This window comes from Oncorhynchus tshawytscha, unplaced genomic scaffold, assembly GCF_018296145.1.
Source record: "Oncorhynchus tshawytscha isolate Ot180627B unplaced genomic scaffold, Otsh_v2.0 Un_contig_3637_pilon_pilon, whole genome shotgun sequence".
Lineage (NCBI taxonomy): Eukaryota > Metazoa > Chordata > Actinopteri > Salmoniformes > Salmonidae > Oncorhynchus > Oncorhynchus tshawytscha.
Genome location: NW_024608494.1, coordinates 1,941 through 64,698, shown reverse-complemented (window position 1 = coordinate 64,698; position 62,758 = coordinate 1,941). Strand labels below are relative to the sequence as shown.

The following is a 62,758-nucleotide window of genomic DNA, read 5'->3' as shown; positions in this document are numbered from 1 at the left end:
GTGTGTCCAGTGTGTGTGTGTCCAGTGTGTGTGTGTGTCCAGTGTGTGTGTGTGTCCAGAGTGTGTGTGTGCCCAGTGTGTGTGTGTCCAGTGTGCTGTGTGTGTGTGTGTGTATCCAGAGTGTGTGTGTCCTGTGTGTATATTTGTCCAGTGTGTGTTTGTCCAGTGTGTGTGTGTGTGTGTGTGTGTTTGTCCAGTGTGTGTTTGTCCAGTGTGTGTGTCCAGTGTGTGTGTGTGTGTCCAGTGTGTGTGTGTGTCCAGAGTGTGTGTGTCCAGTGTGTGTGTGTGTATTTGTCCAGTGTGTGTATTTGTGTCCAGAGTGTGTGTGTGTCCAGAGTGTGTCTGTCCAGAGTATGTGTGTGTGTGTCCAGAGTGTGTGTGTGTGTGTGTCCAGTGTGTGTGTGTGTGTCCAGAGTGTGTGTGTGTGTCCAGTGTGTGTGTGTGTGTCCAGAGTGTGTGTGTGTGTATTTGTCCAGTGTGTGTTTGTCCAGTGTGTGTTTGTGTCCAGTGTGTGTGTGTGTCCAGAGTGTGTGTGTGTGTGTGTGTGTGTCCAGAGTATGTCCAGAGTATGTGTGTGTGTGTCCAGAGTGTGTGTATGTGTGTCCAGAGTGTGTGTGTGTGTGTCCAGAGTGTGTGTGTGTGTGTGTGTGTGTGAGTGTGTGTGTGTCCAGAGTGTGTGTGTGTGAGTCTGTGTGTGTCCAGAGTGTGTGTGTGTCCAGAGTGTGTATGTCCAGAGTGTGTGTGTGTCCAGAGTGTGTGTGTCCAGAGTGTGTGTGTGTGTGTGTGTGTGTCCAGTGTGTGTGTGTCCAGTGTGTGTGTGTCCAGTGTGTGTGTCCAGTGTGTGTGTCCAGTGTGTGTGTCCTGTCTGTGTGTGTGTGTCCTGTCTGTGTGTGTGTGTCCAGTGTGTGTGTGTGTGTCCAGTGTGTGTGTGTGTGTCCAGAGTGTGTGTGTGTGTCCAGAGTGTGTGTGTGTGTGTGTGTGTCCAGAGTGTGTGTGTGCGTGTCCACTGTGTGTGTGTGTCCAGAGTGTGTGTGTGTCCTGTGTGTGTCTGTGTCCTGTGTGTGTGTGTGTGTCCTGTGTGTGTGTCCAGTGTGTGTGTGTGTCCTGTGTGTGTGTGTTTGTGTGTGACCACTGTGTGTGTGTGTGTGTGTGTGTATTTGTCCAGTGTGTGTGTCCTGAGTGTGTGTCCAGTGTGTGTGTGTCCAGTGTGTGTGTGTGTGTGTGTGTCCAGAGTGTGTGTGTGTCTAGTGTGTGTCTAGTGTGTGTGTGTGTCTAGTGTGTGTGTGTCTAGTGTGTGTGTGTGTGTCTAGTGTGTGTCTAGTGTGTGTCCATTGTGTGTGTGTCTAGTGTGTGTGTGTCCAGTGTGTGTGTGTGTCCAGAGTGTGTGTGTCCAGTGTGTGTGTGTCTAGTGTGTGTCCAGTGTGTGTGTGTGTGTCCAGAGTGCGTGTGTGTGTGTGTTTGTCCAGTGTGTGTCTAGTGTGTGTGTGTCTAGTGTGTGTCTAGTGTGTGTGTGTGTCTAGTGTGTGTGTGTCTAGTGTGTGTGTGTCTAGTGTGTGTCCATTGTGTGTGTCTAGTGTGTGTGTGTCCAGTGTGTGTGTGTCCAGTGTGTGTGTGTCCAGAGTGTGTGTGTGTCCAGTGTGTGTGTGTTTGTCCAGTGTGTGTGTGTTGTGTGTGTGTGTGTGTGTGTGTGTGTGTATTTGTCCAGTGTGTGTGTGTCTAGTGTGTGTGTGTGTAGTGTGTGTCCATTGTGTGTGTGTCTAGTGTGTGTGTGTGTAGTGTGTGTCCATTGTGTGTGTGTCTAGTGTGTGTCTAGTGTGTGTGTGTCTAGTGTGTGTCCATTGTGTGTGTGTCTAGTGTGTGTCTAGTGTGTGTGTGTCTAGTGTGTGTCCATTGTGTGTGTGTCTAGTGTGTGTCTAGTGTGTGTGTGTCTAGTATGTGTCCAGAGTGCGTGTGTGTGTGTATTTGTCCAGTGTGTGTTTGTCCAGTGTGTGTGTTATTATTTCAGGGACACTGAGGAGTCAACATAAACCCAAAACCCTGGATAGAGGGGCTCAGTGAATGTGGAGGTGAATGTGTTCAGGTGGGTCAGTGTGTCAGAGGAGGCTCTATAGAAGGACAGAGTGCCGGCTGGCCAGTCCAGATACACTCCTACTCTGTGGAAGCTGGAGGGGGGGACATCTATGGTAGTGGAATTATTATTGTGACAGGCAGTGTAACTGTTGTCAGAGCAGGACAGACTCCAGGACTTGTCATTGTATCCAAGACAACATTCTTTAACCCCTCCTCTCCTGCTGATTCCTTTATATGTCACTCCTATATCAGCCCCCCTTCTTTATTATGACATTAGATTCTGACGCACATGACATGACAACGTTGGTTTGCTAAACTCATGCGCAGAAACACATTATCGGGTATAACGGTCGTCTCACGCCGAGCTGCGCATGTGCAGTCCGTTAAAGCCACTCCTTCGATATCAAGTCATTTTTGACTAAAATAATAAGGTGTCAGTTTGTCACTTTCACGAAGTTGCAGTAATAACATTTTCAAATACTTAATGCATTGGCTCGAATCTAGGTTTTGCTTTTAGATTTCTAGAAAATGTACAACTAAGGAATCATTTTTCACTTCTGACTTCTCAAACCCCAAATCACGGCATCGGTCGACTTCCTACAGTCTTCTTCCCAGCGGTCCCGGTCGACTCCGGATGTTGCGTCTGGGTTTAGGAATTCTGGGTATGTCATTTCCTCATGAAGTTGAAAGTAAGTTTGCAGGCGAATGCACTTACAAAATGGATGTTGAAACTGTGGCGCACATTTCTCGGCAACATTAGAAGTCTGGTAAAAGTATTGATTTGAAGGAAAGACGAGCAGACTCTGGTAAGTCTAGAGGCAACATACAAACTATTATAAAGTTAGGTCGTCATCAGACATTTAATAGTCAAGATTGGGTTTGATCTATGATCACTGATCATCATGTGTGTAGTGCGAGGGAGAACTTTCATTTTAAGAAGACACGAAGAAAATATTCTGATAAATTCTAAATCAATTATATTTAATTACCAGGTGAATGGTAACGTCACTGTTACAAAAAATATAAATTTCTAATAAGATTTTAGGACGGTTAGCTGAAGCTGAATAGTAAAAAAAAAAAAGTTGTAGGTTGGATTTTATTCATCTTCTAAAACAGGGCTCTCCGATCCTGTTCCCGGAGAGATACCATCCTGTAGGTTTTCATTACTATTCAAAACTAGTCACCTGATTAAAAATAATTTGTTAGTTTATAAAATAAATCAGGTTAGTTACAACTGGGGTTGGAGTGAAACCCTACTGGAGGGTAGCGCTCCAGGAACAGAGTTGGAGTGAAACCCTACCGGAGGGTAGCGCTCCAGGAGCAGGGTTGGAGTGAAATCCTACCGGAGGGTAGCGCTCCAGGAACAGAGTTGGAGTGAAACCCTACTGGAGGGTAACGCCCCAGGAACAGAGTTGGAGTGAAACCCTACCGGAGGGTAGCGCTCCAGGAGCAGGGTTGGAGTGAAATCCTACCGGAGGGTAGCGCTCCAGGAACAGAGTTGGAGTGAAACCCTACTGGAGGGTAACGCCCCAGGAACAGAGTTGGAGTGAAACCCTACCGGAGGGTAGCGCTCCAGGAGCAGGGTTGGAGTGAAATCCTACCGGAGGGTAGCGCTCCAGGAACAGAGTTGGAGTGAAACCCTACCGGAGGGTAGCGCTCCAGGAACAGAGTTGGAGTGAAAACCCTACCGCAGGGTAGCGCTTCAGGAACAGGGTTGGAGAGCCCTGTAATGATAGACTATTCAATAGAATACATCTATGTCGGTACAAACTTTGATTGAATACCTTTTGACGTCATTTACATATTTCTTTGTGCTCCTTAAAAAAAATACATCACTGCTTATCATGCCGACCGACCTGATGGCCTCCGTTGAAAATGTTGTAAAAAACATCAGGCCTAGGCTACATTCTCTGTCCTGCTACTGGTAGGACTATAACATTATGTGAACTGATCTGAACAGGTTTAGACTGGTCATATCTATGATATGTAGGTTATATACAGTACATTCTCTGGTTATATACAGTACATCTACTTAGCAAAACACTATATATCCATTGTTTAGCTGAAATGTAAAGTTTGTATCCTGTATATCTGACTGTGATATGTGGTTGTCTCACCTTGATATCTTAAGATGAATGCACTTACTGTAAATCGTTCTGGATAAGAGCATCTGCTAAATCAGGGGTTCTCAATCCGGGGTCTGTGGAGGTACTGCAGGGGTTCTCAATCCGGGGTCTGTGGAGGTACTGCAGGGGTTCTCAATCCGGGGTCTGCGGAGGTACTGGTTCTGCAGCACCCTGACTCGTTGATATGTAAGATATTTGATAGAATTTTCACATGACATGACCACTTTGCATCCTCTTAATTAATATAATTAATAATATAATGTAATGCATATTTTTGACAATATAACCGTTATATCAACATTTCCGTTGAACAGCACTCTTCTCTACATTTTTTTTACCACTTCTGATGGTTGTTACAAGCAGAATATTGACAATAAAACCGTTATATCAACACACTATTCACACCCGTTTAGCAACTCTAAATATCTTTGGCATAGTAGGCATCAAGTCCCTTGCCAATAATGTTGCCTACAACGTTGCATACAATGTTCATATTCATTGAACACATATTACCCCCTAGATGCCTTCAACTGCCCAATTTATAGCCAATTTATATCCATGCCCAATTTAGGATTATTATTTAACAACATGATGTTGTGCTCCAAAGGGAGAACTTGAAATAACATGATGTAGATAATTAAATAATCAAAAGAAAAATGTGTTTATTATTATACATTCTTAGAACAGAAGGTTCCTTCTAGAACCAAAAAGGCTTCTATCACTTCCTTAATATATGGAATCACTAAAAATTCTAACATTTATAAAATTATAAAATTATATATTTTAGGGTTCAGTGGAGAAGAGCCTCTCGAGTTCTGATCAACGAAAGGTGAATATTTTGAGGATGTGAACCCAGCAGTCCTCCAGTGGTCAGATCAATTCCGCCTGATTTTTCCAGCTCCCGCCCAGGGATTCAAACCAGCTACCTTTCAACCACAAGTCCAATTCCTTTGGGCAAAAACCTGAGTTAATCATCAGAAATAAGAAAGAGTTAATCTGCCAAAATTAAGACAAAATGGTATCACTTGTTATACATAAATCATCGCCAAAAGCACAAGACTTACATGTATGTAGGTCTATATTATTAATGGATTGATCATATAGAAATATAAAACGTTATTTTAACTACCACAAAGCAATTACATGTGGAACAGGAACCACTGACTCACTGCATTATTCTATAGTATTATCAAGACACCTGCTGTTAACTCTTAACTACTTAGGACAGCTGCTGTTAACTCTTAACTACTTAGGACAGCTGCTGTTAACTCTTAACTACTTAGGACAGCTGCTGTTAACTCTTAACTACTTAGGACAGCTGCTGTTAACTCTTAACTACTTAGGACAGCTGCTGTTAACTCTTAACTACTTAGGACACCTGCTGTTAACTCTTAACTACTTAGGACAGCTGCTGTTAACTCTTAACTACTTAGGACAGCTGCTGTTAACTCTTAACTACTTAGGACAGCTGCTGTTAACTCTTAACTACTTAGGACAGCTGATGTTAACTCTTAACTACTTAAGACACCTGCTGTTAACTCTTAACTACTTAGGACAGCTCACGAGGTGTCCTAAATATCTGCCGACTAGGTGGGACTAGAGACTTCATGCATAGCTTTAATTTATACCCATAAGTGTAAAATGTGTTTATTCTCCGCACTTATCCCACCAATTCTCTACTCTGAGACACTTTGTGGATATGGTCCCAGATCTCAGAGTTCGTTACAGTGTTGAGACGGTGAAGTCTATTGTTCAATTTGCTTTTTGCTTTACAGTCAGGGACAGTATGAGTGTAGCCAGATCCTTTTCACTCTATCCTTGTTTCATTTTGTGGTTCACTGGATTCGTCATCATCCTCGAGACGAGGGTCAGCCGAAAGACCTGCTAACTAACCAAGCTAGTTGCTAGCTAGCTACTCTACCAGCAGCATCCTAGTTACCATAGCTACCACTACATCATCACCGGCTGTCTGCATTTCTTGTGGACCGATGGAGCTCCCCGGTTGTTTCTTCCACCTGTTAAATCCCGGTGAGGCTTCTCCCTCTCTGGTTGACGGATGCTGGCTACCTCTGTCCGGTTCTCCTCTCTTCACTAGATGGACGGTAACTTTAGTGTTTAACCCCTCTGTGTCCAAGGACCGAACTTTTGAATAATATTTTCAGTGCGCCTCAATAGCAGGTATTGAACACCGGGTAAATAATTTGAATATTATTTTTGCGGTGCCTCAAGTAGGCTGGACACATAACTTTTTTTTCTGATGAATAGTTCATTGCATCCGCCATGGAGCCCCGTTTCATAACATTACCATATGTCCCTAGTTATGAGGTAATTGTGTAAAAAACAGGCCTCATTTCTGGTCATGTTTCACCCTGCCAGCTTTTATTAGTCCTATTGAGCTCTGTGGCACCATCTCACTTTCTGAACGTTCTATTCCCAGCTCATTGTTCTGCGTCACCCTGCCAGCTCCTATTAGTTCTATTGAGCTCTGTGGCACCATCTCACCTTCTGAACGTTCTATTCCCAGCTCATTGTTCTGCGTCACAATGCCTGCTTTGCTATTGTTGGCAATGAGACTTGTCTGCATTAACCGTGAACACTGACCTCAGGTAGCTTATTACTAACAAGGTTACGGCTACTTTGTGAGAACTCACTGTTCACCTGTGTTCACGTTAAAACCACTAGCATCTAGTGGGACACCTCAACAACATCCGGTGAAATTGCAGAGCGCGAAATTCAAATGACAGAAATATAAATATTTAACTTTCATGAAGATACAAGTGTCATACATCAAAATAAAGCTTAACTTCTTGTTAATCCAGCTGCTGTGTCAGATTTCAAAAAGGCTTTAGGGCTAAAGTATACCATGTGATTATCTGAGGACAGCGTCCCGCATACAAAAGCATGCAAAAGCATGCAATCATTTTCCAGCCAAGTAGAGGAGTCATGAAAGTCAGAAATAGCGATACAATTATTCACTTACCTTTGATGATCTTCATATGGTTGCACTCTCAAGACTCCATGTTACACAATAAATATTTGTTTTAGTTTGTTCTAGTTCATTTGACCCGACCACTCATGAAATGCTGTCATTCTTCTTCATTTCTCAGAATACAATCCTGAAACAATGTCTAAAGACTGTTGACATCTAGTGGAAGCCATAGGAACTGCAATCTGGGTCCTATCCACTTATGTTGTCGATAGGCTTTCAATGGAAAAACACTAACATCAAAAGAATCACACTTCCTGGATGGATTTTTGCCTGCCATATCAGTGTTTTATTATTTAAACAGTTATTTGAACAGTTTTGGAAACTTTAGAGTGTTTTCAATCCAATACTACCATGCATATGCATATCCTAGCTTCAGGCCTGAGGCAGTTTATTTTGGGCACACTTTTCATCCAAACGCATGTCTTGTATTCAAGATCCTTAATGGCCTGGCTCCCCCTCCACTCAATATTTTTGTTAAACAGAAAACCCAGACATATGGCAGCAGATCCACAAGGTCTGCCATGAGAGGTGACTGTATAGTTCCCCTAAGGAAAAGCACCTTTAGTAAATCTGCATTCTCTGTGAGAGCTTCCCATGTCTGGAATACACTGCCATCAGACACACATAACTGCACCACATATCACACTTTCACAAAATGCTTGAAGACATGGCTAAAGGTCAATCAGATTTGTGAACATGGTCCCTAGCTGTGTGTTGCCGCTCTCCATGTTGTCTGTTGTCTGTAGCTTGTGAGGTGTGGAAACACTTTGTTGCTTTTATGAATTTTGTCTTGCTGCTTTTTGTTCTATGTTGCTCTGTCTGTATGCTACGTCTTGCTTGTCGTATGTTGCTCTGTCTGTATGCTATGTCTTGCTTGTCCTATGTTGCTATGTCTTGCTTGTTCTATGTTGCTATTGTCTATATTGTAATTGTTTTTAATAACCTGCCCAGGGACTGCGGTTGAAAATTAGCTGGCTGGCTAAAACCGGCACTTTTACTGAAACGTTGATTAATGTGCACTGTCCCTGTAAAAATAAAAATAAACTCAAACTAACCTCAAACTCAAACTTCTCAAACTTTTCAATACTGCCCTTGTTCCCTTAAAGGTTCAGGTAACCCAGTAGTGATGCCTGGCGCATAGCCATCAAACGTTAAGGTTCAGGTAACCCAGTAGTGATGTCTGGCGCATAGCCATCAAACGTTAAGGTTCAGGTAACCCAGTAGTGATGCCTGGCGCATAGCCATCAAACGTTAAGGTTCAGGTAACCCAGTAGTGATGCCTGGCGCATAGCCATCAAACGTTAAGGTTCAGGTAACCCAGTAGTGATGCCTGGCGCATAGCCATCAAACGTTAAGGTTCAGGTAACCCAGTAGTGATGCCTGGCACATAGCCATCAAACGTTAAGGTTCAGGTAACCCAGTAGTGATGTCTGGCACATAGCCATCAAACGTTAAGGTTCAGGTAACCCAGTAGTGATGCCTGGCGCATAGCCATCAAACGTTAAGGTTCAGGTAACCCAGTATTGATGCCTGGCACATAGCCATCAAACGTTAAGGTTCAGGTAACCCAGTAGTGATGCCTGGCACATAGCCATCAAACGTTAAGGTTCAGGTAACCCAGTAGTGATGCCTGGCGCATAGCCATCAAACGTTAAGGTTCAGGTAACCCAGTAGTGATGCCTGGCGCATAGCCATCAAACGTTAAGCATTTGAACCATATTTGTTTTCAGAAAAAGGTATACAATCAAAACAAAACACATGTCCTATTTATCAAGATGTGGCAGATTTAAACAGCCTGAAGAAATGTTAAGAAGTTACACTTTTTTTGACGACTTGTTGTTTCTTAATGGCTGCTGGGTAATTTGATATGTATCGAAATGTTCGTTTGTAGGCATCGAATTGAGCGAATGCTGCTCAGGTTCACTGAGTTAAAACCAAATGGACAGATCTAGCTCATTGATTTGTAGATCTGACTCAGTTGCTACCTCAGATAATGATTTTTAATGAATAAATATTTCCAATAGATGGCAGCATAAGACCATGAAGCATCAGTTATAGGTTATAGTCTACAAGCAGCAATATGATGGACCATGAAGCATCAGTTATAGGTTATAGTCTACAAGCAGCAATATGATGGACCATGAAACATCAGTTATAGGCTACAAGCAGCAATATGATGGACCATGAAGCATCAGTTATAGTCTACAAGCAGCAATATGATGGACCATGAAGCATCAGTTATAGGCTACAAGCAGCAATATGATGGACCATGAAGCATCAGTTATAGGTTATAGGCTACAAGCAGCAATATGATGGACCATGAAACATCAGTTATAGGCTACAAGCAGCAATATGATGGACCATGAAGCATCAGTTATAGGTTATAGGCTACAAGCAGCAATATGATGGACCATGAAGCATCAGTTATAGTCTACAAGCAGCAATATGATGGACCATGAAGCATCAGTTATAGGTTATAGGCTACAAGCAGCAATATGATGGACCATGAAGCATCAGTTATAGTCTACAAGCAGCAATATGATGGACCATGAAGCATCAGTTATAGGTTAAAGGCTACAAGCAGCAATATGATGGACCATGAAGCATCAATTATAGGCTACAAGCAGCAATATGATGGACCATGAAGCATCAATTATAGGCTACAAGCAGCAATATGATGGACCACGAAGCATCAATTATAGGCTACAAGCAGCAATATGATGGACCATGAAGCATCAGTTATAGGCTACAAGCAGCAATATGATGGACCATGAAGCATCAGTTATAGGCTATAAGCAGCAATATGATGGACCACGAAGCATCAATTATAGGCTACAAGCAGCAATATGATGGACCATGAAGCATCAGTTATAGGCTATAAGCAGCAATATGATGGACCACGAAGCATCAATTATAGGCTACAAGTAGCAATATGATGGACCATGAAGCATCAGTTATAGGCTACAAGCAGCAATATGATGGACCATGAAGCATCAGTTATAGGCAGCAATATGATGGACCATGAAGCATCAGTTATAGTCTACAAGCAGCAATATGATGGACCATGAAGCATCAGTTATAGTCTACAAGCAGCAATATAATGGACCACTAAGCATCAGTTATAGTCTACAAGCAGCAATATGATGGACCATGAAGCATCAGTTACAGGCTACAAGCAGCAATATGATTGACATAAAATAGCATGCAACCACAGACTATATGTCCCATGATTTTCTAAAATGGTCACTCATTACTTTAGTTATCTATACATCTCGTATTAGGCCTGTGTTGCTATTGGGAGAGCAAAAATTTAGTGATTATAGCAGGTATTGAACCCCGGGTAAATAATCACTAGTCAGAACCTCAACCTCAGTATACATTCATTATAACATTCAAAAATTCAACCCTCCCGGTTAGTAAATTTATCTCAACATGCCCCTCGAGAAGGCAGGGTGACAACACCAGCTTTTTAGTGGGGATGAGTTGACTACTTGCTCGAGAAGGCAGAGCAGCTTGATGCTGGTCGATTAATTTGACAATGAATGTACTATGAAAATAAGTTTTTCTCAACCAGAGATGACTGAATTAATGTTCAGGTTTATTGATAATTGTAATAATGAAGTATAATTTCAAACATGAGCATAAAAAAGGTAATAATAAACATGAATCATCATTATATTACTTCACAGTAATCTGTTAAATGCTTTTTCAGTCCTTCCTCTTGTGTTAGCAGTGTGGAAAGGGACAGGAAGAAGCACACAGGAGTTTTCCTGTGAGGGGAGTGGTGGTGTATCCAGGGAGAAAACTAAACTAATCTTCTGAAATGTCATTAGTGGTCTAATGCTGCCATCTATTGGAATTATGTAGCAACTACAGTAGTACTGAATAATGTGTAATTCCTTACTAAAGTAGTAATTATATAACATTTTCTAGCTCATTTCACCACTTACAACCATAAAATAACCATTGATAGCATAACAAACAATGAAACTGACATCAACCAAATACACCATACAATTAGTTCATTATTTTAAAAAATTTAACTATTTATTGAGATGGGTGACATTATCTGCCAAAGTAACAGCCCTGTAGACAAAGAAGAGCTCTCCAGTAGGAACCAAAACATTCAAAGGTCATTTTCTCAAAAGTGAGGTTACAAGTTATTAAACAATAAAATGTAATTTACCAACATTTCTGAAAAGTGATGTATCGCATTTTGGAATGAAACACTTCTTATGTTTCCCCAACTGAGCTCAGAGTAGTTGAGAGATGTAATGTTTGTCTCTGTTGTGTTGAAGTCCAATCAAGCAGAAGAGACCAGCCTCCCCTGTTCCCAGCTGTGTGTCCATGAAGAGTGACTGGTCTATGAATCCTCCTATATACTTTAGAGAGGGAGACTTTTCTACTGAAAAAAGGTAAGAAATCAAATCAAATTGTATTTGTCACATACACATGGTTAGCAGATGTTAATGCGAGTGTAGCGAAATGCTTGTGCTTCTAGTTCCAACAATGCAGTAATAACGAACAAGTAATCTAACTAACAATTCCAAAAAACTACTGTCTTATACACAGTGTAAGGGGATAAAGAATATGTACATAAGGATATATGAATGAGTGATGGTACAGAGCAGCATAGGCAAGATACAGTAGATGATATCGAGTACAGTATATACATATGAGATGAGTATGTAAACCAAGTGGCATAGTTAAAGTGGCTAGTGATACATGTATTACATAAGGATGCAGTCGATGGTATAGAGTACAGTATCTACGTATGCATATGAGATGAATAATGTAGGGTAAGTAACATTATATAAGGTAGCATTGTTTAAAGTGGCTAGTGATATATTTACATCATTTCCCATCAATTCCCATTATTAAAGTGGCTGGAGTAGAGTCAGTGTCATTGACAGTGTGTTGGCAGTAGCCACTCAATGTTAGTGGTGGCTGTTTAACAGTCTGATGGCCTTGAGATAGAAGCTGTTTTTCAGTCTCTCGGTCCCAGCTTTGATGCACCTGTACTGACCTCGCCTTCTGGATGACAGCGGGGTGAACAGGCAGTGGCTCGGGTGGTTGATGTCCTTGATGATCTTTATGGCCTTCCTGTAGCATCGGGTGGTGTAGGTGTCCTGGAGGGCAGGTAGTTTGCCCCCGGTGATGCGTTGTGCAGACCTCACTACCCTCTGGAGAGCCTTAAGGTTGAGGGCGGTGCAGTTGCCATACCAGGCGGTGATACAGCCCGCCAGGATGCTCTCGATTGTGCATCTGTAGAAGTTTGTGAGTGCTTTTGGTGACAAGCCGAATTTCTTCAGCCTCCTGAGGTTGAAGAGGCGCTGCTGCGCCTTCCTCACGATGCTGTCTGTGTGAGTGGACCAATTCAGTTTGTCTGTGATGTGTATGACGAGGAACTTAAAACTTGCTACCCTCTCCACTACTGTTCCATCGATGTGGATGGGGGGGTGTTCCCTCTGCTGGCCCCCCACACTCGGAAGGATCTTGAGTAGATGAGAGATGTAATGTATGTCTCTGTTGTGTTGAAGACCAATCAAGCAGGAGAGACCAGCCTCCCCTGTTCCCAGCTGTGTGTCCATGAAGAGTGACCAGTCTATGGGTCAACCTATATCCTTTAGAGAGGGAGACTTTTCTACTGAACAAAGGTAAGAAGAACTCATGGGTCCTGGTCAGTGAGTTAAACAACACTGTCTCTAGTCATTTCTCCTCTCCCATTTTCCCATTTATTTTTGTTGTTTTCATAATCTGTAGGCTAATCATTTTGTCCATTTTCATAGTCCTAAAACAACATTAAACAAACACCACATTCCGTCTGTGTGTGTGTGTGTGTTTGTGTGTGTGTTCGTGCGTGTGTGTGTGTACTCCCCGGATGAGGAGATGTAATCTCTATCCTGATTGTCTAGTCACTTTTATACTTACCTGCATGTGCATATTACGTCAACTACCTGGTACCCCTGGACATTGACTCAGTACTGGTACTCCTTATAGCCTGATTATTACCTCAACTACCTGGTACCCTGCACATTGACTCAGTACTGGTTCTCCTTATAGTCTCATTATTACCTCAACTACCTGGTACCCTGCACATTGACTCAGTACTGGTACTCCTAATAGTCTCATTATTACCTCAACTACCTGGTACCCTGCACATTGACTCAGTACTGGTGCTCCTTATAGTCTCATTATTACCTCAACTACCTGGTACCCTGCACATTGACTCAGTACTGGTGCTCCTTATAGTCTCATTATTACCTCAACTACCTGGTACCCTGCACATTGACTCAGTACTAGTACTCCTTATAGTCTCATTATTACCTCAACTACCTGGTACCCTGCACATTGACTCAGTACTGGTACTCCTAATAGTCTCATTATTACCTCAACTACCTGGTACCCTGCACATTGACTCAGTACTGGTGCTCCTTATAGTCTCATTATTACCTCAACTACCTGGTACCCTGCACATTGACTCAGTACTGGTGCTCCTTATAGTCTCATTATTACCTCAACTACCTGGTACCCTGCACATTGACTCAGTACTGGTACTCCTTATAGTCTCATTATTAACTCAACTACCTGGTACCCTGCACATTGACTCAGTACTAGTACTCCTTATAGTCTCATTATTACCTCAACTACCTGGTACCCTGCACATTGACTCAGTACTGGTACTCCTAATAGTCTCATTATTACCTCAACTACCTGGTATCCTGCACATTGACTCAGTACTGGTACTCCTTATAGTCTCATTATTACCTCAACTACCTGGTACCCTGCACATTGACTCAGTACTGGTACTCCTAATAGTCTCATTATTACCTCAACTACCTGGTACCCTGCACATTGACTCAGTACTGGTACTCCTAATAGTCTCATTATTACCTCAACTACCTGGTACCCTGCACATTGACTCAGTACTGGTACTCCTTATAGTCTCATTATTACGTCAACTACCTGGTACCCTGCACATTGACTCAGTACTGGTTCTCCTTATAGTCTCATTATTACCTCAACTACCTGGTACCCTGCACATTGACTCAGTACTGGTACTCCTTATAGTCTCATTATTACCTCAACTACCTGGTACCCTGCACATTGACTCAGTACTGGTTCTCCTTATAGTCTCATTATTACCTCAACTACCTGGTACCCTGCACATTGACTCAGTACTGGTTCTCCTTATAGTCTCATTCTTACCTCAACTACCTGGTACCCTGCACATTGACTCAGTACTGGTACTCCTTATAGTCTCATTATTACCTCAACTACCTGGTACCCTGCACATTGACTCAGTACTGGTTCTCCTTATAGCCTCATTATTACCTCAACTACCTGGTACCCCTGCACATATAAATAGTTCTGTGCTACTAAACCTTAATACTTCCAAAAGATTTAGTATCAACAGAAGTGTACGACAGGGATGCCCAATTGTGCCATTTTTATTCATTTTGGTTGTGGAACTTCTATCTCTAGATATTCTGAATGATGCAAATCTGCATGGCTTTTTTTAACAAAGAAATCAAAATCTCCCAACTGGCCGATGATACTAATCTTTTCTTAAGAGACAAAGATAATAATAATGATAATTAATGCTATAACTGCATGTTTTATTGCATCAGGATTAAAACTGAATGTTTCTAAATGTGAAATCTTATGTTTATTTGACTCTGATGATGAAGTAATTGAAAATATTCCTGCAAAGGACTGTGTTAAATATTTAGGAATTCATCTGTCAAAAAACCACTTAGTCAGACAACAGAATTTCTCTACTAAAATTAAGAGAACTAAAAATATATTTAATAATTGGCTACAAAGAGACCTTTCTATACTTGGGAGAGTACTTCCGTCCAAGGCAGAGGGACTGTCTCGTTTTGTGTACCCCTCATTATCGTTATGTGTAAATCCAGCTACTTGTAAAGAGATCAATAAGACCTTTCTTGATCTTGATCTGGAAAAATAAGTCTCACAAACTAAAAAAATATCTCCTTTCTAACGAAAGAGCTGAAGGCGGTCTAGAAGTGTTGGACTTTGTTGACATAAATAACAGTTTCAAGATAAACTGGTTGAATATGTTTCCTGCACAGTTTTTCCCCTCATAAACTCTTTTGTGGAATAATTCAGACATAACTGTAAGGAATAAGTCATTGTTCCCAGCTGGCATGAGAGGAATATCGACTTTCTCCTTGATATTGTAGCAATGTGAGTTGATTTTTGTAAAATACATTTATAAAAAAAATAATAATAATTATTATTATTATTTTTAAAAAAAAATTAAACAAACGACCGGCTAACTAGCCAAGCTATTCGGTACAGCTCGGTAAGCTAGCTAGCTACTCTACCAGCAGCATCCTAGTTATCCTAGCTAGTCGGTACAGCTCGGTAAGCTAGCTAGCTACTCTACCAGCAGCATCCTAGTTACCATAGCTACTCTACCAGCAGCATCCTAGTTACCATAGCTACTCTACCAGCAGCATCCTAGTTACCATAGCTACCACTACATCATCACCGGCTGTCTGCATTTCTTGTGGACCGATGGAGCTCCCCGGTTGTTTCTTCCACCTGTTAAATCCCGGTGAGGCTTCTCCCTCTCTCGTTGACGGATGCTGGCTACCTCTGTCCGGTTCTCCTCTCTTCACTAGATGGACGGTAACTTTAGTGTTTAAACCCTCTGTGTCCAAGGACCGAACTTTTGAATATTATTTTCAGGGCACCTCAATAGCAGGTATTGAACCCCGGGTAAATAATCACTAGTCAGAATCTCAACCTCAGTATACATTCATTATAAAAAATCATCTTAATATCTGATATTGCGAGTAAACAACCTCGAAATAGAAAAGACTTAAAGGAGTGCGTCTTCCAGCCCTCCAATAAATTACATAATTCAACCCTCCCGGTTAGTAAATTTACCTCAACATGCCCACGGAGAAGGCAGAGTAACGACACCAGCCTTTTGGCGGGGCTGCCTACAAGGCTCGCGTCGCTAAATGAATTTCGTTATTAAAAATGACACCCTGCTCGCGCGCGCCAACGAGCGTCTAGAAGTCAGTTCTATTTGAGGCGCGCTGCATCTCCTCATTGGTTTATAGAAGCAGGTACCCACGTGCCATCTCCTCATTGGTTTATAGAAGCAGGTACTCACGTGCCATCTCCTCATTTAGCAACAAAACATAACATCTCCCATTTTCCCATTTATTGTTGATGTTTTCATAATCCATAATCCATAGGCTAATCATTTTGTCCATTTTCATAGTCCTAAAACAATATTAAACAAACACAACATTCCCTCCCTGTGTGCGTGTGCTTGTGTGCGTGTGTGTGTGTGTGTGTGTGTGAACTCCCTGGGAGAGGAGATGTAATCTCATGTTTTGTCCACAGAAACCAACAGGAGAGATCAGAGTCAGAGATTCTCAGTGGTCAGTCTTCCCAGAGTCATCAAACAGACCTGGCCTCCATATTCAGTGTATGTGGTCCTGTTATGTACATTTGTTTTTGTTTACCTCAAGTAAAGTTGATCTGTCAATCATTCATTAATGTTAATGAGAAAGCATTTCTTCTCTTGCTTAACGTATTTACTTTATTTATTTCAGTTGCTTGAAGAGAAAATAATGACATTTGTGAAGAACGAGCTGAAGATGTACAAGAGGATTCTTAGTCCAGAACTCCCAGAAGGCTTTGAGAGTCAGAAGCAGGATAAGGAAGTGGTGGACGCTGAAGATGAGCAGCAGGAGATCAGTGCCAGAGAGGGGGCTCTGAAGATCACACTGCACGTCCTGAGGAAAATGAACCAGATGGAGCTTTCTGAAACACTGGAGAACTGTAAGATCTGTCTGCCTCATTTGATGTGTTTAATTTAGAGAGAGAGAGAGAGAGAGGGTCCTACAATAATGTAGACATTAAAACAGACATAATATTAATATCCTCTGTTATTTCTAGATTCAGATGATCCTGCTGTGATTTGCCAACGTGTACTCAAATCTAATCTAAAGAAGAAGTTTCAGTGTGTATTTGAGGGGATCGCTAAACAAGGAAACCCAATACTTCTCAATAAGATCTACACAGAGCTCTACATCACAGAGGGTGGAACAGGAGAGGTCAATAATGAACATGAGCTGAGACAGATTGAGACAACAAGCAGGAAACAAGCAAGACCAGAGACTCCAATCAAATGTAACGACATCTTCAAACCCGTAACTGGACAAGACAAACCTATCAGAACTGTGCTGACAAAGGGAGTCGCTGGCATTGGAAAAACAGTCTCTGTGCAGAAGTTCATTCTGGACTGGGCTGAAGGAAAAGCAAATCAGGATGTCCAATTTGTATTTTCATTCCCTTTTCGGGAGCTGAATTTGATGAAAGGGGAAAAACACACTTTCGTTAATCTTTTTAATCACTTCTCAATGGAAACCAAACAATCAAGAATCTCCAACTACGACAAGTACAAAGTTCTGTTCATCTTTGATGGTCTGGATGAGTGCCGACTGCCCCTAGACTTCCAGAAGAACAAGATCTGTTGTGACGTCACAGAGTCAACCTCAGTGGATGTTCTGCTGACAAATCTCATCAAGGGAAATCTGCTTCCCTCTGCTCTCATCTGGATAACTACCCGACCTGCAGCAGCCAATAAGATCCCTTCAGAATGTGTTGACCAGGTGACAGAGGTACGAGGGTTCAATGACCCACAGAAGGAGGAGTACTTCAGGAAGAGATTCAGTGATGAGGACCTGGCCAGCAGAATCATCTCACACATAAAGACATCAAGGAGCCTCCACATCATGTGCCACATTCCAGTCTTCTGTTGGATTTCTGCAACAGTCCTTGAACACATGCTGAAACATCAGAGAGAAGAGATGCCCAAGACTCTGACTGAGATGTACACACACCTTGTGGTGTTTCATACCAAACAGAAGAATGAAAAGTATCTTGGGAAAGAAGAGACAGGTCCACACTGGAATAAAGAGAGCATTCTGTCACTGGGAAAACTGGCTTTTCAACAGCTTGTGAATGGCAATCTGATTTTCTATGAAGAAGACCTGAAAGAGTCTGGCATTGATGTCAATGAAGCCTCAGTGTACTCAGGATTGTGCACACAGCTCTTTAAAGAGGAATGTGGGCTGTACCAGGACAAGGTGTACTGCTTTGTTCATCTGAGCATTCAGGAGTTTCTGGCTGCTGTATATGTGTTCCTCTCATTCATCAACAACAATGAGAATTTAATGGACAAACTGCAAACAAAAGACGAGTCTGAAGTTACTTTCTACAAGAGTGCTGTGGATAAAGCCTTACAAAGTGAGACGGGAAACCTGGACCTTTTCCTCCGCTTCCTTCTGGGCCTCTCACTGGAGTCCAATCAGAAGCACTTACGAGGTCTACTGACAAAGACAAGAAGCAGCTCAAAGACCCATGAAGAAACAGTCAAGTACATCAAGAAGAAGATCAGGGAGAATCCCTCTCCAGAGAGGAGCATCAATCTGTTCCACTGTCTGAATGAACTGAATGACCATTCTCTAGTGGAGGAGATCCAAAGCTACCTGAGGTCAGGAAGTCACTCAGAAGACAAACTGTCACCTGGACAGTGGTCAGCTCTGGTCTTTGTGTTGCTGACTTCAGAAAAGGAGCTGGATGTGTTTGACCTGAAGAAATACTCCAGATCAGAGGAAGGTCTTCTGAGGCTGCTGCCAGTGGTCAAAGCCTCCAGAGCTGTTCTGTGAGTAAATAAAATGACATATAAGAACTAATCATCAGGAAGAAATATTCAGTTTAGAGTAAAATATGTAATATAATATGTATATAATATATTGAAAAACATATTGAATAAATGCATTGATTTTCACATTAGTGTAACATTATGACCATACAATTCTAGGAGACGGAAGATGAATCTATATGTTGTTTGAGAGAATAAACCAAATGCATCTACCATTGTCCTCTACACTAATCGTTAAATTAACAGTGTGTTTGATGATGATCTCTTTGCAGGTTGTCAGGCTGTGGAGTCACAGAGGAAGGCTGTGCTTCTCTGGTCTCAGCTCTGAGATCAAACCCCTCACACCTGAGAGAGATGGATCTGAGTAACAATGACCTGAAGGATTCAGGAGTGAAGCTGCTCTCTGCTGGACTGGGGAATCCCCACTGTAAACTGGAGACTCTGAGGTCAGTATTCCTGTAGTTGGGCAAGTGATAACTGTTCACCAGATCCACATGTGTTTACCAGACACACATAGTCCACACCATATGTGTTTGGACAGTGAGGTTTATAGTTTAAATTTGGTTGTGTTTTAGATTATATTTTTCCTAATAGAAACTAAATGGTGAATTATGTCCTGTCATTTTGGAGTCACTTCACTTGTATTGTCAGTAAGAATAGAAGATGTTTCTGAACACTTCTACATTCATGTGGATGCTACTATGAATAATCATGAATGATGATGAATGAGAAAGTTACAGAGGTACAAACATCATGGTAATGGTGAGAGGTTAGCATGTTTTGTTGTAGCCTCTGTTATTGGTAATGGTGAGAGGTTAGCATGTTTTGTTGTAGCCTCTGTTATTGGTAATGTTGAGAGGTTAGCATGTTTTGTTGTAGCCTCTGTTATTGGTAATGTTGAGAGGTTAGCATGTTTTGTTGTAGCCTCTGTTATTGGTAATGGTGAGAGGTTAGCATGTTTTGTTGTAGCCTCTGTTATTGGTAATGGTGAGAGGTTAGCATGTTTTGTTGTAGCCTCTGTTATTGGTATTGGTGAGAGGTTAGCATGTTTTGTTGTAGTCTCTGTTATTGGTAATGGTGAGAGGTTAGCATGTTTTGTTGTAGCCTCTGTTATTGGTAATGGTGAGAGGTTAGTATGTTTTGTTGTACCATCTGTAACTTTCACACTCATTATTATTCATGATTCAGTCATGATTTGTATTAATCATGGCATCATCAGGATTAGTTTAGTAGTGCTTAGAAAGATGTTGTCTACTCAGACAGAAAATTACTCCAGTCATGAATCACAATTATTTTAATGAACAAAAATAACCCAAAACACAACCAAAACAAACTGTGCAACAAACGAGTTTGTCACGACTTCCGCCGAGGTCGGTCCCTCTCCTTGTTCGGGCGGCGTTCGGTGGTCGACGTCACCGGCCTTCTAGCCATCGCCGATCCACTTTCATTTTCCATTTGTTTTGTCTTTGTTTTACACAGCTGGTTTCATTTCCCCAATTACATGTTCATTATTTAACCCTCTTTTCCCCATTTGTTTTTGTGTGTGATTGTTTTCTCTCTGTTCGGTCCGTTATTGCTCGGTATTAAGACATGTTATTGAAATATTTGAGTTACTTGTGTTACTCATCTCTGCTGTCCTGATTGTCAGGATTTGGCCAGGGTTGTTCCGGTCTTTGGTCACTAGATGCCCCCATTGTGCTTTTTTGACCCTTTTGTTTTCCCTTGTTTCCAGTTATTATTTGCACCTGTGCCTCATTTCTCCTGATTGTTTTTAAACCCTTAGTGTTTCTCATTTCTTTGCTCTGTGTTTGTATGTTAGCACCCAGCCCTAGTATGCTGTGAACTTTTGTTGCTCCCGTTGGACTCTCTTGTGGAATTCTGTTTTTGTTCTTGTTTATACATTTTTGAGTATCCTTTGAGGTTTTTTCATGCTATACCTACCACCCTGTGGATTTACCTTTTTGTCTTGGAGGATTACCTTTGTTCTCGTGGAATTCCTTTTGATCAATCAAGTACTGCTGTGTCTGCCTTATCTTCTGGGTTCTGCCGACTATTCGTGGTTCAGTTGGTTAAGTGACTGTTTCTCACTCCGGAGACCTGGGTTCATTACCGGGTCCTGACAGAAACACAGAGCCAGAAATGAACCCAGAGGCAGCCAGTTCCCAGGACCTTGTTGCCATGCTGTCCCACCACGAGGAGACTGTCCAACGCCACGAAGCCACTCTGGTTCAGCAAGAGGCCTTAATGGCTAGACATTCTCATCTTCTGTCGGAGATGCTGACTTCCATAAAGCAGATATCTGATCGACTTACCCCGGCAACAGCTCCCGCCCCAGTGCCTCAGATTCACATACCCGTGGCAGTTAACCCCCTGGCTGAACCTCGTCTTCCACCTCCCCAACGGTTCTCAGGTGATCCGAGTGCTTGTAAAGGGTTTTTCACCCAATGTTCTCTCTCCTTTGAGCTGCAGCCCTCGTCGTTTCCCACCGACCGGTCCAAGATCGCATACATCATCACCCTGCTGTCGGAAAAAGCCCTGGCCTGGGCTACTGCTGTGTGGGATGCCCACAGTCCCTGCTGTGCCAGCTACTCTGCCTTTGCTGAGGAATTCAAACGAGTGTTTCAAGGCCCTAGCAGTGGTCCTGACTCAGCCAAACAGCTCCTGACTCTCCACCAAGGTCAGCGCAGCGTGACGGACTATGCCATCCAGTTCCGCACGGTGGCAGCAGCGAGTGGCTGGAACGACGAGGCGCTCACGGTGTGCTTTCTGAAGGGCCTTTCCGACACTATCCAAGATGAACTGGCCACTCGGGAACCACCGGACAATCTCGAGTCCCTGATCAAGTTGGCCTCACGCATTGACCAGCGTCTGAGAGAGAGAGAGAACTCAACCGTAGACCTCTAGCCCCTATCAGTCCCAGCTCCGAGTCCCCACCTTTATCCTCGCTGACTCCACCGGAACCCATGCAGATTGGACGCATCTCCCAGGCTGAGAGAGACCGCCGGATGAGGGAGCGACGCTGTCTATATTGCGGCAAACCGGGCCATTTCCGTTCCACATGTCCCGGGCTCCAGGGAAACGCTCTGTCCCGTGCAGACCGGTGGGAATTGTAACGGGAAACATAACCTCCTCCCATCCGTCCAACTCCCGTCTGCTCATTCCAGTCACCCTTTCCTGGGACAACCACAAGCTTTACCTTCAAGCCTTGGTAGACTCTGGAGCCGCAGGTAACATCATGGATAGTGTCTGGGCGAAGGAGAATGGCGTTCCCTCTGAACCTCTAAGTGACCCCATGAGGGTTACTACATTGGATGGAAGCCCTTTGGGATCTGGACTTGTCACTCATGTCACTACCCCCTTGCGACTTTCAGTTTCCCAACACCAGGAATTGATGAACTTTCATCTGATCTCCTGTTCCGAGTTCCCTCTCGTCCTTGGATACCCCTGGCTTCACAGCCATAACCCTCACATCGACTGGTCTGTGGGCACTATCAAGCAGTGGGGTCCTACGTGCCAAGCTACTTGTATTTTCCCGAGTTCCCCGAATTCTACTTCCGAGTCTTTAGAATCCATCGACCTGTCCCGAGTTCCCGAGTGTTACCATGACCTCAAACTGGTATTTAGCAAACAGAGGGCCACCATGCTACCACCCCATAGACCTTACGATTGCCCCATCGACCTGTTTCCGGGCACTTGCCCCCCCAGGGGTCGGATCTTTTCCCTATCTCCTCCCGAACGAGCTGCTATGGATACCTACATCAAGGAAGCTCTGGAAGCAGGTCTCATGCGTCCATCCACCTCCCCGGCGGGAGCAGGGTTTTTCTTTGTGGCCAAAAAAGACGGTGGATTACGTCCTTGCATCGACTACCGGGGACTCAATGCCATAACCGTCCGTAACCGTTACCCGCTACCCCTTATGGCCACAGCCTTCAAGCTGCTCCAGGAAGCAGTTGTTTTCACTAAGCTTGACCTGCGGAACGCATACCATCTTGTGCGGATCAGACCTGGTGACGAGTGGAAGACCGCTTTCAACACGCCTACTGGTCACTACAAATACTTGGTGATGCCCTTCGGCCTGACCAACGCCCCAGCTGTTTTCCAAGCGCTCATAAACGATGTGCTTAGGGATATGCTTAATATATTTGTGTTTGTTTACTTGGATGACATCATCTTTTCGAGCTCCCTTCAAGAACACACAAAGCATGTGAGACAAGTACTCAAACGCCTCCTAGACAGCCATCTGTACGTTAAGCCGGAAAAATGTGAATTCCATTCATCCCGAGTACAATTCCTGGGATTTGTAGTGGAACCCGGTCGAATCCAAATGGACTCCAGGAAGGTAGGGGCGGTAGCGGATTGGCCCACCCCCAAATCCGTTAAGGAGGTTCAGCGTTTCCTGGGCTTCACAAACTTTTACCGCAAGTTCATCAAGAACTTCAGCTTGGTGGCAGCCCCTCTTTCAGCTTTAACCAAGGGTGGCAATGCAAGGTTTTTGTGGGGAAGAGAGGCTGAGACGGCCTTCCAAGGACTCAAGCAGCGCATCCTCTCTGCTCCCATCCTGATACTACCGACTACGGATGAACCATTTGTGGTGGAGGTAGACGCATCAGAGGTTGGTGATGGAGCTGTCCTGTCTCAGAGGGGTGAAGACAAGAAGCTCCACCCGTGCGCTTTCTTCTCACACCGGCTTACTCCGGCTGAGAGGAACTACGATGTGGGGGATCGTGAACTCCTAGTGGTTAAGATGGCATTGAAGGAATGGAGACACTGGCTCGAGGGTGCTTCTCACCCGTTTCAGGTGCTTACGGACCACAAAAATCTGGAGTATATCCAGCAGGTGAAGCGGTTGAACTCCAGACAAGCTAGATCGTCTCTTTTCTTCAATCGATTCCAGTTTATCCTCACCTATCGGCCCGGGTCGAAGAATCTTAAACCGGATGCCCTGTCCCGAGTCTCCTGCCATTTGAGACGACACGGACATGCCTGTCCTTCCTGCTGCTAAGATCGTGGCCCCGATCTCGTGGCAAGTTGAGGATACCGTGAGATGAGCTCAAGCTATCGAACCGGGTCCGAAAGGAGGTCCTGCCAATCAGTTGTTTGTCCCCAAGGCAGTGAGGACTCAGGTCCTTCTGTGGGGGCACTCCTCTCGTCTCACCTGTCACCCGGGCGTAGGTCACACCTTGGAGTTCATCCAGCGTAAGTTCTGGTGGCCCACCATAAGAGAAGACGTTGCCACTTTCGTCAAGGCCTGCCCCGTGTGCCTGCCCCGTGTGCTGCCAGGGCAAATCTTCTCACCTCCGTCCTCAAGGACTCCTTCACCCTTTACCTGTTCCCCACAGACCCTGGTCCCATATCTCGTTGGACTTTATTACTGGCCTTCCTCCGTCCCATGGCATATCTACTATCCTAGTCATCATCGACAGGTTTTCAAAGGCGGCCAGGTTCGTCCCCCTGACTAAGTTACCTTCTGCCAAGGAAACGGCTGAGTTGGTAATTAACCATGTGTTCCGAGTCTTCGGCATTCCTCAAGATATGGTTTCCGACAGAGGTCCCCAGTTCGCATCAAGGTTTTGGAAGGCCTTCTGCCAACTCATGGGGGCCTCTGCCAGTCTATCTTCAGGGTACCACCCGGAGTCCAACGGCCAAACAGAGAGGATGAATCAAGAGCTGGAAACCACCCTCCGATGTATGGCTCTTAACAACCCATCCACATGGTCGTCCTTCATTGTTTGGACCGAATATGCGCACAACACCTTGCGCTACTCAATACAATCTAAATCTGATTCCTCACTGTCTGTCTTTTGACTGATACTGCTTTTTTAAACTGGTCTGGTCAGTCTACTATAATATTTGTACTATACATGTTTCTATCTGCAGGCAATACTTTGATCATTTGTCATTTCTAATAAGGATACATTCATTTCTAAATAGATATGGAAGGTTTCAGGACACTGATATGTCTGAATATGTTTAAAATAATATACTGCCACTATTTTCACCACCAAAGAATAGCAGTGTGGTTTTAATATGATTTGACTCTTTGCAGGCTGTCACGCTGTCTAGTCACAGAGGAAGGCTGTGCTTCTCTGGTCTCAGCTCTGAGGTCAAACCCCTCACACCTGAGAGAGCTGGACCTGAGCTACAATCACCCAGGAGACTCAGGAGTCAGACTGCTCTCTGCTGGACTGGAGGATCCACACTGCAGACTGGAGAAACTCAAGTATGTAGAGGGTTTATGTCAATGTTCAAATCAGACATGTTGACTTATCAGGCTAGTTAAGACAAACATTCTTACCACCACTTGGCCAATGGTATATGCTGACTGTGTTTGTGCATGTGTGTGTGTGTGTGTGTGTTCAGGTGTATCCCTCAATGACTGTCTGTTCTTCTGCTTACCGCTACAGAACAGAACATGGTGGAGAGTACACAATGAAACCTGGGCTTAGAAAATGTGAGTGTTGACTGCTGTGAAGAATATGACTAAGAATAAGTCTTAATTCAAGTTAAGTCAAAGTCAAAGACCACCATCATTACTTATTTTGTCATATTAAATATCAGCTGTAGTTCTACAGAAGCAGAAATCAGGGACACCAACGTTTACAAAGAGTTGATTTGACTGTGTGTGTGTGTGTGTATAATTAATGGGAATAAGTGTGTTTTATATTACCATGCAGTATAATATATGATCATTCAACAAGTCTCAAGATACCTTAACTTCTCCTTTTGATACCTAGAAACATCTACATTAAATGAATTTGTGAAAAGTGAGTTAACATTCTAATGTGAATGATGATGATTTCTAATATTGTGTTTGGTTTCATCCATCAGATGTCTGTGATCTCACACTGGACCTAAACACAGTAAACAGACTCCTCTCTCTGTCTGAGGAGAACAGAAAGGTGACATGTAGGAGAGAGAAGCAGCCGTATCCTGATCACCCAGAGAGGTTTGAGGACTGTGGACAGGTGCTGTGTAGAGAGGGTCTGACTGGGCGCTGTTACTGGGAGGTAGAGTGGAGTGGGAGAAGGGCTGATATAGGAGTGACATATAAAGGAATCAGCAGGAGAGGAGGGGTTCAGGACTGTTGTCTTGGATTTAATGACAAGTCCTGGATTCTGAACTGCTCTGACAACAGTTACATTGCCTGGCACAATAATAATCCCACTACCATAGACGTCCGCCACCCCAGCTTCCACAGAGTAGGAGTGTATCTGGACTGGCCAGCCGGCACTCTGTCCTTCTACAGAGTCTCCTCTGACACACTGACCCACCTGAACACATTCACCTCCACATTCACTGAGCCCATCTATCCAGGGATTCATATTTGGTATGATGGTGACTCAGTGTCTCTGTGTCAAACACAACATGACGTTTCACTCTAATAGTTCAGTAAGACAAGTTCAGTAAGATATCTCTCTAGTGTGTAAACCTCTCTATCCAGGGTGTTTGGTATGAATATCTCTCTAGTGTGTAAACCTCTCTATCCAGGGTGTTTGGTATGAATGTCTCTAGTGTGTAAACCTCTCTATCCAGGGTGTTTGGTATGAATATCTCTCTAGTGTGTAAACCTCTCTATCCAGGGTATGACTCCTCTTCAGTGTCCCTGTGTCAAACAACATGATGATTCAATCTATTCTTATGTGTTTATTTAACCTTTATTTAACTAGACAAGTCAGTTCTTATTTTACAATGACTTCCTTCCCCGGACAAACCCTCCCCTAACCCAGACGATGCTGGGCCAATTGTGTTGCCTTTCACGATCGTTATTGTATCTGTTGAGATACAGCCTGGGACCGAACCAGGGTCTGTAGTGACACCTCTAGCTCTGAGATGCTGTGCCTTAGACTGCTGCGCCACTCAGGAGCTCTTGGGCGTGTTACCTTTGACTTTACCAGTCATTTACTGATGTAATGGAACACTGATGTAATGGAACACTGATGTAATGGAACACTGAGTGGTCTGAAGGGGATGAGATGCTACATCTGTATGCTAAACCCTTTACTGGGAAGTTGTGTCTGAGTTTCATTAGTGGTCAGAAGGGGATGAGATGCCAACATATTTATCTCTCATACGTCCCACTTCCTCACTCACCCACACACGTAGTGTGTTCTTTCTGGCTTTGAACTTGTCATAATTGTAGTCTGAAACCTGTCCAGAGTAATTTTGTGCTTACGACATATTTATATCTCATACATCCCACTTATACTCGGCCCACTTACTCACCCACACACATAGAGGTTGGAGACTTGGAGCACACTGTCGACCACAGGCCCTGGAGCAGTGTAGCGCCTTGCTCAACCACACTGTCATTGGTGTGTGTGTGTGGTGCAGGTAAGCAATCTTTCTACTGGTAATTAGTATTCCTCATCACTGTCTCTACTCCCCTGTGGCTCAGTTGGTAGAGCAAGGGGTTAGCGACAGCAGGGTTGTGGGTTTGACTCCCACAGGGGACAAGTACTAAAATGTATCACTAACTACTGTGAGTCGTGCTGGATAAGAGCTTATGATGAATGACTGGAATATATCATGTATTTACTTCCTTTTCATTACCATGGTAACAGAATGTATCTCTCTTGATGTAGCCATAGTTTTCTTTATTTCCATGGTAACAGAATGTATCTCTCTTGATGTAGCCATAGTTTTCTTTATTTCCATGGTAACAGAATGTATCACTCTTGATGTAGCCATTGTATTTTTGTTTTTTCCATGGTAACAGAATGTACAGTTGGAATCTGAAATTTACATACACTTAGGTTGGAGTCATTAAAACTTGTTTTTCAACCACTCCACAAATTTCTTGTTACCAAACTATAGTTTTGGCAAGTCGGTTAGGACATTTACTTTGTGCATGAAACACTTAATTTTTCCAACAATTGTTTACTGACAGTTTATTTCACTTATAATTCACTGTATGACAATTCCAGTGGGTCAGAAGTTTACATACACTAAGTTGACTGTCTTTAAACAGCTTGGAAAATTCCAGAAAATTATGTCATGGCTTTAGAAGCTTCTGATATGCTAGATGACATCATTTGAGTCAATTGGAGGTGTACCTGTGGATGTATTTCAAGGCCTACCTTCAAACTCAGTGCCTCTTTGCTTGACCTCATGGGAAAATCAATAGAAATCAGCCAAGACCTCAGAAAAAAAAATGGAGACCTCCACCAGTCTGGTTCATCCTTGGGAGCAATTTCCAAACACCTGAAGATACCAAGTTCATCTGTTCAAACAAGAGTACGCAAGTATAAACACCATGGGACCATGCAGCCATCATACCGCTCAGGAAGGAGACACTTTCTGCCTCCTAGAGATGAACGTACTTTGTTGCGAAAAGTGCAAATCAATCCCAGAACAACAGCAAAGGACCTTGTGAAGATTCTGGAGGAAACCGGTACAAAAGTATCTATATCCACAGTAAAATGAGTCCGATATCGACATAACCTGAAAGGCCCCTCAGCAAGGAAGAAGCTACTGCTCCAAAACCTCCATAAAAAAGCCAGACTACGGTTTGACCCTGGCCTTTGTCTCTATCTTGGAGGAAGGAGGAGCACGGTGCGGACTGATGGCGATAAATATGTTTTTAATAATACTTTTCAGAAACTCATGAAGAAGCACAACATCAGACATTTTGATTTTGGCTTCGAGTTGAAATCTTCAGTGGTTGAACAGCTTTAACAGAACAGCTTTAACAGAACAGCTTTAACAGGACTTTAACAGAACAGCTTTAACAGGACTTTAACAGAACAGCTTTAACAGGACTTTAACAGAACAGCTTTAACAGGACTTTAACAGGACAGCTTTAACAGGACTTTAACAGAACAGCTTTAACAGAACAGCTTTAACAGAACAGCTTTAACAGAACAGCTTTAACAGAACAGCTTTAACAGAACAGCTTTAACAGGACTTTAACAGAACAGCTTTAACAGGACTTTAACAGAACAGCTTTAACAGAACAGCTTTAACAGAACAGCTTTAACAGAACAGCTTTAACAGAACAGCTTTAACAGGACTTTAACAGAACAGCTTTAACAGGACTTTAACAGAACAGCTTTAACAGGACTTTAACAGAACAGCTTTAACAGGACAGCTTTAACAGGACTTTAACAGAACAGCTTTAACAGAACAGCTTTAACAGGACTTTAACAGAACAGCTTTAACAGGACTTTAACAGAACAGCTTTAACAGAACAGCTTTAACAGAACAGCTTTAACAGGACTTTAACAGGACAGCTTTAACAGGACTTTAACAGAACAGCTTTAACAGGACTTTAACAGAACAGCTTTAACAGAACAGCTTTAACAGAACAGCTTTAACAGGACAGCTTTAACAGAACAGCTTTAACAGGACTTTAACAGAACAGCTTTAACAGGACTTTAACAGAACAGCTTTAACAGAACAGCTTTAACAGGACTTTAACAGGACAGCTTTAACAGGACTTTAACAGAACAGCTTTAACAGAACAGCTTTAACAGAACAGCTTTAACAGGACAGCTTTAACAGGACAGCTTTAACAGAACAGCTTTAACAGGACTTTAACAGAACAGCTTTAACAGGACTTTAACAGGACAGCTTTAACAGGACTTTAACAGAACAGCTTTAACAGAACAGCTTTAACAGGACAGCTTTAACAGAACAGAACAGAACATGTTTATTGTCTATACCCATCCTGAACACATGTCTGGTGAACATTGGTTAGCTATGACATTAGAAGATGACGAAGATGAAGGAGGAGGTGGAAAAATCTCAACAAGTATGTCCTTTAAGAACCTATAATCAAGGTGTATGCTGTCAAATGTTTAAAGAATGTCACAAATGTTCAAATGTAAAATTAAAATGAAATGTATTGAACTTAATCAAAAGTCTAACCACCCTGAGAGATTAGGAAAAGGGGGAGGGGTTCAGGAGTGAGGACTCATCCATTAATGAGTTATCATTAACCATTTCAAAAGAGGGAGGAGTTCCAAGAACCTCTTTAGGAGCTGTAGCTCTTTGAAGGGTTTTGTTTTAAAGTTGAATCTGTTGGTGAAGCTTATAGTTTGGTACCTGAGAGGGGAATGTTGAGGACTGCAGGGCTTTAAGACACTGACTCCACCCAGGAGGTCTTCTATCCTCAACAATCTGTTGGTGAAGCTTATAGTTTGGTACCTGAGAGGGGAATGGTGAGGACTGCAGGGCTTTAAGACACTGACTCCACCCAGGAGGTCTTCTATCATCAGCATTCTGGTGGGATGCAGAGATACTTTTAAACAAGTCCATCGTATGAGAACCCCTGACAACGTCCCCCTGAAAGATAAACTCTCCTTTGTCATTCCAAGTAGCGGCCCCTTTGAGTCTTATCTTGTTCATTAAAGTTCAATCTGTTGGTGAAGCTTATAGTTTGGTACCTGAGAGGGGAATGTTGAGGACTGCAGGGCTTTAAGACACTGACTCCACCCAGGAGGTCTTCTATCATCAGCAATCTGTTGGTGAAGCTTATAGTTTGGTACCTGAGAGGGGAATGTTGAGGACTGCCAGGGCTTTAAGACACTGACTCCACCCAGGAGGTCTTCTATCCTCAACAATCTGTTGGTGAAGCTTATAGTTTGGTACCTGAGAGGGGAATGTTGAGGACTGCAGGGCTTTAAGACACTGACTCCACCCAGGAGGTCTTCTATCCTCAACAATCTGTTGGTGAAGCTTATAGTTTGGTACCTGAGAGGGGAATGTTGAGGACTGCAGGGCTTTAAGACACTGACTCCACCCAGGAGGTCTTCTATCCTCAACAATCTGTTGGTGAAGCTTATAGTTTGGTACCTGAGAGGGGAATGTTGAGGACTGCAGGGCTTTAAGACACTGACTCCACCCAGGAGGTCTTCTATCCTCAACAATCTGTTGGTGAAGCTTATAGTTTGGTACCTGAGAGGGGAATGTTGAGGACTGCAGGGCTTTAAGACACTGACTCCACCCAGGAGGTCTTCTATCCTCAACAATCTGTTGGTGAAGCTTATAGTTTGGTACCTGAGAGGGGAATGGAGGACTCCAGGGCTTTAAGACACTGACTCCACCCAGGGGTCTTCTATCTCTCTGTTGGGAAGCTGATCTTCAACCTGTAAGGTCTCTGGTCCAGACATTACAGGGGCAGGTCTCTTGTCTCTGATCTTCCTGTAAACTCTGGTAAGACATTGTCTCTGGTCCAGAAGGTCATTCCAGACATTAGGGGGCAGGTCTCTCTCTCTGATTTTCAACCTGTAAGGTCTCTGGTCCAGACATTACAGGGGCAGGTCTCTCTCTCTGATTTTCAACCTGTAAGGTCTCTGGTCCAGACATTACAGGGGCAGGTCTCTCTCTGATTTTCAACCTGTAAGGTCTCTGGTCCAGACATTACAGGGGCAGGTCTCTCTCTCTGATTTTCAACCTGTAAGGTCTCTGGTCCAGACATTACAGGGGCAGGTCTCTCTCTCTGATCTTCAACCTGTAAGGTCTCTGGTCCAGACATTACAGGGGCAGGTCTCTCTCTCTGATTTTCAACCTGTAAGGTCTCTGGTCCAGACATTACAGGGGCAGGTCTCTCTCTCTGATTTTCAACCTGTAAGGTCTCTGGTCCAGGCATTACAGGGGCAGGTCTCTCTCTCTGATTTTCAACCTGTAAGGTCTGTGGTCCAGGCATTACAATAGAAAGTATAGTAACATATTTAAATCGAGTTCCCGAGATTGCAATTCCTATGACTTCCACTAGATGTCAACAGTCTTTCTTCAAGGTTTCAGACTTATTTCTTTCAAAATGAGGAAGAATTGAGTTTTGATACAGGAACCCAGAGTGGGAAATCAATCTGTGCGAGCATGATGAAGAGGACACGCTAAAATCACGTTCCTATTGAACATACTTCTTTCCGTGTGAAATATTACAGTTTAATTACATTTTAGGGAACCTGAGGATTAAATAGAAATGTAGTTTGACTGTTTTAACAAAGTTTAGCAGTAGCTATTTGGAACCCTTTCTCTGCATGTTGAACGAGTGGATTACTGAAATCAATGGCGCCAACTAAAATGACTTTTTGGGATATAAAGAAGGATTTTATCTAACAAAACGACACTACATGTTGTACCTGGGACTCTTAGGATTGCAAATCAGAGGAAGATTTTAAAAAAGGAAGGGAATAATCCATCGCTATTTGTGACTTTATTAAACCTGTGCTGGTTGAAAAATATGTTGATGTGCGGCGCCGTCCTCAAACAATCGCATGGCATACTTTCCATGTAAAGCCTATTGTACATCGGACAACGCAGGTAGCTGGTCTAGGAACAGTGGGTTAACTGCCTTGTTCTAGGATCTTTACCTTGTCAGCTGGGTTAACTGATCTAGAAACGTTTTAGTTACTGGCCCAACAACACTAGGCTACCTGCCGTCCTAGATCATAATGGGTTAATCCGATTAGGAACAGTGGGTTAGACCTGGTCCTAGAACACTTCCTGATCTGATGCCTAGAATGAGGAATGCTGTTGTAAAGTCTAGTTACAGCAGGTGTTTACTGCCATCTAGTGGAAGATTAATAAAACACTTTATTATCAGGGTGGGGAACTGCTGAGCTGAACAGAACACATAGTTGAGTTACAGTGGTGTTAACTGCCCTAGGAAAGATACCAATATAACTGAGGAACAGGGTGGGGAGGCTGCCAGGATCCATGGTGAGATGACAGAGCAGAAACACTGGAGAGAACAAATGGTCTTTGTTGTGGGAACAGGTCTAGGAAATAAATGGAATGACATTAGTTAGTTCAGAACAACGGATCTTTACCTTGTCAGCTCGGGTGAAACTCCTAGATCATAATGAATCAGATTACATGGAGAGGAGGACCTGATCCTAGATCATAACGAATCAGATTACATGGAGAGGGGGACCTGATCCTAGTTCAGCACTCCTCCTCTGAGACACTTCCCAGCATCACCAGGACCAAGAAACCAAACACTTACTGTTGTAAAGTCTGTTACAGCAGGTGTTTACTGCCATCTAGTGGAAGATACTAATAAAACACTTTATTATCAGGGTGGGGAGACGGCTGAGTGCAGGATCCATGGTGAGATGACAGAGCAGAAAACACTATATGGAGAGAAATACAAATAAAGTATTTGTGAACAATAAAGGACAAAGTAAGAGAATAAATACCTGGAATGACATATTATTACTAGTTAGTAGATCTCACAGGGTTCTGTCATCATTATTTACCCACACCAGTGACGTCAGAAGGGACGTGATTTCCTCATATGAAAGTGAAAGTAAGGTTGTGGTCTACGCCTTTATAAACCAGCTGTTGAAACCGTAGCGCACATTTCTCTGGTTACTGTTATATAAAGTAAGGTTGTGGTCTACGCCTTTATAAAACCAGCTGTTGAAACCGTAGCGCACATTTCTCTGGTTACTGTTATATAAAGTAAAAGTAAGGGTGTGGTCTACGCCTTTATAAAACAGCTGTTGAAACCGTAGCGCACATTTCTCTGGTTACTGTTATATAAAGTAAGGGTGTGGTCTACGCCTTTATAAAACAGCTGTTGAAACCGTAGCGCACATTTCTCTGGTTACTGTTATATAAAGTAAGGGTGTGGTCTACGCCTTTATAAAACAGCTGTTGAAACCGTAGCGCACATTTCTCTGGTTACTGTTATATAAAGTGAAAGTAAGGTTGTGGTCTACGCCTTTATAAAACAGCTGTTGAAACCGTAGCGCACATTTCTCTGGTTACTGTTATATAAAGTAAGGGTGTGGTCTACGCCTTTATAAAACAGCTGTTGAAACTGTAGCGCACATTTCTCTGGTTACTGTTATATAAAGTAAGGGTGTGGTCTACGCCTTTATAAAACAGCTGTTGAAACCGTAGCGCACATTTCTCTGGTTACTGTTATATAAAGTAAGGGTGTGGTCTACGCCTTTATAAAACAGCTGTTGAAACTGTAGCGCACATTTCTCTGGTTACTGTTATATAAAGTGAAAGTAAGGTTGTGGTCTACGCCTTTATAAAACAGCTGTTGAAACCGTAGCGCACATTTCTCTGGTTACTGTTATATAAAGTGAAAGTAAGGGTGTGGTCTACGCCTTTATAAACCAGCTGTTGAAACCGTAGCGCACATTTCTCTGGTTACTGTTATATAAAGTAAGGGTGTGGTCTACGCCTTTATAAAACAGCTGTTGAAACTGTAGCGCACATTTCTCTGGTTACTGTTATATAAAGTGAAAGTAAGGTTGTGGTCTACGCCTTTATAAAACAGCTGTTGAAACCGTAGCGCACATTTCTCTGGTTACTGTTATATAAAGTAAGGGTGTGGTCTACGCCTTTATAAAACAGCTGTTGAAACCGTAGCGCACATTTCTCTGGTTACTGTTATATAAAGTAAGGGTGTGGTCTACGCCTTTATAAAACAGCTGTTGAAACCGTAGCGCACATTTCTCTGGTTACTGTTATATAAAGTAAGGGTGTGGTCTACGCCTTTATAAAACAGCTGTTGAAACCGTAGCGCACATTTCTCTGGTTACTGTTATATAAAGTGTGTGTAAATAAGGGTGTGGTCTACATGCCTGTTATAAAACAGCTGTTGAAACTCTGGTACATTCTCTGGCTACTATTACTATAATAAAGTTAGGTGTGTCAGACATTCAACAGACAGAGTAGAAACTTGAGATATGATTCTTTATCATGCTGAACAACCTGGACCCGGTTTCCACGATGGAATTTACCTTAGCTGTTGAAACATGATAGCGAAAACAGAATATTTCTGCATGAAAGTTACTGTTATATCAAAGTTGATGCTAGACAAATGTGTTTACCCTCCACTACATCCCTGTCTACACTACATCCCTGTTGATGTCCTTAAACATCATGCTAAAACCAGCTGTTGAAACCCTGTGGAATTTCTCTGGTTACTGTTATATAAATCCCTGTTGTGTTTACCCTTTATAAAACAGCTGTTGAAACAGGTGTTTAGCGCACATCCCTGTCTGATGCGGTGTAAACATCCCTGTTGATGCGGTGTGTCTTACCCTCCATAAATCCTGTTGAAACCGGTGCGCACATTTACTCCAACATTAGAAGCGGTGGATAAATGTGTTGATTTGAAGGACATGACTACAGACTCTGGTAAGTCTTGGCTACATATAACTATTATAAAGTTAGGTCGCAGTCAGACATATCAGACAGAGTAGGCTTGACATATGATTCTTTATCATGCTGAACAACCTGGACCCGGTTTCCACGATGGAATTTAGGCTTAACGTTGGGAAGTGTAAGTGTTAAATTCAAAACAGGGTAATTGAGTAAATTGTCTCCATCCCTGTATGTCTCTGTGTTTACAAATTGTCTCTGTGTAAAACAGGTTGATGGGTGTGTTTACCCTCCACTACATCCCCGTTGGTGCGGTGTTTTAGGTGCGGTGTGCAGCGTAGATGTATAGTCCTTTAGTCTCTATGGGCCAGATGGCCAGTTGGTGAGGAACTGTTCAGATGGGGGTCTATAACATCCAATCATAGAGGTTTACAGCAGCTGACAGTTGCAACTTCATCGATACTAACTCAAACTGACTTGGTTTAAATAAAGACAATATCTGTATAAAAACGTTTATTTCTGAACAATAGTGTAAGGGATATGTCTAAGTATTTCTCTGAACAATAGTCAAATCAGAAGGATATTGTCTCTGTGTATTGAAACAGGTCAGATCAGGGATATTGTCTCTGTGTATTGAAACAGGTCAGATCAGGGATATTGTCTCTGTGTATTGAAACAGGTCAGATCAGGGATATTGTCTCTGTGTATTGAAACAGGTCAGATCAGGGATATTGTCTCTGTGTATTGTCTCTGTGTAAAACAGGTCAGATCAGGGATATTGTCTCTGTGTATTGAAACAGGTCAGATCAGGGATATTGTCTCTGTGTATTGAAACAGGTCAGATCAGATATTGTCTCTGTGTATTGAAACAGGTCAGATCAGGGATATTGTCTCTGTGTATTGAAACAGGTCAGATCAGGGATATTGTCTCTGTGTATTGAAACAGGTCAGATCAGGGATATTGTCTCTGTGTATTGAAACAGGTCATTGTCTCTGTGTATTGGGATATTGTCTCTGTGTATTGAAACAGGTCAGATCAGGGATATTGTCTCTGTGTATTGAAACAGGTCAGATCAGTGTATTGAAACAGGTCAGATCAGGGATATTGTCTCTGTGTATTGAAACAGGTCAGATCAGGGATATTGTCTCTGTGTATTGAAACAGGTCATTGTCTCTGTGTATCAGGGATATTGTCTCTGTGTATTGAAACAGGTCAGATCAGGGATATTGTCTCTGTGTATTGAAACAGGTCAGATCAGGGATATTGTCTCTGTGTATTGAAACAGGTCAGATCAGGGATATTGTCTCTGTGTATTGAAACAGGTCAGATCAGGGATATTGTCTCTGTGTATTGAAACAGGTCAGATCAGGGATATTGTCTCTGTGTATTGAAACAGGTCTGTATTGTAGTGAAATGGAGGAAAGACTATGTAACTATGCTGACCTCAAATAAATAGATAATGAAGCTCATTTGATCCTCTATTGCCATTTCTACCATGATATACACTTGCTGTTATTCCAGAAAGCACAGCAGATATACCCTGGCATGATGTGTCTGAGTGATGAAGAGAAATGTCTTATTTTTTATCCATTGTGTATTTCGGTTTGTGTAATATTTAAACAAATCCTGGAATAAAAGAAACATTTCTACCTATATTTAAATTGTACAAATATTTAGCTTCTATGTGGTAAATGGTATGTGTGTATATAGATTGTGTATAGACTTGTCTCCCATATGAATCTTCTATGTGGTAAATGGTATGTGTGTATATAGATTGTGTATAGACTTGTCTCCCATATGAATCTTCTATGTGGTAAATGGTATGTGTGTATATAGATTGTGTATAGACTTGTCTCCCATATGAATCTTCTATGTGGTAAATGGTATGTGTGTATATAGATTGTGTATAGACTTGTCTCCCATATGAATCTTCTATGTGGTAAATGGTATGTGTGTATATAGATTGTGTATAGACTTGTCTCCCATATGAATCTTCTATGTGGTAAATGGTATGTGTGTATATAGATTGTGTATAGACTTGTCTCCCATATGAATCTTCTATGTGGTAAATGGTATGTGTGTATATAGATTGTGTATAGACTTGTCTCCCATATGAATCTTCTCTTTGTTCCAGACTGGGTTCAAATGACTTGTTTCTTCTTGTCTGTATTTATTTATATGTGTGTGTTATGTTATGTACAGTTTAAGTCGGAAGTTTACAAACACTTCGGTTGGAATCATTAAAACTCGATCTCACAGGGTTCTGTCATCATCATTTTACCCTACACCAGGGACGTCAGAATTGACAATATTTCCTCATATGAAAGTGAAAGTAAGGGTGTGGTCTACGCCTATATAAACCAGCTGTTGAAACCGTAGCGCTCATTTCTCCGCAACATTAGAAGTAGGATAAATGTGTTGATTTGAAGGACAGACGGGCAGACTCTGGTAAGTCTTGGCTACATATAACTATTATAAAGTTAGGTCGTAGTCAGACATTCAACAGACAGAGTAACCCTGAGATATGATTCTTTATCATGCTGAACAACCTGGACCCGTTTCCACGATGGAATTTAGGCTTAACGTTGGAAACGCATAATAAGTGGTAAACGATAATTAACAGAATACAAAGTTGAGTAAATGCTATTTTACAAATTAAAAGGTGTGTTTACCCTCCACTACATCCCTGTTGATGACCCTCCACTACATCCCTGTTGATGCGGTGTGTTTACCCTCCACTACATCCCTGTTGATGCGGTGTGTTTACCCTCCACTACATCCCTGTTGATGTGGTGTGTTTACCCTCCACTACATCCCTGTTGATGCGGTCCCCTCCACTGATCCCTGTTGATGTGGTGTGTTTACCCTCCACTACATCCCTGTTGATGTTTGTGTTTACCCCTGTTCCACCACATCCCCGTTGATGCGGTGTGTTTACCCTCCACAGCATCCCTTTGATGCGGTGTGTTTACCCTCCACTACATCCCTGTTGATGGTGGTGTGTTTACCCTCCACACATCCCCGTTGATGTTTTTTACCCTCCACAACATCCCTGTTGATGCACAGCATAGTCATTTAGTCTCTATGGGCCAGATGGTCAGTTGGTGAGAAACTGTTCAGATGGGGGTCTATAACATCACAGAGGTTTACAGCAGCTGACAGTTGCAACTTCATCGATACTAACTCAAACTGACTTGGTTTAAATAAAGACAATATTTGTAAAGATAAAAACGTATAAGTGTAAGTATGTCTAAGTATTTCTGAACAATAGTAAATTCTGAAGGACAGAGTATGTGAATTAATACCAGAAAGTATATATTACTAGTTAGTAGAACTGCTACTTGAGCTGAGTTGCTGACAGACAGCAGTTTTCAAAGTGTAAACTAATCAGTAGACCCACATGTTATCAGTAACACGTCTGGTAAAGATGGTGGAGGAGCTTTTCAATGATATGGTTTTATGTTTATCTCAGGGTTTCTCCATCCTTTTGTTCTTACCAGCACTTACACACCTGATTCAACTAATCATCACATATTTTAAGACAGTTTAATATTTGAGGCATACAAATGAACATTCTCAAATTAAAACCTTTTGGATTTGGTAAACCTGTTAACAATTATTAAAGGCCTACAGTAATGTAAGAGAGACGTCTCGAAGAAGGACTATACATTTTTTTGAAGCAAGATGCGGCACAATGTCATGATTTACTGCTGTCGCATGAAGCTGACTGTTAGCGCCACCCTCTGGTTACTGTTGTTATGTGAAGGGGTGACGCCTTGACTGCAGTTGAAATTGAAAACAGAAAGTATCTGTACAGGGCCATTTTGAGATGACAGAGCAGCTCATAGTTGAATCTCTAAACTGCAACGCAGTTTCACAGTAAAGTGAGTATTTCAGGTTAATAATCTAGAATAAAGTAGAGGGAACATGTGGAATACAGTAAACTAGTGTCTGAGTGCTGCTGAGTCATTCTTCTGTCTTTCAGGTTAATAATCTAGAATAAAGTAGAGGGGACATGTGGAATACAGTAAACTAGTGTCTGAGTGCTGCTGAGTCATTCTTCTGTCTTTCAGGTTAATAATCTAGAATAAAGTAGAGGGGACATGTGGAATACAGTAAACTAGAAGTATTCCTGTAGGTTAATTTTCTGTCCCCATGACAGAGCAGCTCTTATTTAGTGAAAGCTGAAATAAACTCATTCTCTGAGTATTCTGACATTTCACATTCTTTAAAATGAAGTATTTCAGGTTAATAATCTAGAATAAAGTAGAGGGGACATGTGGAATACAGTAAACTAGTGTCTGAGTGCTGCTGAGTCATTCTTCTGTCTTTCAGGTTAATAATCTAGAATAAAGTAGAGGGGACATGTGGAATACAGTAAACTAGTGTCTGAGTGCTGCTGAGTCATTCCTACCATGTGGTGCCTTTTCTGTCCCCAGGAAATATCAGTTCTTATTTAGTGAAAGCTGAAATAAATCATTCTCTCTACTATTATTCTGACATTTCACATTCTTTAAAATAAAGTGGTGATCCTAACTGACCTAAAACAAGGACTTTTTACGAGGATTAAATGTCAGGAATTGTGAAAAACTGAGTTTAAATGTATTTGGCTCAGGTGTATGTACGTGTATATATTAATTTACTGCTCTAAGGATATAATTATTGTTTACATCACCTTATTACTATTATGTTTAGATTTTTCCCTTCCATTTGTTTTACTATTTATGTGATGTGCAATGCAGAGAACACTGAAGAGGAATTATCATTTAATTTCCACAGTGAATTATTGTAATGTTTGTTTATGTGTCAATTAACCCCATAAGGGAAGGGTTGCCAGGTGGCGATTTGACACAATAATAAAGTTTTCATTCACTCATTTGTTCATTCATTTTTCATTCATATAATTTAATTTAAGATGTTCTGTGTGTCCCTAATATCACTTTACACCCTGTTAGTTTGTTGTAATTCCTAGAGCAGAACTCACCATCGGGTTCGTACAAGTCTCAGCTTACATTATGGGCGATATCTGAGGATGAGGTGGATTGAGACACAGCCCATGTAAAAAAACAGACATCTCCAGTTTAAACAGACATCTCCAGTTTAAACAGACATCTCCAGTTTAAACAGACATCTCTAACTTAAACAGACATCTCCAGTTTAAACAGACATCTCCAGTTTAAACAGACATCTCCAGTTTAAACAGACATCTCCAGTTTAAACAGACATCTCCAGTTTAAACAGACATCTCTAACTTAAACAGACATCTCCAGTTTAAACAGACATCTCCAGTTTAAACAGACATCTCCAGTTTAAACAGACATTAAACAGACATCTCCAGTTAAACAGACATCTCCAGTTTAAACAGACATCTCCAGTTTAAACAGACATCTCTAACTCTAAACAGACATCTCCAGTTTAAACAGACATCTCCAGTTTAAACAGACATCTCCAGTTAACAGACATAAAACAGACATCTCCAGTTTAAAACAGACATCTCCAGTTTAAACAGACATGTCTGTTGAAAATGGAACAGACATCAGAACTCCAGTTCCAGAATGTCTGTTGAAACAGACATCTCATATGGAACGTTAGAACAGTCTCCAGTTTAAACAGACATCTCCAGTTTAAACAGACATCTCCAGTTTAAACAGACATCTCCAGTGGAAACAAAACAGTGGTCCAGTTTAAACAGACATCTCCAGTTCCAGAATGTCTGTTGAAACTGTGTCTCATATGGAACGTTAGAACAGTGGTGGAAACAGAACTCAGTTCCAGAATGTCTGTTGAAACTGTGTCTCATATGGAACGTTAGAACAGTGGTGGAAACAGAACTCAGTTCCAGAATGTCTGTTGAAACTGTGTCTCATATGGAACGTTCCAGAACAGTGGTCTCATATGGAACGTTAGAACAGTGGTGGAAACAGAACTCAGTTCCAGAATGTCTGTTGAAACTGTGTCTCAATGGAACGTTAGAACAGTGGTGGAAACAGAACTCAGTTCCAGAATGTCTGTTGAAACTGTGTCTCATATGGAACGTTAGAACAGTGGTGGAAACAGAACTCAGTTCTCTCAAAGAACAGTGGTGGAAACTCAGAGAATGTAAAACAGAACTCAGTTCTCAAACTGGAGTAAAAGTAAAGATTCCTTCATAGAAAATGACTCAAGTAAAAGTGAAAGTCACACAGTAAAATACTACTTCAGATAAAGTCTAGAGGTATTTGGTTTTAAATATAATTAAATATCAAAAGTAAAAAGTAAAGTTGTAATAATTGAAAAATCCTTTTATTAATCAAACCAGACGGCACCATTTTCTTGTTATTTTAATTTATGGATAGCCAGGGTCACACTCCAACACTCAGACACCATTTTTAAAAACAAAGCATTTGTGTTTATTGAGTCTGCCAGATAAGATGCAGTAGGGATGACCAGGGATGTTCTCTTGAAAAGTGTGTGAATTGGACCATTTCCTGTCCTGCTAAGCATTCAAAATGTAACGAGTACTTTTGTGTGTCAGGGAAAATGTCTGGAGTAAAAAGTACATAATTTTCTTTATGAATGTAGTGAAGTAAAAGTTGTTAAAAATATAAATAGTAAAGTACAGGACAGATACCCCAAAAAACTACTGAAGTAGTACTTTAAAGTATGTTACTGAAGTACTTTACACCACTGCATTAGAAGACATATAAATGTGTTGATCTGAAGGAAAGACGGGCAGATTCTGGTCGGTCGGCTACCAACTATTATAAAGTTAGGTCGTCGTCAGACATTCAACAGTCACAGTAGGTTTGAGATACAGTATGATCACTAATCATGCCGACCAACCTGATGGTCTCTGTTGGAATGTTGTGAAAAGAATCTGGCCCAGGCTATAAATATCTGGCATTACTCATCTCATATGTATATACTGTATTCTATACTATTCTACTGTATCTTAGTCTATGCATGTACTACATCTATATATGTATATACTGTATATATGTATTCTATGTATCTTAGTCTATGCATTACTCATCTCATATGTATATACTGTATTCTATACTATTCTACTGTATCTTAGTCTATGTATTACTCATCTCATATGTATATACTGTATTCTATACTATTCTACTGTATCTTAGTCTTAGTCTATGCTCATATGACATTGTGACCAATAACATTTGATTTGATTTTAGTCTATTACTGACTCATATGTATATACATGTGGACACTGCTAGTCTAACATGTCTCACCATAATATACAGTATGTGGACATCTCATATGTATATACAGTATGTGGACTAACATCTGTGGTGGAGAATCATCTCATATGTATATACAGTATGTGGACACCTGCTAGTCTAACATCTGTGGTGGAGAATCATCTGTATGTATATACAGTATGTGGACACTCTATGTGGACACCTAGTCTAACATCTGTGGTGGAGAATCATCTCATATGTATATACAGTCACACCTGCTAGTCTAACATCTGTGTATCTCATATGTATATACAGTATGTGGACACCTGCTAGTCTAACATCTGTGGTGGAGAATCATCTCATATGTATATACAGTATGTGGACACCTGCTAGTCTAACATCTGTGGTGGAGAATCATCTCATATGTATATACAGTATGTGGACACCTGCTAGTCTAACATCTGTGGTGGAGAATCATCTCATATGTATATGTATATACAGTATGTGGACACCTGCTAGTCTAACATCTGTGGTGGAGAATCATCTCATATGTATATACAGTATGTGGACACCTGCTAGTCTAACATCTGTGGTGGAGAATCATCTCATATGTATATACAGTATGTGGACACCTGCTAGTCTAACATCTGTGGTGGAGAATCATCTCATATGTATATACAGTATGTGGACACCTGCTAGTCTAACATCTGTGGTGGAGAATCATCTCATATGTATATACAGTATGTGGACACCTGCTAGTCTAACATCTGTGGTGGAGAATCATCTCATATGTATATACAGTATGTGGACACCTGCTAGTCTAACATCTGTGGTGGAGAATCATCTCATATGTATATACAGTATGTGGACACCTGCTAGTCTAACATCTGTGGTGGAGAATCATCTCATATGTATATACAGTATGTGGACACCTGCTAGTCTAACATCTGTGGTGGAGAATCATCTCATATGTATATACAGTATGTGGACACCTGCTAGTCTAACATCTGTGGTGGAGAATCATCTCATATGTATATACAGTATGTGGACACCTGCTAGTCTAACATCTGTGGTGGAGAATCATCTCATATGTATATACAGTATGTGGACACCTGCTAGTCTAACATCTGTGGTGGAGAATCATCTCAGAAATATAACACTCTTACAAGAACTTGTGAATTCAATATACACTGAGCCTTTCCATGGAAGGACCCTATCACTAACATAACAGGGCCTCCATGGAAGGACCCTATCACTAACATAACAGGGCCTCCATGGAAGGACCCTATCACTAACATAACAGGGCCTCCATGGAAGGACCCTATCACTAACATAACAGGGCCTCCATGGAAGGACCCTATCACTAACATAACAGGGCCTCCATGGAAGGACCCTATCACTAACATAACAGGGCCTCCATGGAAGGACCCTATCACTAACATAACAGGGCCTCCATGGAAGGACCCACAAACATAACAGGGCCCTCCATGGAAGGACCCTATCACTAACATAACAGGGCCTCCATGGAAGGACCCTATCACAAACATAACATGGAAGGACCTTATCACTAACATAACAGGGCTCCATGGAAGGACCTTATCACTAACATAACAGGGCCCCCTCCATGGAAGGACCTATCACCAGGGCCTCCATGGAAGGACCCTATCACAAACATAACAGGGCCCCCTCCATGAGCCCCTCCATGGAAGGACCTTATCACAAACATAACAGGGCCCCTCCATGGAAGGACCCTATCACAAACATAACATGGAAGGACCTTATCACTAACATAACAGGGCCCTCCATGGAAGGACCTTATCACTAACATAACAGGAACATTTGAATTTCCTTATCACAGTTAGTGAGAAAGGGCCTCCATATTGGAAATGTAGGACCCTTACTAGACGTAAAACGTTTGTAAAACCTTATCACGTCATAACAGGCCGAGCAGCATGGAAGGACCTTATCACGGGATGAAGTCACAAATAACTTTGCTCGGACATTCGGTTTCCGTTTTATAAAATAATCAAATTTTGGTCATTTTTCTGCTGTACCGGAAAATCCCACAAGAGGGCATAAGCAATCATATTGCTATTGGACAAAACATCACGAATCACGATGGGGCCTTATCTCTTATATCTTTTTTCAACGGTTACAGATCCAGTTGCAGGGTGTTCATACGAATCTTTTTAAAGTGTGCTGCGGAGCTCTGCGAGATTTCTGTGATTTTCTATGATTTTCTGAAATAACACACACTCACTAAACCCTCCGTAAATAACTCAGTTCTTAACGTAAAGACTTAAAACTCAGGATTCTGTAAAGGCATACCCCAATCAGGATATGAGTTTATTTATAGCTTCCTGTGCCAACTGGAAGTGCCTTAAATGGTGTCATAGTGGCAGTTTCCAAGGGTTAAAAAGGTCAGATCTTTTCAAAACTTCATATGTGTGACTAGGTAACCCTCCTGAACTGTAAATCAGTCATTTCTCCCAACAGATGTCAAAGAAAAGCTTTCACACACACACAAAGCAAGGATGGAGTGAAAAAGTGCGGTGCTTAAAGACACAGAGAGCAGGCAATGGCATAAACATAATCTCTAGGCCGTGCCGAGTTCAACGACATATCCCGCTTGACCGTAGCTCGCTCGGTCTAGGCGCAGCGACCATTAGAAAAGTAGGCCCAAAATGAAGCCTGCACCACAACATCATTTGCTTTTGGGTGACAGCGGCGGAACCGTTAGGTTTAGAAGCACAATTCAACCACAGGAATGTTCCTAAGGTCCTCCCGATCTTTGCAAGCCTAACCTTGACCGTGTGGCATTAACCCTTAACAGTAAAACAGGGTTTTTTGATCTCACAGATTACAATGACTTCTCTCCCCATAGGAATACATTGCCTGCACCCCTAATTTCAACCTCAGGCCTATGAGGGTTATGAATGCCTTATGAACCTGTCTTCGATAACAGTCCATCAGGCCACTATGAGGTCTATGTGTCGATTCTAAGCTTCCTGGAGCAACCGGAAGTGGTTATCACCCTAAAAGTGTATACCCATACCCTGCCTGCAGTTTGATAGACATAGTGCATTCAACCCTGTGTAAATCAGTCAGTTCTTAACGTAAGGACTTAAAACTCAGGATTCTGTAAAAGCATACCCCAATGATGATATGTGTTGACTTATAGCTTCCTGTGCCAACCGGAAGTGCCATAATTGGTGTCTCAGGGGCTGTTTCGAGGGAAAAAAGTCAGATCTTTCCAAAACTTCATATATGTGATTAGGCAACCCCCCATGAACTGTAAATCACAAATTTTTCCCATAAAATTTCAAAGGAAAAATAAATCACACTAAAACACAACTTGGATGGAGGGACGTATTGGGGTGCGTAGAGACAGACAGTGACTGCAATAGTTAGCTTTGTTCGAGCTAAAAAAGAACCGTCAGACCTAGAGTTCCGAAACTTTAGAATCCTGTTCTAGACCTCCGGTCGATAGTGCGTGGTGAGTTACGTGGCTCTAGTTACGTGAGTTACGTGACTAGGTGCATTGCGACCGTCTCGGCCCATAGAGACGGACCCCAACGTTTCTGTCCGATATCTCATTCAAGGACCCCGTAGCAAGGCATGGAAAAAACAGTGGATTTTCAGCACCAATTAGGGTTTTGCTCGGACAAAATGACCGATCGAGCCGAAACTTGGGATTCGGGGTCGCCTCAGCTAGGCCTACACATAACATAAGAAATGGACCCGCAGCTAGAACGTAACTACGTGTTTTATGTTTTTTTATGGTTTGAACCGAAGGCGTTGTGAATTTTGGGCCAGCTCTGAAGTATGTGATAGTTGGCTACTAAACGAGTTGGAAAAATGGGTTTGGTGTCAGTTTGTATCAGTTTGGTGTCAGAATGATATCTAATTGACTGATGGATGGTGACTTGCTGGTGACTCTTGTCCATTTGCAATATGTTTAAACAGTGAGGTACCATCACCAAAGTGACATTCTGAAATCAACCCTAACGAGCGATTGAGATGAACCAGAATCACTGCCCAGCCATCCCGAGTTCATCGGGCCAGTCAATTTCACATTCCTGCAGGATTTTTATAGCATGACAAATTCGTGATGGTACCTGCCCATTGAACCATATTGCAAATGCACAGTGACTTTGCAAAAGTAACAAAACATAAACAAATGGACATAATGAAATCACCATATTTGTATTTTTGAGTTACCAGTTGCACAACAATGCACGTACACTTGCAATATGATTCAACAGTGAAAAAACATCACAAAATGGACATGATGAAGTCAACACAACGAGCGATGGAAAGGAGCAACTATCACTGCCAGGCCATCCCGAGTTCATCTGGCCAGTCAATTTTGCATTTCTGCAGGATTTTTGAGCATGTCAAATTTCTTATGGTAAATGCCCATTGAACCATATTGCAAATGCACGTACACTTGCAATAAGATTCAACAGTGAAAAAACATCACAAAATGGACATGATGAAGTCAACACAACAAGCGATGGAAAGGAGCAACTATCACTGCCAGGCCATCCTGTGTTCATGGTCGCCCACGAGATCCTCCCGGTCAGGGCCGTAATGCACTCACGGGGCATGGCGAGGACATCCGCGTGCCCCCGACCAGGCTGCGGCCAAGAAGAGTCGGTGAGGCACATGCTCTGGGAGTGCAGAGCCGCCAGGGACCTGTGGAAGGAAGCAGGCCCCTGATCACCTCGTGTCTGCCAGCAGGGGAGGACCTAACACCTCAGCTCGTGCTGTATAATGATGGGCCGAACTCCTTCCATTTCATCGAAGACCTTCACCAAGCTCTGGCCCACCCTCACGTGCCTGAAGGAAGCACTGTGGCCCTCCCGTAACCTGCTGGTAGCGAAAAATGATGGAGACCACCCCCAGGCAGTGGCCATGGTAGCCACGGAAGCCCTGGGGTGGTATAATGATGGGGGCCTCGACCCCAGGCGAAGGGTCCCCCACAACACCCTAGGTCCCGGCTTCCACGGCCTGATAGCGATGGTAGAACTCCTTCCGATGCGCCTAAACATAGGGATCTTCTGGGCCCCGAATGATGGGACGATGATCTATTCAGAAGAGCAGGATGAGGTGAGCTTGATAACGACTCACCCCGCTCCTGTACAAGGGACTGAAGCAGCTTTTTAACAAAGTGGCTTTTTAACATGTTTTTCATGTCTTAAAAATGTTTTACCTTTGTTAGATCATTAGTACACATTTTAAATGGCTTTACAGATTTGATGTTTTTACAAGGAAAGTACTTTTATCAATGGTTGTTTTCATTGGTTTTAACAACATGTACTTTTTAACAAATTTAAATGTAACTTTCAAATGCTGTGTTTTATGCTTTGTTGCCGTTTTTATGTGTATAAATGATGTAAAAATGTATGAGCTTTTTAAAGGAATTGTGCCAATAAAACTTTTCAAAAGAAAAATTAGTTAGTCTTCAGGCCTTGTGGGCGGGTTTTGAGTAGTCAATGACGTTCAATAATTATTTGTCACTGTGTAAATGAGAACAATATGACCTTCAATAATTAGTTGACACTGTGTTAACCACAACCACCATGTTGGATCTCTGTTTAGTTGTCACTGTGTTAACCACAACCACCATGTTGGATCTCTGTTTAGTTGTCACTGAGAGGGGGACCTGCTGTGTTAACCACAACCACCATGTTGGATCTCTGTTTAGTTGTCACTGTGTTAAACCACAACCAACATGTTGGATCTCTGTTTAGTTGTCACTGTGTTAACCACAACCAACATGTTGGATCTCTGTTTAGTTGTCACTGTGTTAACCACAAACAACATGTTGGATCTCTGTTTAGTTGTCACTGTGTTAACCACAACCAACATGTTGGATCTCTGTTTAGTTGTCACTGTGTTAACCACAACCAACATGTTTTATCTCTGTTTAGTTGTCACTGTGTTAACCACAACCAACCATGTTGGATCTCTGTTTAGTTGTCACTGTGTTAACCACAACCAACATGTTGGATCTCTGTTTAGTTGTCACTGTGTTAACCACAACCAACATGTTGGATCTCTGTTTAGTTGTCACTGCAACTAAAATGAACTCTCTGGGGATCTCTGTTTAGGGGGGGACCCTGCCTCTAAAATGAGTCTCTCTGGGGAGAGAGAGGAGGGGGGCCCTGTCTCTAAAATGAGTCTCTCTGGGGGACATGACACCAAAACTAAGAGGTGAGATGACAATATTGTTTAAGAATGTATATTCTAAAACGTTTTTAAATCAGAAAATATTGCTTGTGTACATTCTATATACTGTAACTATATACTATATACTACATTCTATATACTGTAACTATATACTATATACTACATTCTATATACTGAAACTATATACTATATACTGCATTCTATATACTGTAACTATATACTACATTCTATATACTGTAACTATATACTACATTCTATATACTGTAACTATATACTATATACTACATTCTATATACTGAAACTATATACTATATACTGCATTCTATATACTGTAACTATATACTACATTCTATATACTGTAACTATATACTACATTCTATATACTGTAACTATATACTATATACTACATTCTATATACTGTAACTATATACTATATACTACATTCTATATACTGTAACTATATACTATATACTACATTCTATATACTGTAACTATATACTATATACTACATTCTATATACTGTAACTATATACTATATACTACATTCTATATACTGTAACTATATACTATATACTACATTCTATATACTGTAACTATATACTATATACTACATTCTATATACTGTAACTATATACTATATACTACATTCTATATACTGTAACTATATACTATATACTACATTCTATATACTGTAACTATATACTATATACTACATTCTATATACTGTAACTATATACTATATACTACATTCTATATACTGTAACTATATACTATATACTACATTCTATATACTGTAACTATATACTATATACTACATTCTATATACTGTAACTATATACTATATACTACATTCTATATACTGTAACTATATACTATATACTACATTCTATATACTGTAACTATATACTATATACTACATTCTATACATACTGTAACTATATACTATATACTACATTCTATATACTGTAACTATATACTATATACTACATTCTATATACTGTAACTATATACTATATACTACATTCTATATACTGTAACTATATACTATATACTACATTCTATATACTGTAACTATATACTATATACTACATTACTATATACTGTAACTATATACTATATACTACATTATACTATACTGTAACTATATACTATATACTACATTATGTAACTATATACTGTAACTATATACTATATACTAACTATATACTATATACTACATTCTATATACTGTAACTATATACTATATACTACATTCTATATACTGTAACTACATATATACTACATACTATATACTGTAACTATATACTATATATACTACATTCTATATACTGTAACTATATACTATATACTACATTCATATACTAAACTATATACTATATACTACATTCTATATACTATATACTACATTAACTAACTATATACTATATACTACATTCTATATACTGTAACTATATACTATATACTACATTCTATATACTGTAACTATATACTATATACTACATTCTATATACTGTAACTATATACTATATACTACATTCTATATACTGTAACTATATACTATATACTACATTCTATATACTGTAACTATATACTATATACTACATATATATACTATATACTATATACTACATTCTATATACTGTAACTATATACTATATACTACATTCTATATACTGTAACTATATAATATATACTACATTCTATATACTGTAACTATATACTATATACTACATTCTATATACTGTAACTATATACTATATACTACATTCTATATACTGTAACTATATACTATATACTACACTATACATACTGTAACTATATACTATATACTACATTCTATATACTGTAACTATATACTATATACTACATTCTATATACTGTAACTATATACTATATACTACATTCTATATACTGTAACTATATACTATATACTACATTCTATATACTGTAACTATATACTATATACTACATTCTATATACTGTAACTATATACTATATACTACATTCTACATATTGTAACTATATACCATATACTACATTCTATATACTGTAACTATATACTATATACTACATTCTATATACTGTAACTATATACTACATTCTATATACTGTAACTATATACTATATACTACATTCTATATACTGTAACTATATACTATATACTACATTCTATATACTGTAACTATATACTATATACTACATTCTATATACTGTAACTATATACTATATACTACATTCTATATACTGTAACTATATACTACATTCTATATACTGTAACTATATACTACATTCTATATACTGTAACTATATACTATATACTACATTCTATATACTGTAACTATATACTACATTCTATATACTGTAACTATATACTATATACTACATTCTATATACTGTAACTATATACTATATACTACATTCTATATACTGTAACTATATACTATATACTACATTCTATATACTGTAACTATATACTATATACTACATTCTATATACTGTAACTATATACTACATTCTATATACTGTAACTATATACTATATACTACATTCTATATACTGTAACTATATACTATATACTACATTCTATATACTGTAACTATATACTACATTCTATATACTGTAACTATATACTATATACTAAATACTACATTCTATATACTGTAACTATATACTATATACTACATTCTATATACTGTAACTATATACTATATACTACATTCTATATACTGTAACTATATACTATATACTACATTCTATATACTGTAACTATATACTATATACTACACTATACATACTGTAACTATATACTATATACTACATTCTATATACTGTAACTATATACTACATTCTATATACTGTAACTATATACTATATACTACATTCTATATACTGTAACTATATACTATTCTATATACTGTAACTATATACTACATTCTATATACTGTAACTATATACTATATACTACATTCTATATACTGTAACTGTTCTAGATTTTGATTTGTTTTGTTGTTGATCCATTTTTCATCAAATCAAGTCTGGCTTTTTTAAGTGAAATTTACCCACTTTAGAAACCTTTATAAAGACTTGAAGTCATTTAATAATTTCTATAAACAATCAAATATTATTTACCAACATTTCTGAAAGTAGATACAGCGTTTTGGAATGAAACTCTCTTTTGTTTCTGAGCTCAGAGTAGATGAGAGATGTAATGTTTGTCTCTGTTGTGATGAAGACCAATCAGGCAGGAGAGACCAGCCTCCCCTGTTCCCAGCTGTGTGTCCATGAAGAGTGACCGGTCTATGGGTCTACCTATATACTTTAGAGAGGGAGACTTTTCTACTGAACAAAGGTAAGAAGAACTCCTGGGTCCTGGTCAGTGAGTTAAACAACACTGTCTCTAGTCATTTATCCTCTCACATTTTCCCATTTATTGTTGTTGTTTTCATAATCCATAGGCTCATCATTTTGTCCATTTGCATAGTCCTAAAACAATATTAAACAAACACAACATTCCCTCCCTGTGTGTGTGTGTGTGTGTGTGTGTGTGTGTGTGTGTGTGTGTGTGTGTGTGTGTGTACGTACTCCTGGATGAGGAGAAGTAATCTCTATCCTGATTGCCTCATCACTTTTACCTCTACCTACATGTACATATTATCTCAATTATAGTCTCATTATTACCTCAACTACCTGGTACCCTGCACATTGACTCAGGACTGGTTCTCCTTATAGTCTCATTTTTACCTTAGCTACCTGGTACCCTGCACATTGACTCAGTACTGGTACTCCTTATAGTCTCATTATTACCTCAACTACCTGGTACCCTGCACATTGACTCAGTACTGGTTCTCCTTATAGTCTCATTATTACCTCAACTACCTGGTACCCTGCACATTGACTCAGTACTGGTACTCCTTATAGTCTCATTATTACCTCAACTACCTGGTACCCTGCACATTGACTCATAACTAGTTCTCCTTATAGTCTCATTATTACCTCAACTACCTGGTACCCTGCACATTGACTCTGTACTGGTTCTCCTTATACGACGACACAACAGTGGTAGGCTTGATTACCAACAACGACGAGACGGCCTACAGGGAGGAGGTGAGGGCCCTCGGAGTGTGGTGTCAGGAAAATAACCTCACACTCAACGTCAACAAAACTAAGGAGATGATTGTGGACTTCAGGAAACAGCAGAGGGAACACCCCCTATCCACATCGATGGAACAGTAGTGGAGAGGGTAGCAAGTTTTAAGTTCCTCGGCATACACATCACAGACAAACTGAATTGGTCCACTCACACAGACAGCATCGTGAAGAAGGCGCAGCAGCGCCTCTTCAACCTCAGGAGGCTGAAGAAATTCGGCTTGTCACCAAAAGCACTCACAAACTTCTACAGATGCACAATCGAGAGCATCCTGGCGGGCTGTATCACCGCCTGGTATGGCAACTGCACCGCCCTCAACCGTAAGGCTCTCCAGAGGGTAGTGAGGTCTGCACAACGCATCACCGGGGGCAAACTACCTGCCCTCCAGGACACCTACACCACCCGATGCTACAGGAAGGCCATAAAGATCATCAAGGACAACAACCACCCGAGCCACTGCCTGTTCACCCCGCTATCATCCAGAAGGCGAGGTCAGTACAGGTGCATCAAAGCTGGGACCGAGAGACTGAAAAACAGCTTCTATCTCAAGGCCATCAGACTGTTAAACAGCCACCACTAACATTGAGTGGCTGCTGCCAACACACTGACTGACTCAACTCTAGTCACTTTAATAATGGGAATTGATGGGAAATTATGTAAAATATATCACTAGCCACTTTAAACAATGCTACCTAATATAATGTTCCCTACATTATTAATCTCATATGCATATGTATATACTGTACTCTATATCATCTACTGCATCCTTATGTAATACATGTATCACTAGCCACTTTAACTATGCCACTTTGTTTACATACTCATCTCATATGTATATACTGTACTCGATATCATCTACTGTATCTTGCCTATGCTGCTCTGTACCATCACTCATTCATATATCTTTATGTACATATTCTTTTTCCCCTTACACTGTGTATAAGACAGTAGTTTTGGAATTGTTAGTTAGATTACTTGTTGGTTATTACTGCATTGTCGGAACTAGAAGCACAAGCATTTCGCTACACTCGCATTAACATCTACTAACCATGTGTATGTGACAAATAAAATTTGATTTGATTTAGTCCCATTATTACCTCAACTACCTGGACATTGACTCAGTACTGGTTCTCCTTATAGTCTCATTATTACCTCAACTACCTGGTACCCTGCATATTGACTCAGTACTGATTCTCCTTATAGTCTCATTATTGTTCGGCGCATGTGAGAAATACAATTTGATTTGATTTGAAGCTCATTGGCAGAAACACGTTGTTGGGTGTAACGATCGTCTCGTGTTGAAGAGATCATGTTAGGATGTTGAAGCACGGTGGCTAGAAAAACTCCCTAGAAAGGCAGGAACCTAGGAAGGAACCTAGAGAGGAACCAGGCTCTGAGGGGTGACCAGTCCTCTTCTGTCTGTACTGGGTAGAGAGGAACCAGGCTCTGAGGGGTGACCAGTCCTCTTCTGTCTGTACTTGGGAGAGAGCAACCAGGCTCTGAGGGGTGACCAGTCCTCTTCTGTCTGTACTGGGTAGAGAGCAACCAGGCTCTGAGGGGTGACCAGTCCTCTTCTGTCTGTACTGGGTAGAGAGCAACCAGGCTCTGAGGGGTGACCAGTCCTCTTCTGTCTGTACTGGGTAGAGAGCAACCAGGCTCTGAGGGGTGACCAGTCCTCTTCTGTCTGTACTGGGTAGAGAGGAACCAGGCTCTGAGGGGTGACCAGTCCTCTTCTGTCTGTGCTGGGTAGAGAGGAACCAGGCTCTGAGGGGTGACCAGTCCTCTTCTGTCTGTACTGGGTAGAGAGGAACCAGGCTCTGAGGGGTGACCAGTCCTCTTCTGTCTGTACTGGGTAGAGAGGAACCAGGCTCTGAGGGGTGACCAGTCCTCTTCTGTCTGTACTGGGTAGAGAGGAACCAGGCTCTGAGGGGTGACCAGTCCTCTTCTGTCTGTACTGGGTAGAGAGGAACCAGGCTCTGAGGGGTGACCAGTCCTCTTCTGTCTGTACTGGGTAGAGAGGAACCAGGCTCTGAGGGGTGACCAGTCCTCTTCTGTCTGTACTGGGTAGAGAGGAACCAGGCTCTGAGGGGTGACCAGTCCTCTTCTGTCTGTACTGGGTAGAGAGGAACCAGGCTCTGAGGGGTGACCAGTCCTCTTCTGTCTGTACTGGGTAGAGAGCAACCAGGCTCTGAGGGGTGACCAGTCCTCTTCTGTCTGTACTGGGAGAGAGCAACCAGGCTCTGAGGGGTGACCAGTCCTCTTCTGTCTGTGCTGGGGAGAGAGGAACCAGGCTCTGAGGGGTGACCAGTCCTCTTCTGTCTGTACTGGGTAGAGAGGAACCAGGCTCTGAGGGGTGACCAGTCCTCTTCTGTCTGTGCTGGGGAGAGAGGAACCAGGCTCTGAGGGGTGACCAGTCCTCTTCTGTCTGTGCTGGGGAGAGAGGAACCAGGCTCTGAGGGGTGACCAGTCCTCTTCTGTCTGTGCTGGGTAGAGAGGAACCAGGCTCTGAGGGGTGACCAGTCCTCTTCTGTCTGTACTGGGTAGAGAGGAACCAGGCTCTGAGGGGTGACCAGTCCTCTTCTGTCTGTACTGGGTAGAGAGCAACCAGGCTCTGAGGGGTGACCAGTCCTCTTTGTCTGTGCTGGGGAGAGAGCAACCAGGCTCTGTGGGGTGACCAGTCCTCTTCTGTCTGTACTGGGTAGAGAGGAACCAGGCTCTGAGGGGTGACCAGTCCTCTTCTGTCTGTGCTGGGGAGAGAGGAACCAGGCTCTGAGGGGTGACCAGTCCTCTTCTGTCTGTGCTGGGTAGAGAGGAACCAGGCTCTGAGGGGTGACCAGTCCTCTTCTGTCTGTGCTGGGTAGAGAGGAACCAGGCTCTGAGGGGTGACCAGTCCTCTTCTGTCTGTGCTGGGGAGAGAGGAACCAGGCTCTGAGGGGTGACCAGTCCTCTTCTGTCTGTACTGGGTAGAGAGCAACCAGGCTCTGAGGGGTGACCAGTCCTCTTCTGTCTGTGCTGGGTAGAGAGCAACCAGGCTCTGAGGGGTGACCAGTCCTCTTCTGTCTGTGCTGGGGAGAGAGGAACCAGGCTCTGAGGGGTGACCAGTCCTCTTCTGTCTGTACTGGGTAGAGAGGAACCAGGCTCTGAGGGGTGACCAGTCCTCTTCTGTCTGTGCTGGGTAGAGAGGAACCAGGCTCTGAGGGGTGACCAGTCCTCTTCTGTCTGTGCTGGGGAGAGAGGAACCAGGCTCTGAGGGGTGACCAGTCCTCTTCTGTCTGTACTGGGTAGAGAGCAACCAGGCTCTGAGGGGTGACCAGTCCTCTTCTGTCTGTACTGGGTAGAGAGCAACCAGGCTCTGAGGGGTGACCAGTCCTCTTCTGTCTGTGCTGGGGAGAGAGGAACCAGGCTCTGAGGGGTGACCAGTCCTCTTCTGTCTGTGCTGGGGAGAGAGGAACCAGGCTCTGAGGGGTGACCAGTCCTCTTCTGTCTGTACTGGGTAGAGAGGAACCAGGCTCTGAGGGGTGACCAGTCCTCTTCTGTCTGTACTGGGTAGAGAGCAACCAGGCTCTGAGGGGTGACCAGTCCTCTTCTGTCTGTGCTGGGTAGAGAGGAACCAGGCTCTGAGGGGTGACCAGTCCTCTTCTGTCTGTACTGGGTAGAGAGCAACCAGGCTCTGAGGGGTGACCAGTCCTCTTCTGTCTGTACTGGGGAGAGAGCAACCAGGCTCTGAGGGGTGACCAGTCCTCTTCTGTCTGTACTGGGGAGAGAGCAACCAGGCTCTGAGGGGTGACCAGTCCTCTTCTGTCTGTGCTGGGGAGAGAGCAACCAGGCTCTGAGGGGTGACCAGTCCTCTTCTGTCTGTACTGGGTAGAGAGGAACCAGGCTCTGAGGGGTGACCAGTCCTCTTCTGTCTGTGCTGGGGAGAGAGGAACCAGGCTCTGAGGGGTGACCAGTCCTCTTCTGTCTGTGCTGGGGAGAGAGGAACCAGGCTCTGAGGGGTGACCAGTCCTCTTCTGTCTGTGCTGGGTAGAGAGGAACCAGGCTCTGAGGGGTGACCAGTCCTCTTCTGTCTGTACTGGGTAGAGAGGAACCAGGCTCTGAGGGGTGACCAGTCCTCTTCTGTCTGTACTGGGTAGAGAGCAACCAGGCTCTGAGGGGTGACCAGTCCTCTTTGTCTGTGCTGGGGAGAGAGCAACCAGGCTCTGTGGGGTGACCAGTCCTCTTCTGTCTGTACTGGGTAGAGAGGAACCAGGCTCTGAGGGGTGACCAGTCCTCTTCTGTCTGTGCTGGGGAGAGAGGAACCAGGCTCTGAGGGGTGACCAGTCCTCTTCTGTCTGTGCTGGGTAGAGAGGAACCAGGCTCTGAGGGGTGACCAGTCCTCTTCTGTCTGTACTGGGTAGAGAGGAACCAGGCTCTGAGGGGTGACCAGTCCTCTTCTGTCTGTGCTGGGGAGAGAGGAACCAGGCTCTGAGGGGTGACCAGTCCTCTTCTGTCTGTACTGGGTAGAGAGCAACCAGGCTCTGAGGGGTGACCAGTCCTCTTCTGTCTGTGCTGGGTAGAGAGCAACCAGGCTCTGAGGGGTGACCAGTCCTCTTCTGTCTGTGCTGGGGAGAGGAGGAACCAGGCTCTGAGGGGTGACCAGTCCTCTTCTGTCTGTACTGGGTAGAGAGCAACCAGGCTCTGAGGGGTGACCAGTCCTCTTCTGTCTGTGCTGGGTAGAGAGCAACCAGGCTCTGAGGGGTGACCAGTCCTCTTCTGTCTGTGCTGGGGAGAGAGGAACCAGGCTCTGAGGGGTGACCAGTCCTCTTCTGTCTGTACTGGGTAGAGAGCAACCAGGCTCTGAGGGGTGACCAGTCCTCTTCTGTCTGTACTGGGTAGAGAGCAACCAGGCTCTGAGGGGTGACCAGTCCTCTTCTGTCTGTGCTGGGGAGAGAGGAACCAGGCTCTGAGGGGTGACCAGTCCTCTTCTGTCTGTGCTGGGGAGAGAGGAACCAGGCTCTGAGGGGTGACCAGTCCTCTTCTGTCTGTGCTGGGGAGAGAGGAACCAGGCTCTGAGGGGTGACCAGTCCTCTTCTGTCTGTACTGGGTAGAGAGGAACCAGGCTCTGAGGGGTGACCAGTCCTCTTCTGTCTGTACTGGGTAGAGATTATAAGAGAACATGGCCATTAAGTTCAAATCATTCTTCAAGATGTTCAAATGTTCATACATGACAAACAATAATCACAGTGGTTTATAGAGGGTGCAATTGGTCAGTACCTCAGGAGTAAATGTCAGTTGGCTTTTCATAGCCTAGCATTCAGAGGTGTTGTCACGACTTCCGCCGAAGTCGGTCCCTCTCCTTGTTCGGGCAGCGGTCGACGTCACCGGTCTTCTAGCCATCGCCGATCCACTTTTCATTTTCCATTTGTTTTGTCTTGTCTTCCCACACACCTGGTTTCTATTCCATCATTACATGTTGTGTATTTAACCCTCTGTTCCCCCCATGTCCTTGTCCAGAATTGTTTATTATAGTGCTTGTGCACATGATGATCATGCTGGTGTGTAACGGGTTTTGTTTACCCATTCATTTATTTATTATTATTTATGTTTACGGTGGTGTTATGTATTGATCTGCGCCGTTGTAAATCAGTTTTCATAGTTCGTATCCTCAGTCAGACCAGTAGAAGCTGGATCAGCATCACTACAAGGTATCACGTCTGGTGAACAGGTCAGAGTTCATATCCTCAGTCAGACCAGTAGAAACTGGATCAGCAGCACTACAAGGTAACACGTCTGGTGAACAGGTCAGAGTTCATATCCTCAGTCAGACCAGTAGAAACTGGATCAGCAGCACTACAAGGTATCACGTCTGGTGGAGCATGTATCGATAGGATCGCTGCTCTCGGATCAGTTTTCTCCATTCAAATCTTTCCTTAATATAAGAATATTTTGAAGATAAATACACAACGCAGTGTTTGAGAGGACGAGAGTACTAGAGTACTAATGGTCAATAGGGAATTGTAAATAGGAGTTGGGTTTCAGTTCAACATCTGTTAGAATCTGTGGAATGTCACTCCTGAACTCAGAGAGGACTTCTGATTGGTCAACCCCAGGCAGGGGGGGGGGGGTTATAAATGGCATCCTGTTCCTTTGTTCGGTGGAGAAAAGCTGAGGACATGGGAGACTGAAGATCTGAACATCTACCTCCCAGCTTAACATCTTGATTTGTCCTCTCTGAATAAACCTATTTTTCTTTCCCTGATTTGCTTTGGAGTTTGTGTTATTGAAGAATAACATAAATTGTTAACATTAACATTATAATTAGTTCACAACACTGACCCCAGATCAGCTTCTATTAGTTATTACTTTCTGAATTTGTCAGAGGTCACAGAGAAACGGATTTACCACGTGATTCGATCTGCGGCTATAAGGTCATATGGAAAAAAAACATCTAAGAACACAATCAGCTGTTCTACGAGTGGTCTGAAGCAGGTGTTAGATCAATCAGCTGTTCTAGTGGTCTGAGGCAGGTGTTAGATCAATCAGCTGTTCTAGTGGTCTGAGGCAGGTGTTAGATCAATCAGCTGTTGTACCAGTGGTCTGAGGCAGGTGTTAGATCAATCAGCTGTTCTAGTGGTCTGAGGAAGGTGTTAGATCAATCAGCTGTTCTACCAGTGGTCTGAGGCAGGTGTTAAATCAATCAGCTGTTCTAGTGGTCTGAGGCAGGTGTTAGATCAATCAGCTGTTCTAGTGGTCTGAGACAGGTGTTAGATCAATCAGCTGTTCTAGTGGTCTGAGGCAGGTGTTAAATCAATCAGCTGTTCTAGTGGTCTGAAGGTGTTAGATCAATCAGCTGTTCTAGTGGTCTGAGGCAGGTGTTAGATCAATCAGCTGTTCTAGTGGTCTGAGCAGGTGTTCTCAGCTGTTCTAGTGTTCTGAGGCAGGTGTTAGATTGATCTAGTGGTCTGAGGCAGGTGTTAGATTACTCAGCTGATCTAGTGGTCTGAGGCAGGTGTTAGATTACTCAGCTGATCTAGTTGTCTGAGACAGGTGTTAGATTACTCAGCTGTTCTATTGGTCTGAGACAGCAGGTGTTAGATTACTCAGCTGTTCTAGTGGTCTGAGGCAGGAGGTAGATCAATCAGCTGTTCTAGTGGTCTGAGGCAGGAGGTAGATCAATCAGCTGTTCTAGTAGTCTGAGGCAGGTGGTAGATTACTCAGCTGTTCTAGTGGTCTGAGGCAGGAGGTAGATCAATCAGCTGTTCTAGTGGTCTGAGGCAGGTGTTAGATTACTCAGCTGTTCTAGTGGTCTGAGGCAGGTGTTAGATCACTCAGCTGTTCTAGTGGTCTGAGGCAGGTGTTAGATCACTCAGCTGTTCTAGTGGTCTGAGGCAGGTGTTAGATCAATCAGCTGTTCTAGTGGTCTGAGGCAGGTGTTAGATCAATCAGCTGTTCTAGTGGTCTGAGGCAGGTGTTAGATCAATCAGCTGTTCTACCAGTGGTCTGAGGCAGGTGTTAGATCTCAGCTGTTCTACCAGTGGTCTGAGGCAGGTGTTAGATCAATCAGCTGTTCTAGTGGTCTGAGACAGGTGTTAGATCAATCAGCTGTTCTAGTGGTCTGAGGCAGGTGTTAGATCAATCAGCTGTTCTAGTGGTCTGAGGCAGGTGTTAGATCAATCAGCTGTTCTAGTGGTCTGAGGCAGGTGTTAGATCAATCAGCTGTTCTAGTGGTCTGAGGCAGGTGTTAGATCAATCAGCTGTTCTAGTGGTCTGAGGCAGGTGTTAGATCAATCAGCTGTTCTAGTGGTCTGAGGCAGGTGTTAGATCAATCAGCTGTTCTAGTGGTCTGAGGCAGGTGTTAGATCAATCAGCTGTTCTAGTGGTCTGAGGCAGGTGTTAGATCAATCAGCTGTTCTAGTGGTCTGAGGCAGGTGTTAGATCAATCAGCTGTTCTAGTGGTCTGAGGCAGGTGTTAGATCAATCAGCTGTTCTAGTGGTCTGAGCAGGTGTTAGATTACTCAGCTGTTCTAGTGGTCTGAGGCAGGTGTTAGATTACTCAGCTGTTCTAGTGGTCTGAGGCAGGTGTTAGATCAATCAGCTGTTCTAGTGGTCTGAGGCAGGTGTTAGATTACTCAGCTGTTCTAGTGGTCTGAGATCAATCAGCTGTTCTAGTGGTCTGCAGGTGTTAGTTGTTCTAGAGGCAGGTCAATCAGCTGTTCTAGTGGTCTGAGGCAGGTGTTAGATTACTCAGCTGTTCTAGTGGTCTGAGGCAGGTGTTAGATTTTTTATTTTATTTTTGTAATCAGCTGTTCTAGTGGTCTGAGGCAGGTGTTAGATCAATCAGCTGTTCTAGTGGTCTTTTTTATTTTATTTTTGTATTTTTAACCAGGTAGGCTTTGAGATTTCACCTTTATTTAACCAGGTAGGCTAGTTGAGAACACCTTTATTTAACCAGGTAGGCTAGTTGAGAACACCTTTATTTAACCAGGTTAGTAACCAGGTAGGCTAGTTGAGAACACCTTTATTTAACCAGGTAGGCTAGTTGAGAACAAGTTCCAGGTCATTTGCAACCAGGCTAGAGAACAAGTGGCCAAGATAAAGCATAGCAGTGTGAACAGACAACACAGAGTTACACATGGAGTAAACAATTAACAAGTCAATAACACAGTAGAAAAAAAGGGAGGTCTATATACATTGTGTGCAAAAAGGCATGAGGAGGTAGGCGAATGATTACAATTTTGCAGATTAACACTGGAGTGATAAATGATCAGATGGTCATGTACAGGTAGAGATATTGGTGTGCAAAAGAGCAGAAAAGTAAATAAATAAAAACAGTATGGGGATGAGGTAGGTGAAAATGGGTGGGCTATTTACCAATAGACTATGTGCAGCTGCAATGATCGGTTAGCTGCTCAGATAGCAGATGTTTGAAGTTGGTGAGGGAGATAAAAGTCTCCAACTTCAGCGATTTTTGCAATTCGTTCCAGTCACAGGCAGCAGAGTACTGGAACGAAAGGCGGCCAAATGAGGTGTTGGCTTTAGGGATGATCAGTGAGATACACCTGCTGGAGCGCGTGCTACGGATGGGTGTTGCCATCGTGACCAGTAAACTGAGATAAGGCGGAGCTTTACCTAGCATGGACTTGTAGATGACCTGGAGCCAGTTGGTCTGGCGCCGAATATGAAACGAGGGCCAGCCGACTAGAGCATACAAGTCGCAGTGGTGGGTGGTATGAGGTGCTTTAGTGACAAAACGGATGGCACTGTGATAAACTGCATCCAGTTTGCTGAGTAGAGTGTTGGAAGCAATTTTGTAGATGACATCGCCGAAGTCGAGGATCGGTAGGATAGTCAGTTTTACTAGGGTAAGTTTGGCGGCGTGAGTGAAGGAGGCTTTGTTGCGGAATAGAAAGCCGACTCTTGATTTGATTTTCGATTGGAGATGTTTGATATGAGTCTGGAAGGAGAGTTTACAGTCTAGCCAGACACCTAGGTACTTATGGATGTCCACATATTCAAGGTCAGAACCATCCAGGGTGGTGATGATAGTCGGGCATGCGGGTGCAGGCAGCGATCGGTTGAAAAGCATGTATTTGGTTTTACTAGCGTTTAAGAGCAGTTGGAGGCCACGGAAGGAGTGTTGTATGGCATTGAAGCTCGTTTGGAGGTTAGATAGCACAGTGTCCAAGGACGGGCCGGAAGTATATAGAATGGTGTCGTCTGCGTAGAGGTGGATCAGGGAATCGCCCGCAGCAAGAGCAACATCATTGATATATACAGAGAAAAGAGTCGGTCCGAGAATTGAACCCTGTGGCACCCCCATAGAAACTGTCAGAGGACCGGACAGCATGCCCTCCGATTTGACACACTGAACTCTGTCTGCAAAGTAATTGGTGAACCAGGCAAGGCAGTCATCCGAAAAACCGAGGCTACTGAGTCTGCCGATAAGAATATGGTGATTGACAGAGTCGAAAGCCTTGGCAAGGTCGATGAAGACGGCTGCACAGTACTGTCTTTTATCGATGGCGGTTATGATATCGTTTAGTACCTTGAGTGTGGCTGAGGTGCACCCGTAACCGGCTTGGAAACCAGATTGCACAGCGGAGAAGGTACGGTGGGATTCGAGATGGTCAGTGACCTGTTTGTTGACTTGGCTTTCGAAGACCTTAGATAGGCAGGGCAGGATGGATATAGGTCTGTAACAGTTTGGGTCCAGGGTGTCTCCCCCTTTGAAGAGGGGGATGACTGCGGCAGCTTTCAATCCTTGGGGATCTCAGACGATATGAAAG

At 42.4% G+C, this 62,758-nt stretch overlaps 1 protein-coding gene across 1 annotated transcript; it reads left to right on the top strand.

The window, feature by feature from the left end:
• The first annotated feature begins 2,620 nt into the window (after positions 1 to 2,620).
• On the top strand, positions 2,621 to 27,658 carry LOC121843568 (NLR family CARD domain-containing protein 3-like). The gene is made up of 10 exons (XM_042313296.1): positions 2,621 to 2,876; positions 11,484 to 11,600; positions 12,726 to 12,842; positions 16,573 to 16,657; positions 16,785 to 17,013; positions 17,131 to 18,901; positions 19,174 to 19,347; positions 24,948 to 25,121; positions 25,306 to 25,352; positions 25,730 to 27,658. Exons 2-10 carry the CDS (start codon positions 11,533 to 11,535, stop codon positions 26,281 to 26,283), a joined length of 3,219 nt encoding a protein of 1,072 aa, XP_042169230.1. The 5' UTR covers positions 2,621 to 2,876; positions 11,484 to 11,532; the 3' UTR covers positions 26,284 to 27,658.
• Positions 27,659 to 62,758: the final 35,100 nt, after the last annotated feature.

Excerpts from the sequence above, each read along its gene's own strand:
- LOC121843568 (XM_042313296.1), top strand. The coding sequence starts at position 11,533 with ATGAAGAGTGACTGGTCTATGAATCCTCCTATATACTTTAGAGAGGGA. Across the intron at positions 12,843-16,572 it reads GACTTTTCTACTGAACAAAG|AAACCAACAGGAGAGATCAG; the intron begins GTAAGAAGAACT and ends TTTTGTCCACAG. Across the intron at positions 16,658-16,784 it reads ACCTGGCCTCCATATTCAGT|TTGCTTGAAGAGAAAATAAT; the intron begins GTATGTGGTCCT and ends TATTTATTTCAG.